The sequence below is a fragment of the Clarias gariepinus genome, chromosome 5 (genome assembly GCF_024256425.1).
Source record: "Clarias gariepinus isolate MV-2021 ecotype Netherlands chromosome 5, CGAR_prim_01v2, whole genome shotgun sequence".
NCBI classification, from domain to species: Eukaryota; Metazoa; Chordata; class Actinopteri; order Siluriformes; family Clariidae; genus Clarias; species Clarias gariepinus.
In genome coordinates this window covers 18435407-18497556 of record NC_071104.1, presented here as the reverse complement: position 1 = coordinate 18497556, position 62150 = coordinate 18435407, and the positions used below count along the sequence as shown (strand labels likewise).

General features: G+C 37.3%; 1 protein-coding gene across 1 annotated transcript; it reads right to left on the bottom strand.

Annotated features, from left to right (window-relative positions):
* Window positions 1-2309: 2309 nt before the first annotated feature.
* nck2a (NCK adaptor protein 2a) lies at window positions 2310-47929 on the bottom strand. The gene is made up of 4 exons (XM_053495820.1): window positions 47777-47929; window positions 8937-9178; window positions 3053-3834; window positions 2310-2771 (listed from the first exon to the last, which is right to left on the bottom strand). The coding sequence occupies exons 2-4, from the start codon at window positions 9160-9162 to the stop codon at window positions 2577-2579; spliced, it is 1203 nt and encodes a 400-aa protein (XP_053351795.1). The 5' UTR covers window positions 9163-9178; window positions 47777-47929; the 3' UTR covers window positions 2310-2576.
* Window positions 47930-62150: the final 14221 nt, after the last annotated feature.

Genomic DNA, 62150 nt, shown 5'->3' with positions numbered 1-62150 from the left:
TTAGTTTAGATAATAATGAGATCGTCCCTGATGAGCAAGCCAAGGGTGTCAGCAACGGTGGCAAAGAAAAACTCCCTGAGATGGCAATAGAAAAGAAACCTTGAGGGGAACCAGACTCAACAGGGAACCCATCCTCATTTGGGTGATAGCGAATAACAGGAATTATATAACGACATCATGTGTGTTAGGCTGCGGGAAGTTCAATATAACAGAAGTTGTCCAAGTTAACATGGAGTCCAGTTTAGCACAGTGATGAGTCAGCAGGTGCAGAGGACAGAGGTGGGGGTCTGGATTACGGGGAGCTCAGGAGCAGCATGTATAGATCTAAACCATCATGAAGCAGGGGTGACCAACAAATTTATTTACACACACATTGTTAAAACACCTTTAAATATTGTGCAAGGTTAAAGTCATTTATTTTACAACGGAAATATGCCATTGCTTATTGCTCCTGGAAAACTCTGAATTCAAAATCAATTTTTTAGAAGATCATGTTTCACTTCTGTCAGCTAAGAACAGTAGGGTTAGCCTTCAGTGAGCACACGCTCACGAAAACTGGGCAGCTAAAGACTAAAAACCGTTGCCTGGTCTGATGAATCTTGATTTCTGCCAAGGGACACAGATGGTAGTCAGAATTTGGTGCCAGGAGCATGAATCCAATGGATCCAACCTGCTATGTGTAAACAGTCCAGACTGGTGGGGGTGGTGTAATGGTGTGGGGAAAATTTCTTCATTTAACTATGAAATAATGAACCCAGAAGATTACTCCTAGAGTCTGTATAAAAATTTATTGTAAAGAGATTTCCTTTTGTTAATTTGACTCATTATCACAATAAACCATATTTTTAAACAGGTATCATTTTCTGAATCTCTGGTTTAAAGGCAAAAAACTAAATCATTTTCGCCTGCAATATTTGTTTTTAGCCCCACCTTATGACTTGATTCCGCTCCTTATACATTTAAAGGTTTCCATTTTGCAGGTCTTTAATGCAATATAAGCTTAATCATTGTGATTTCCGTTTCCTGTCGTGGATTTTATGAATGTGTACAAGTGTATCAATGTGTACAACAAGAAATTCTTAAAACCACTGTGTCAGCGATGTTAGGACAGATGGCAAAGAAGTCAATGCTCGCTAAAATCATTTTCTGTTATTCTGCAAAACTTTTATTGAACAAAAGTATTTAAATTCTCACCACACTGTCCTCAATACAGTACCATAATGCTGGATCTAAACGATTCATATATGCAACTTATCTTTATATATATATATATTTATATTTATGTATATATATATACATATAGAGGAAAGAAGAATTAAATAACATTGCTCAATAACATTCAGACATGTCTTTAAAAAAATGATCAACACTCTTCTTGGTAAACAGACAGGTGTGGCTAAAGGAAAGAGAACAAAAACAATTTACATTTATTATTATGCTTAGTGTTCACAATCAGCTAGGCAAGTGTGAGTGTTATTGAAAGAAGCGGTGTGTGTGTGTGTGTGTGTGTGTGAGTGAGTGTGAGGGGACTCCAAGTTGATAAGGACACTAAGCATAGCCATACTGGTGATATGTGGCACATTTGGCTGTAGAATTATACACATTCAAACCCCCCGGTGGGTCACAAAGATGCTTAGCCCCGCCTCTTCCTCAATGCATCAGGACTTACCGTTTACCTAAAGAAAAAGCGCCCTGAACCTAAAGAAACCCTGAAGAGCGACTTGTATTTATGGTAAACATTTGAACTAAGTACAGTAAGAACCAAGAAATCAAGGTTCACTGTGTGCACTGAGTCAGTGAAATTGAAAGCTGGCATGAATGGAAGTCAGCATTCAAAATCAGCATCAAGGCTGAAACAGTCTCAGGAGGATCAGAAAATGCACAGTTGAGTTTTGCAGGCCTTATTTAGCTCCAAGTGCAGTGCTGAAAAACATTTTAAACTGAATTCTGATACAGTTGCAAAGAAGCTGATGTGCTCCACATACTGGCTCATTAGGTGGACCCACAATCTCTGCATGGTAAGCCTTTTTCACCCTAAAAAAACATATACATAAAGCAGTGCAAAAGATAATTGAACTGTATGAATTTAAATGTGTTTAGCTACTAAACACATGCTATGACCAAAAGCAAAAACCATCCTACTGTTGGCCTGATATGCTTCTTATTAATGCACAATGTGAAGTATCTAAAACAGTCTAAGTTGGAGTGAGAGAGGATCTGAACACAGACGCTATTTAACCAGAGCCAATAAAAGCAGAGGAGCTTTAAGCCAAAGGCAGAGGGATTGTTAACAACAGTCACACAGTGAATCAGACGAATAAGATGTATTTATTTCTAGGTCCTCCTCAAAGGCTGGAATTCAGTTTTTGAACAAATAATTAACAGGCTTATGGGTATTTCAACTTAAAAGAACATCCAGTTTTTCCTTGACAGAGCCTTGTGAGAAAGTACAGGACTCCTGCCATCCAACCCAGAGGCTTGATTAAAGTCCTTACAAGGAGACAGGCAGAGAGGAGAAGATGGCAAAGGAAATAAAGAAGAAAAGGCAAAACTTGCCAAGTAGGATAAAACCAAGTTCAGGCAAGAGGTTTCACCAGGTAGAGTTTGTCTCCCTGTTCACTAGTGAAGATGGGAGCTTTTTTGTAGTGCTCCACAAGCTCTTCCATACTGTTGAAGCGCCTCTGTCCAATGCAGTAAACTCCATCCTGCAGCTGCACCTTGAAGTGTTTGTTCTTCCCCACTGCTTTTAAAGACACGGAGAAATCACTAGGCTGTAAATTGGGTGGGAGAGAGAGAGAGACAAAGAGATAAGTGATGCATGCAAAAAATAAAATAGAACTCTAAACTGCATTTTGAACACTTCTCCACAAGATGGCAGCAGTAACATTTACTTTCAACTTAAGATAACCTAATGGGATGATAATGATTATTATTATTAACTGCTTTTACTTGTATACAAGACCTGAAGTAAAACGAAATCAGTCCAGCTATGGTATCTATGAGGATGTGTTTGTGCTTTCTGTTTTGTTACAGAAGAAAAATTGCTCCTTACCGAGGACTCGCTGTCTCTTATAAGGAAGTCTCCCTCAACTCCTCGTGCATTGAGTACACATTCTGCCTGGTGCCGGGTCACGTTACCGTAGTACCAGTCCTTGCCTGCAAACTTGCCTATACGGGACGGGCCCATGTGGCTGATGGGAGGGGAGGCGGGACGTCGTCCAGCAGGCCCGTCATTCAACACTACAACATAGTTCTTGGGCACAAGGCCGATCACACCCTTGCTGTTCCTACATCGCCACCATTCAGGATCATTCTCTGGCTTCTCCACCACCTCCATGGTCTCACCCTTCTCAAAGTTCAATTCTTCATCAGTAACCGAGCTGAAGGGGTACAAAGTCTGGACCACAGGTAGTACTGAGCTCCCTGTGCCTGCCAACCTGCCATTGACAAGCCCCACCCCCTGCCCTGCTCTTAGGGAGCGAAAGCCCCCTAACATGTCCCCTCCAAAGCTTGCATTTGTATCTGCATAGGCCGGCTCCTCACGGACATAGTTTGAAGGGAACCAGCCCACGCGGCCGTCATGGCTCCCCCTCCACCACCCATCACTGCACTTCTCCATCACGACAACCCGGTCTCCTTTAACTAAACTCAGCTCATCATCACGTTCTGCTGTGTAGGAGAACTTCACCAATGCTGGAATGTTCAGATCGTAGATTCGCTCTGCCCCACCCACTCCACTGCCTCCTGCACTCCCATTGGAGGGGTACTCTGCATCTGTGCTGGGTGTGGGAGAGGCATCACGTGCACTTGTCTTCCTTTTCGTTTTACCAAGACCTGAAAGACAAAAGAGGTGTGGGTTGGGTAGGCATACATGAAGGGAACAGAATTAATTTAGAAGACAACATAAGCGTGCTGTGCCCTCAGCACTAAGTTTGCTGTTGAGTTGTTTTCTGCATCATCTATCTGATGGATTATACAACAAACTATTCTACAACCCTACAGTCTTAATATATTTTTGTGCATTAAATATTTATACCTCCTCTGGCTCCAAGGGCAGCAGGAAGCTAATAATCATTTAGCTTTACTACTATCTGATAGATCTAATAAATGACTGCAGACTGAATCAGAGCGCCAGCATCTTAAGTAAACATTCTTATAGTGGAGGTGATGTCAAAGTCAAACTATTTTTTATAAATATCCTATTCAGAGCATAAAGAAGCAAACATGGACACGATGTACAGGCGCACATTCTCTGCCTGGCACAAAAGAGAGTGGATACGAACAATTTGAAACACACCTTGCTATGAAAGATGTGCTTGTGTCTATTTAAATCCTTGCAAATGGGACAAATATACTACCTGTGCTAACTAGGACACATCCTGTTGTCAGATAGTGGCATACAAGACATTTTCTGTACTCAGGCATCATAAGCAATTGTTATAGACCCTTTATTATGAGAATAGCAAAAGTGGAAAAGTATGAGGCACAGTGAGTCAAGAACAGATGACCCTTACAGTCAAGTGGGACTGAACTTTGCGTGCATCAGAGCACATGAGGTGAAGCGTAAGAAGTGAGCATGTCAGGGCTTCACTTTGTCAAGCTGATAGGAAAGTCTTTTTTAGCAGGCAGTGACCCGTACAATAACAGAGGTGGTACGTACAAAAGAATTTCGATGGCTGTCACAACTCTCCAAGAGACCATCACACAAACTGACAGACGTTTTACATCACCACTTGCAATGCATTTTCCAACTAACTCATACTGGACCAATCTCCTCAAAATGCATGCAGTAATTTTTAAACATGGTGAAAACTCTGTCTCGGAACATCATTATGTGAATCCTAAACCTTTTAAATAAAAGTCAGATTTATGTCTGAACTTAAAGTTTAAGAGAAGACACAGTAAACAGTAAATCTAATCTCATCAATAAAGTGTAAAAAAAAAAATCCTCACATTGCAGTGCAGCTGTGGGGGGAAAATAAAATAAAATAAAATAATTTAAAAAGAGACAAAAATCTAACATGACAGACCGGATAGATTTAGTTTAAGCTGTTCGTGCTGCAGCTGAGTTCAAGTCTAAAAACAGGCGCTGACTTTATTGATCCAGCTCACTCCTGACATACGGCAGATGGAAGCCTGTAGAGGGAGGACGTGTCCCAGTGTTTACAAAGAACAGCACACAGTTCAAACAAAGTACCAGTCAAAACTTTCCCTCTGTTAGCGATTTGAGAATGTGTTTCCCAGGGAGCTGTGTGCTTTTCTGAGGCTTCTGCTTCTGACAGGGTATGAAGACAGCAACACAAACAGAACAAAAAGCTTTTGGGAAATCAAAAAATAGAAGCGAGTCCCATCAAAAGTGCATTCAATGCGTGAGCTGAACATCTGAAAAGGAGGAGGAGAGACGAGAAAAAAAGACCTTGAATACAAGAATATTATGTGCTAGTTGTCTAAGATGAGACATATTGTGAAACTGGCCTGCAAAGTCTCTTTTGAACAAAGCTGCAGAGAGAGGTAGCTGTTGACTAATAAACAGAGAAAGAATGCAGAAGCAAGGCCCATGTGACTTTATAGAATGCAGGAAACCTAATCACTGTAAAATATATATACACAATACAAATGCATGCCTGTATTCAACACAGAACTTTCACCATGTTTGACAGGAAACAAGCCACCATGTGTATTTGTACACAGGATTTGGAAACAACAGGATTTGATTACACTAGTAAAATAAAAAAAAAGATCACATACTGTAAAGTCAATCAACTGCCTAAGAAACAAAAAAACTTTCATATAATAATTTAAAAGTCATTCTTAGTGATAGTCAGGAGAGGGAAAAAAACCCCAAAAAAACATATAACCAAAATACACTCACTGAGCGCTTAATAATGAACACTATACTAATACTGTGTAGAGCCTTACTTCATGGATTTCATGGATGTAATAAACATTCCTTTGACATGATTGCATGGCACAATTCCTGCAGACGTGTCAGGTGTAATCATTTTCATGTTCATGAAACCAGTGTGAGGTGACTTTTGCTCTCTGACCTTATATGACCCATGAAGGAATAGACATAGAATACTCAAACAGACTGCGGCAGTTAAGCGATTGTTGACTGGTATTAACATTCCCCACACTAACACATCACCCCCACAAGCCTGGACTGTTGATACAAGGTAGGTTCATGGATTTAGGCTGTTGGCAATACTAATTGTCTTTAGAAAATGGATGTCTACAACTGCTTGATGTAGTGATACCACCACCAACTAGGTATACAGTTAATGTGCTTGGAATGTGCTGCTCGATAGCAGATTCTGTTTGAAATTTCCTTCAAAATCAAACAATCTACAAAGTCAGTCAGTAAATAAGTAGATATGAAGAAAGACAAAAGAAAAGGAAGAAAGAAAGAAAGTAGAATCAGCAGAACTACAGTAAGTAGCCAGTAAAAGTGCCCTTTGGTCATCAAACAATCCTTAAGAAGAACTTTTCCTTCATTATGTCTTAAGCATTACTTAGGAAAAAGCCATTATAAAGCATTATTCCCTGGTAAGTGTTTTTGTTTACACTTATGCCTGATGTAATACTTTCACAAATTTTAACAGTTCTGGTCAAAGTGTCATTTCAGGACTCATATAGACACCTAATACTGTCCTAATAAACGAGCAAAATGTTTAGCAGTAAATCTTGCCAGGAAAGAGATTGGCTTTATTCCAAAGCCATTTTACCGAGCTCACATGCAACTGATGACTTTATTCTCTTCTACAAACTGTGTTATGTTAATTAGTTTAAATACAACTATGTGCATTTTTTACTCACTGTTAGCAACATCCAGCTACTGAAATCACTCGTCATAATAAGGATGCTAATTAATCATTGATAATTATGATCATCATTAATATTATTATTATAAATACTACCATCATCTTACTACAGAGTAGGTTTTAGATCTGTTTTAGTAGGTTTTGTGCTTATTTCAGAGAGAGATGAATACTACCCAAGAAAGACTGGAATCAAGCTCTTCTACCATTTATCTCCACCTGAAGCAAAACGCTGTAAGAGGCTGTTCAGTCCGCTTCAGCACAGAGAACTGCTTATAACAAGGGTGTGTGGAGTGTGACTAAGAAGGCCCTTTCAAAGACGAGCTAAAAAGAGTGGCACTGTGCTGCTTGCCTTCCACCTACACAAGGGGAAAAACATGAGACAAAACCTCCATTCATTAGAGAACAGGGTTAATTATACTTGCAAACCTACAAAAACACAAGTGTGCATGAATACACAACTGCCACTTCAAAATAAACATCTAAACACCTTAAAAAAATCATCGCATTGGGGAAGAAAAAAGTTTTTAAAAAAGTCTAGGAATCGGTCTAACAAACACATTGCGATGACTGAAAAACCAGTCACACCGGATACTGAGCGCTGTGAACTGAATCTGAGCTCAATATGCAGCACATCTACATTTCAGACAGGCAGAGAGCAAAAAGATACAAATCATTACGTCAATCTTGTGTTTGTACTGTGGTTTATTCATCATTCTGGTACCATGAGTGGCGATATAGAGCAACACTGGGACATTTAACTATATTTATGCAACAGTTAGTTCCGAATAAACAATCTGATTGAAAGAGAGGCTTTCCATGAGTAGAGATAATGGACAGTAACGGCACAAGACCATTTAACTATATCTACATTGCACTTTGCTTCACTCTGTGTCACAGGTCACAGTGAAGTAGTTCCTCCAGTTGTGGAAGAATTTGTGCTGGTGGAACATAATAAATGATTAAATAAACAAACAAATACCAATCTATTGAACTGTGGTATAAAAACAATATCACATGAAAGACTAGCTGCTCCCCTGTGCCTATGGCAGTGGTTCTCAAAGTGTGGGGCGCGCCCCACTAGTGGGGAATACAGACATGACAATGAACGGGAGGGAATTAGTGGAAAATAATAGGAAAGTACCTATTCTAATTCATGCTTTTGTTTATTGACAATAAAGATCGGACACTCGAAACTAAACAATAACACGCAAAGAAATGGATCAATAATACAAGTAAATTAAAATAACATCAGAGAAAAAGTGGAACAGTGGAATAGTGCAACAATAACGGTTTAACGTCGGCATGTTAATTGCAGAGGAACAATATATAAGGAAACATTCGGTATTATATATGTAATTTCATTTATTTCAATGTGTATGCTGATGTTTCTGTATTTTTGTTAAAAATTACTATTTTATCAGGCAGTACTAGTCTGGCATTTCTAGTTTCCAGTGAGGAAACAAAGTTGCTTTTTGATCCTTAAGGCGCTGAACAGAAGGGAAGTTTTGTTGGTGTGCGGCATTTTGCGATGATCCCTAAATCATTCATTGCACCGTAGAGAATAATGGTGTTTATGCTTTTAAACATGTATAATTTAAGGTGTAGCTTAAAGACAATGTAGAGAGGAAATATATGTGAGTATCTTATTTGCGGGTTTATTTACGCAGCTATTGAATTCGGAGATGCGAATATAAAACTAACTTTACCGCGGACACAAACAGGTGTTATTCGCTAAAATCCCCCCCTGCCACGGATTGCCCCCCTACATAATCTCTATCAAATATTATATTAGGACATTCAAAGGTTTATTATTATCAAATATATTATTACTATTATAATTAACCCTAGGCACGTGACAGTCGTCAAGACGATTAATACAAATCCCCCAAAATGATTATTTTATGGCACATTTATTTTGCAGGGGTTTGTACTGAACATAAATGGGAGCTCCTTTAAAACTGCTGTAAAATATTGTTAAAATTATAACTTACTTTAAACTTTAATGTTATCGCATTAAATTGTAAATCACAAAGCCCCAAGATCGATCTGAATCGAATCTTCAGTTTGGCTACGGTTTGTAGCCTATAATCGTAACAGGACATTTCCATCACTTACCTAGAGTATCCTTCAGGTTCTTCACAATCGAGGCTTTCTTGAGGCTATTCTTACGCTCGACGTAGTTGGATGGGACATAGCCAGTACGGTTGGAGGCGTTGCGGACTCTCCACCAGGTTTTCGAGTCATCCAGGAGCCACAAGCGCTCATTTTTCCGGATGTCAAGTTCCTGGTCCTGCTGAGCGGTGTAGTCCCACTTGGCTATAACAATCACCTCCTCTGTCATCTTTCATCGAGTCCCACTGAAGCCACAGAAAAAAGAAGAAGAAAAAAAAAACTACATAAGAAACAACACGACAGCACAAACAAGCGATAAGTATTATAGTTCTCGAAGACGTGATGTCCTTAAATGCATGTGGAGGAAGATTAACTGGCTCTGAATGCTTTCAGATTTGACGGGTAAAAACAATGCACACTATCTTCAACACGACAGAATTCTAAACAGGCGCATCAGACACACACACACACACATATCTCTCAGATCCCATCTGTCTCTAGCCTACCTGAGAATACAGCTGTGTTAAATAGAGCATATATAATCATGCCTGTCCTTTGTCTGAATCAAAGTAATGACTGAGGTTGACTAAGTTCTACCGCTCAGTCTCAGAGCTCATGCCTTTCTATGGTGCAACAGTTATTATCGCCATCCTGTGCAGTTACTCCAATAACACTTAATTAATCCATTAATACTTTAATGATTTGTGCAAGTCACGACTTAATCTTCCCTTTAATGTCTTTAAGCATATATTTTGTATGCATATTTTAAAATTGGATTACAAAATATAGCCTCAAGAACAAAACATGAGCTGCTCTACTTCCTCTCAAATAAGCAAAAAAAACATTATAATAATGATTATCTACAAACAAAGGGGAAATAAATAAAACATACATTTCTGTTAATCGTGCATAATAAAGCTAAAAGATAAATGTTAGGAAATTATGTGTGTGTGTGTATGTGAGAGACAGACCGACTATGAACAAAGGACACACAAAGGAAGGAGGACATCCTTAAATGTGTTGAGAGAAGAGAAAGATAGTGAACATTTACAAAGACTTAGTAACTTAATCTATTTTGCTCATGACCTTAAATATACTGTAGCTGCAGCTTCATGACAAGATTTTATTAGAAATTACAAAACCTGTCAACGTATGAGCAGAGCTTGTGCAAAACACATTTCTTTTACTAAAGACAACCACTCAAAGCTACAGCAGGCGTTTATAAATGAATAAAATGGTTAATGAATCTGACATTTCTCCAATGCATTGCATGAGTTATAAGATGGCACTGTTGCATGGCAGAATATGCACTGAATAGTAATTGAGTGATTAAGTATTCATGGGATTGCAGGGAAGCACACTTAAAACCCTGCACTCCTGTTGCGAGAGACCCTCAGGCATGGCTACTCAGTCAAAACAGCCATTAGAGAGGCGGTGAGCATGTTTAAGCATGTGTGTGTTCAAAGACAAGGGCTATCATACTGAAAGCTTGGGTACGCATCTATTTTAAAATGTGGAGATACACTCAGCTGGGTTTTTTTTTTTTTTTTTGCAAACGTAACTTAAGCCATAAATGTGTGACCCTCACATAACCAGATCCATGTACTAAAAGTGAGCAAGCTATACATACATAACATACTCGTGACATGTCCACATACACCCACACCCCTCTTGCTGCTTTCTTCATCTCTTGACTCGCTCATATTTTTATCGCTCTCTTCTATTTTGCAGCCTGCAACAAAACGCTCCCTCAAATCAATACACAGCTAACTGTTTGCGTCTCCTTCCGCTTTGTGGGTGACGTAAGCGTTTCTTCTTCGTTGGTGTTTAGTGGCGGCCTGCATCCGCACTGTGGGCACTGTGTCACGCAAAAATAATTGCGCAAAAACATAACGCAAGCTTTTAAAATGAATTTAAAGAAGCTTCGAGGCAGAAGATTTTGCCTCGATCATTTTTTGTAATCGTGTTACTCGAGGAATCGTTACAGCCCTAATTCTAAATAGGATTTTATTAAAACAAAACCACTGCTCTTAGCACCCACTTACCTCAAAATCACCACAAACCCCCACTTCAGTTATGAACACAGCATTATTGTATCACTTCTATCTTATTCTAACTAACCGTGAGTTTAAATTGAGCTTTAATGCAGAACTGAAAAGCTGGCACACAGAGTAGCAGAGCTATGGTCAAGACTACACTCTGTGTCTCAGATGAAGAGAAAAGGGACAATCAGAATGGAAGATGTAGCATTAGTATTTAAGCAATTACCTTTATACTCCATCATAAATGCTGGTTAGCTATATCTACAAATAATGGAGCGGTAACAAAATATTAACACTTGCGTTTGTATACTATTGTATTCAGAGATGGCACCAACCTGATATCCATATCTGAGCAATATCAGCATAAAACCCTGGACTGTATATCAGAGGGGAAACAAACCCTATCCAACATGATTCTGTAACAAACAAGATTATTAAATAATAATAATAATAATAATAAACTATTGATTTGTTTTCCCCAGCTCTCCCAGGAAGGGTGAAGGCTGACACGTGATGTTTTAAACCATGCAACTGCATCTTATTAAACTGCTGATTACGCTGAGTCACAGGGCAGCATTATATTTAAAAGGAAAAGCACTATCTACCCTTTTCCACATGTATGAGCTCACAGATGCCCGTGCTTAGCTGTTGTGCTGCTGTCACTGAGAGGGACTGTCAAGGACTTACATTTGAAACATCAAAAAATATATTTATGAACCCAGGACTCACAAATCTACACTATCACTATAGCTTACATTCTCCACTTAAAAAAAGAAAGCCAGCACTACTACAAAGGCAGACGCAATAGAGAAAAGCTTAATTTCCCCTTTGAGCTAGATATACTGGATTTGGCACATGGACAGACGCATCCACTGAGAATACAACTCTCAACATGTTTCAAATCTATTGCGTGGGAGAACTTTAGTTTCTCTGGATCTTAGGACACTGAGAACAAAACAGTGGTGGACCAAAACCATGATCAAGACAAAAAGAAATGAATGAATAAATAAATAAATAAATAAAAACAACACATAGCAAAGCCTGCCGAAAGCATTTCCTGTCTGATTTATTCCTGGCTAGTCACTGCTCCAATAGGGTTTGAATAACCAGAGATGTAAGACCCTCATCTTGATAGTAGAAAAATGTAGGAAGCAAGTTGGTTGTACTTTCACCCATATACAAGGAGCATTTAAATCAAACCGGGAATAAGACTCTGAATAGAGGTAAAACATTTGAATGGTGCAAAAGTTTTAAAGAAAGCCATATACCTATAAATGAGGATCCCAACTGAGATAGCTCGAAGCCTGCTGCAGTCATTCCTGTGAACATTTAGCTAGAAAAATGACAGTTTGATTACAAAAGGTGTTGTGTTTTTCCAGTTGTTTTTCCAACACGATAAATGCCTACTGCACAACATCCTCACTCCAAGCCATGTTTGGGCCATTAAAGGAGTTCCTGAGAGACCAGTGTTTTAGATGTGAAGCAGGTGGTCCGATCATGGCTCTGGTGTACTGAGAAAACTTTCTACCTTAAGGGTATACAAGCACCGGTGAAACGCTGGAATAAGTTAGTGTAGCAGGGGATTATAAAGATAAATAAAGGAAGTTTATACTTTCATGACTCAAAAGTCTTCGGCTATTCTTCCTCAAAAGCCCCGGTTTGACTTGTACTCTCCTCATATATAAAGACTTATTTGAAGTATAATCTGTGACGTGGCTGCTGTAACAATACCAGTTCCTTCTGGAATTAATAAAGTAAAACTACCTACCTACCTACCTACCTACCTACCTAACTCACTAACTAACTAAGCATAAATAAAAGATATAGGAAGACAACAAAAAAGGTTAAAAGGATAGAAGAATGAGGTTGTCCAGTGCTCGTGTTATAAGAATAAATGTAATATATCTGCTATGTATATAAAGTACTAGTTGTTATCTGTAACATTTAGCCTTGTTCAATTTCAGTGCTATCCCTTGAAAAGAAGAATAATTTCTCTGGCCTTCTCACCCCTCCACAGAATTACTTGGGTCTCCATGGATATAGCAGAATGATCAATGACCCACGTGCCATTAATCAGAGCAAGGGACACATGCCCAGTCAAAGACATACGCCTGCTTAATAATGAGGATCATTAAGAAGAGTGATGCCTAGGCCACCGAGGAGGACATCAATCCGGAGAGCTGAAAATTCATTCAAAACCACTTGGCAGCCATCAATCTCCCTTAGTTTAATGTCACCTTAAAAGCATATATAAACATGTAATATGGGTTAAAAGGTAGAGCTGGACAGCAAACATTATCCTCTATTTTAGTAATAAAAAAATAGATAGAAATAAATATAAAAATCTAAATTAGACCCAAAACTGCAGCTGCTTTTTACTAGAAAAATCACACGAAAGATGAAAGTGTGCAGTTTCAAAGCCACAGACTAAAGAGCTGCATTAGCTGTATTTTGTCGAGGAAATGGAAAAGCCATAATTTTTGACCTTGAGGAGATTCGGTCTCTCGGCCACAGACCGTTTCCCATAACCCAGCAGCACTCAGCAGTCCCATCTTCTGTCTTGCACTCAAGGGATTAAAGCATTTAATACAGATAACACATCCGTTAGGCTCGAGTCCAATACTCACACACATTTAACCGTGCTCCGACTGATAGTGCGGCCTGTAGTTTTAGATGCTTTAAACACGTATGTCCATAACTTCCAACAGAAAGTAACAAGTATAATAATAGTGAATTATTATTAGTCATAAAATCAGGCTTTGTGTTTTCATATGAACATCACTCCTTTTCTAAAGTAACCTAAGTGCTGTTAAAGCAGATAAAAAATAAATCTGAGGTCAAGTGAAAGAATGGAACTGAACAAAACTACAAGCCTGACACGGACCCTTCAAATGGAGTAAAATGGGTGTCCATTCGGCTGCATCAGCATTTCACACCCACTCAACTTATCAAGCATCATGCACAAAGCCCCTTACAAAGAAAGGACACAAGAGAAAGAATGAAAAGGGACAAACTGGCAGAGCCCTTGTGTTTGTCATCTGGGTCAAACTGTATTAGGAAAGAAACCCTGACCTCTCCTTCTACTTTCATTATTTCATCCCCTGTCCTATCTTTTAGAAAGCCAGCACATTCTTTTTTATTCAGCAGCTCTTTAAACAGAAGCTTTCATTTTACAGCTTTCCTGAAATTAGCTACAACAGAAGAAAAGCACTTGGGTCAGGACGAGTAGATCAGTAGCCTAAGGTCTAAACCATTACAAAGCAGATAAACTGCATGCGGTCCCCATGACCAGTCTCGATTAGCATCTCACGGTTCCTGTTGCATCAACTAAGTAGCCTAACACTCCCACTGAATGGCTTTGATTACCTCAGAAATTACCACACAGTGATTATTAAAGCAGAGTGTTTCATCCTACAAAGAAGAGAGGCTCTGAGTGACACAAGTGGTGCAACAGAAACAAAAATAGCATTTTTACATAACCTGCTTCTTTCATGTGGCAATTAATGTATTGCCACACTGACTCAAAAATCAATGTTTTTTTTTTAATTCATCTTTAATTTTCATATGTTTGCAACTGAGGTGTTAAAACGTGGCTGTTTCTTCTATGTTCCCCTAATGAAATTCTTATCATCAATCACATTACATATTTACATATAGTAAAAATGTTCATGTTGCACTGTATCTGTGTCTTGAATCAGTTTGTTGTAGATAGTGTTCATTATTTTTGTCTAACAGCATGTCATGGACAGTTCTGGTAAAATATTAATGTGCTCATACTAATGTGCTTTTTTTCACATTACAGTATATTTAGCAGTGAATCATTTTATAATCATTTGCAATGATTTTATTTGTCACATACACAGTCATACACAGTACGATATGTATGACATATGAAATACTTGGACAGGCCACCCAGGTATATAAATATCCAACAAAGTATTTTTAGTCAGTGTGTTTGTATTATTATGATTTATTTTTTATCTGTCAGAGAGAACGGGGTCATTTGCAATCAATTAAGTAAGTTTCTCGTCACGCTACCGCTCTCTGTATTTGGGTGTTCTGCCATCTTGAGCAGACTGAGAAGAGCAGAAAATAATAGACTACATTAATAATAAGGGAAAAAAAAAACCTAAAAAAAAAAAAAAAAACATCCACAAACATTCCTACCTTGAATAGGCTGTGAAAAATGGGCGGGCAAGAGAGAGAGAGAGAGAGAGAGAGAGAGAGAGAGAGAGAGAGAAAGAGACGTGTAGGCTAATAAAGTTAGTGCTGCAATTTTTTCTTAAATTTAAATTAAGTTTTTGATGCGGCTTCCAAAATGTTCCAGTTGAAAATGTTCATGTTATTTTTTAATAAAACATCCATAAGAGCTATTTACTCTTAACGCTAAGAAAAAACACTGACCAAAAAGATGGGATTTCAAGAAGGTTTGAAATGAAAAACATAATTTTAACAGTTGAAGTAGACGAGGCGTTCCCATCTGCACAGACGTGAGGCTCTTCCTTGAAAAAGCTTTTTCTGAACACAACATCTAATACAAACTGTTTAACTGTGTAACATGGTTTTTATTCATAAATTGAATGCTGTAATATTGCGTTATGAAGTGAAAAAAATATATTGTGTGTAATACCAGAAAACTAATGTGTAATACTGGTGCATCACTACTTCTCAGAAGCTTGTTCACTGTGTGCATGCTGAATAGTAGTGTAAGAACATGTAGGATGTCTACTCATAATTAAGTATGAAACAATCCCATGACTCTTTGATCTACAACAAGGCGAAGAAAAAAGAACCCAGTTGCGCTACACAGTGCGTCACAACAGTGCATTTACCGATGCAGTTCACACACAACGCAGTGTTCAGTCAGTCAACACATTAAAAAAAACATAACACTGAGGTTTTACAGCCACGAATGCCTTTTAGTTACTTTAGTACAATTTAAAGTTTACATTTAGCACCATGCCATTCTTTCTAAACATTACTTTCGTATTTTCTAAACATGATTTTTCGTTCTAGCCAGTCAACTGATTGTACAAAACAAAATCTCTATTGTCAACAAGAGGTTTAATACTGAAACAAACAAACAAACGATCTAGATCAGTTTGGAATCTCGGCCTTTAAAATCTAAAGCTTCCAACACGTTGCCCAGACCTACTGGAATTCTTTCGGTTTCTGAATGAAAACCTTGGCTGGTAAGAGCTGTTTTTAATGCAAAAGAAGACAATGCAATGTGTAGATTAGTGTGTTGTACAATCAGTTAAGTGCATAAACATTTAGGGCTCAACATTTTCAAGAAGAAACACACAAAAATAAAAATAAAATAAAAAATAACCAAATAACAACAAACAACATTTTGCTCTGGCATTTTATACCAAGCCTGATAATAGATTTTTTAATGTAAAATATAAACTACGGAGTGATACCACTATCTCTTTTTCAAAATCATGATAATTAAACCTTAAGTAACAGTCAATACATATCCGATACGTTTTTTCCTTAAAAACTACCATCATATTTTTTCTGTAACACTTCTTAGTTAAACATTTTCACACAAACAATAAATATGTATAGTGCATTCATGTAATGGGTGTGTCCCTAAATAAAACGTCATGAAAAAAATGTAGTCAATCATTCATTCATTGGGGCTAAGTTTACATTCATTCATACAGACAACACCTTCACTAAATATCCTCCATCTGTGTCAGAGGTCTGACAACTCTCACGCTCCTCCTGAGGGGCACGGTCACGATCCATATTATAGCTCTCTGTGTTCTCTCATGTCACTTATTTTCACCCTTGCTTTTTCACCCAGCCCTTAGGACTCACGCTATTGTTTGTCGTGCTGCTATGGTAGCATATGGGGTAAGCAGGAGTGAAGGTTAGGACATTCAATCTGACCTGGAAACACATGCTTAAACACACACACACAAGGAATTTTCTAGAATTCTTCTATAAAGACACATAAAAAGTCAAAGTCTGATGAATTACTATTAAAGACAAAAGGGAATAATAAACACTGAGATGCAATAAATCCCTGAATATAATATTTTCGAGTGTATTGTAGAGTATCTGGAGCCTTTAAATGCATGATCCAAAGTCATAACACCCACCGAAGCACACAAAACCATGTTGAGGCAACAGTAAATTCAATATTCCTTAGACATTTTGTGAATCTTCCTGTGGAAGTCAGCAGACTGTAACACCATATGTTACTAAACTGCCCAGATAATCTCCTGGAACACACTACAACATGATTACTCATATTTTTAAATTGCGCTACATAATGATGCAAAATAATGCATTTTTTAAATATCATGGCTATCTTGTTTTCCCCACTGAAACTGAAGCAGGTGTCATGTCATTGTTAACAGTCATATAATTTTTTTTATTGGATCTAATGATGCCAATATGGACTCAAAAACCAATAAAGATTATGAATAAAAGGCAAAGTATCAAAAATATAAATTGTTTTTCACTGTACATCACTTTAATGCTGTAGCAATGCTTCACGCCTTGATTTGATCAACCTAATCTAACCGTTAACGTTTTGTTTAAAAAAAAAAAAAAATATATATATATATATATATATATATATATATATATTGTGTCGCAATGAAAGTATTGCCAGATTGACTCTAAATATATATATATATATATATATATATATATATATATATATATATATATATTTTTTTTTTTTTTTTTGAACTATAATAGACACGAACCAGTGGATTGGCCAGTTACCAGAATCAGCTGTTTTTAAGTTTGTTTGGGCATGACCGATGATCGGCTGATGAGCCTCAGATATAAACGATTCTGTACTGAGGGCAAAGGCTTTCAAGTGGCACAAGAAAAACGCATTCTTTACATTATCAAAAATCCTGTGCATTAAAAGCCTTTGATCTGACTTTTTCTCCAAACTCTCTGAGCAAATTGGACTCATTAATTGCACACACTTACACAAGCCTCAAAACACAACAAGCACTAATTAGTCTAACACCATGTGCATTAGAAGCCCCGAATGCCCGCATTAGAAGCTGCATGTGCCCACGTGCTCGTAGCTGCTCATCTCGCACACTGTCAAGTTAAGCTTTGAGGCATTTGAGGTGGTGGGATTAAATTATTTGCTAAGTTTGTTTAGAAATAATTATGGCTGCTGAGTAAAGTTTTTTGCATAATTATGTCGAATGCTGTGCTTGGTTTTAAGTAAGAAAAATAATGTAAAGAATGGGCTACATTTTATCAATCGTTTAATTTAATTACTAATCTACATTTAATAAAAAAATTTATTTAAAGGTTTCAAAATAAAAAAAAATCATAAAATTTTTTTATGTCAAATTAAATTTATAATATTGGCATATTTATAAACTTGTGATACTTGGAGAATGCCAATTTTTACTTAGGTATCGTGAGGATATCGTATCGATGGTGGTGACTGGTGATTCACATCCCTACTGTTCATATCAAATACTGGCTTTCCAATAAGAATGTCATCTGATCGAAATGACATGTGACTCATGTTTAACTTCTCTTTTCTTATTCAACAGTGACCAACCAGACAAAAGAGATGTTTCTATTATTTGTACACAATTGATTGTAATTTACATCCTATACATTCCCTACATGGGTCATTGACGGATAAGACTTTTTAATAGGCCAATTTTAAAATACCAAAAATATGGACATGTTTGGCCATTTTCTAAACATTTGGAATGTAGTGTACACATGCCTTTATAAAGAAAAGTAAAAAAAAATTCATTTTAGTGTTTTTACACTTAAGTTAATAAAACATAGCCCTAAAAAAGTCATCTGGGGCGATCGTAATATATCTCAGAATTCACATTTTTATGTATCATTAAGACTAGTTGAACTCATATCAGTAAGTAGATAAACTGATGAAGAAAGATAAACTTTGGTGCCCTTTCATTTTATGAAAACCATTATTTCACAAGTTTATTCTATAATATCAGAGTCTCCTTCATTATCCAGTTAAAATGAATGTTTATCCCTATAAAAGGAATGGAAAATGGCTGAATTTAGAAAAAAAAAGATAAAATATGCAAATAATTATTCTTGAACAATTAACTCTATGTATATAATTGATGTATAGAATATGAAAACTACAAATATAGGACATATATCTATCATTTAAAACATTTAGCAGTGGTCGCCCCACATGATACTCGGTCGCCCCATATGATGTTTTCAGGTTTACTCAAGTATAACAGGCTAACGGTTAGCCTCAGAAACCAAACAAGCTTCTTCTAGTGACAAAGCACTATCAAATTTATCATCAAAATATAGATTTGTGGGAAAAAAATTATAATTCACAGTTTTGGGGTGGTCGCCCCACATGATGACCAAAAGGGGCTACGACATCACAGCCGTTAAAAACAGCTTTTTCTTGCTATATGAGAGAGACTGATTTACTATACAGTTGTTTCCAGGGGGTCTTCACTTGTGTCTGGCTGATGCAGTATCCCATCCTTGAGATGTTTTTTAAAATAAAGGTCCCAAAATTGTGGTTTGTTGATGGTCGCCCCGGATGAAATGGATAGAATCAACATAATTCGGACAACATTCGTTTGTATATCATGATAGAAATATATGAGCAAATGCTTTATAGTTTTGTCAATGGATGTAAAACATGTTTAAAATTATGCCAAGTGTTTTTAAACCAGTTGTCCTAACTAAAGTCAAGGCCGGACGGTCGCCCCATACGGTGTTTTGGCACTTCGGATAGCAGAAAAATGATGAAAAACTTAAAAATTTGGAGAAGTTAGAGTGGTTTAGTAGGTAAAGAAGGTATAACAAGTAGATGAAAAATTTTTATGTATTTTTTAGTTTTTTCTGCAAAATAAAATTAACCCCGGACAGAAAAAGGAGGCGTCACGTCATTGACCCACATACAGTTGAAAAAATACAGAATGGACACAAGTGTTTTAGTGGCAAATCTTTTTCTCTGATGTTTCATCTCTCTTATACAAGTACTATAAACACTCCATCCAGTTCCCATCCAAAAAAAAACAACAAGAAAGATTTTAACTTCTTAAGTTTAACATATGTCAAAAATACAGGTATATACCTTAAAATAGCCTATATTTTGACTGTCAGGTGCGCAATAGACAGACATACTCCTTAAGCAGCATGGCAGCGGTGAAGTGAAGAGTAAACTACAAAGTGGAGCAGGCAGGTTGGATACTTAGGTTCCAGTGAGTGACATTTTTATGGACATCATCTGAATTCTCTAAAGGCATCATAATGTTCTGGTGTTCAAAAAAGAGGTAATAAACTAAGATCTAGTCTACACTATACCTAATATTACTGATATTTTAGAACAAATGTTAAAAGTGGTGCTCTGGCAGGCCTTCCTACTTTATTAATATGGGCATGGAGGTCAGAGGATGAGATTGCTGTGGGGTACGGGCACACAGAGATTACTCTTTCGTTTTCAGGTACGATTGCTTCCATATCTAATTGGACTCGGGCACAGTTCCTGAGTGCGGAATGACTGTGTTCTCACTGATCAGAATGAAGCAGACTTTGGGGTCAAATGTTCTTGAAAAAGACTGAGTGGCCTTAATGTGAAAACACCCTAAAAGACAAACTTATCCATTAAGTTTGCTCCTGCTTAACTAGTGCTACAGAGCTGCCAATCAACTCTTCACTCCCTTATCTTGATTTCTTACTCATCTTATTATAAGCCCAGTTGTGTGCATATATTTTTTTATCAGTTTAAGCTATACATTAGGAAATACATTTGGGGGCTTGCATGTGATCCAATAAAATTTAAAGCATGTCCTCACAGAGCATTAACAAAGCTAAGGCTGTACAGTAGAGAGGCTGAACGTACTGCCTTACTACAGCAGAACTTACAACGCCCATAGGTTAGCTCTGTGAACATCTTAGTACCAGAAAGGTCCTTAAATACGAATGAGTTCTCTCTTCTTAACACATACTTGACACACATTCATATGTGTGAAATACAGAACAATATCTATGCCTGTGAACAAACATGTTAGGGCATACGGTATACAAGTTTTAACATGAAAAGGAAATAGAATAGAATGTGTGGCAACAGGTTCTGCTTCATTCCTACCATTACTGAAGGGGAGATGTAATCCAAAAAGGCAGCAGTGATTAAGATCAGTGCTACAACCTAAATGCAGAAGTGAAAAGCCTAAGTGAACATACAGGGAGTACAGTGTTTTCACTGTCTACATTCTGTCTAATAAACTCAAACACAAGTGCAAGCAAAAGCTGCATCTAAGGCCGTAGGATGCGAACCCAAAGCAGGGAAGAAAAGTTTTCAGCTCGTACAAACTTAAAAGCACTTTTAAGTAATGAAAAAAAATTCTAATATCTTGCTTCTTCTTCTTTTTGTATACCATGCTTCATTTTTTACACAACATTCACCAACATTACTTAAGTACATTGTACTACTTCCTGGATTCCTTTATATATTGTATAATATAGGTTATTAGCATCTTGATCTTTTTATACATTTGATCAATGGATGGTGACTGACTAGTTTTTTAGGGCGACAACACTAAACAGCACTGCTTTCATGCACATAATTTGGATTTGATTAGCATCTTAACATCTGTGTAAATGTAAACAGATTGCAAAGTCGAGGTGGCGTAACTCAAACAATTCAATTAGAATCTACATTTCTCTCTAGCACAGAACAGTGTCAGATTGTGATCACTCATGGGACACAACAACACATACACAATTTTAGAGTCTCCCTTTCCTGCTTTGCTAAAAATCATTCGACCTTCAAACTTACTGCACCAAAATCTATTATGCATTTTACACAACATTTTCTAAAACAACTGGAATGGAAAATGCCTGTGTGTTGATTTTCGCTGCAAAGCTACACTATTAGTTATTTGTGTGCTAAACAGGATATGTAAGCATATCTACCAGGATTTCCTTCATTCATTCATTCATTAATGTAGCATTTCCCTTACGGCCATGTATAGGCATTGTAGCTGAAATTACACACACTGCTCTACATAGTTTTAGGCCAAATAAATTTCAGCACATGACAGCCACCATAATCCCCTGAGAGATGTATGTGCATAGTCCTTTTTTCTCTCCTCTGAAATACAGCTCTTTCATGACAGACAACATGGAGAAAAATCCTGATCTTCTTAATCCTTTCTCCTAGGCTAAGAAAAGGAAATTTTCTGAGAGGCCCATATGGATGTCTGCATGTTTCTCTCCTTTATGATTTAGACAGTGAATTCTAGCTGGAGCTTGCCAGGCTTAACCCAAGGCAGTAAACAGACATGTGCATAATTTCTTTAATAAGCTGACCGGGGAACTGCAACGCTGCAGAGAAACATGCCAAAAGCTATTTATTTATTTACTTACACGGGACAAATGGTATGACAACATAAACTACAGTACTAAATATATATCTATAGTCATAGTGACAGGATGCAGGATGGATTATATGCTATATATGAGAGGCAAGTTGAACAGTGAGTAAACACCCCTCAGCTTACCGGCTGTCTCACATTGAGTGTGACCTTCACCTTGCGTTTGTTCCATCGAGCTCGTTCTGCTCAGCGTGCTGAATAACTCCCTTTGAAGAACATTCTCAGTTAACACACACACACGCACACACACACACACACACACACACACACACACAAACACACACACACATATATATATAGCACAAATAGGAACAGCACTCAGGGCACAGAAAGTCCACTAGAAGTTCAGATCTAGATTCAAATTGTATAGAATCAAAATGTATAAAAATGTGTTATAGATTAATGACACAGTGACCAAAAGTATACAGACACCCGAATATCACACTCATATGAGATTCTTCCCCAATCTATTGCCATAAAGTTGGAGGAACTCAATTGTTTCCCTATGCCATAGCATCACATTTTTGTTCACTGCAACTAAGTTGGCTCAAACGTGTTCCAGCATGACAATGCCCTGGTGCACTACAGAAGGGTCCATGATGAAATGATCTGCCAAGGTTGGTGTGAAAGAACGTTAGTGCCCTGATGTCCACCCCAGTGAATACATCAAGAATAAACAGGACAGTTGATTGCTTGCCCATCTTTCTTACTTAATATCAGTCCATGACCTCACTGATGCTCTTGTGGCTAAATGGGAAAATGCACATGGCCATGATCCAAAATCTAGTGAAAATATTTACTACAAGAGTCTAGGTATTATAGCAGAAAATAGGGACTATGTCTGGAATGGTATGCTTCAAAAAGTACATATGGGTATGATGGGTCAGGTTGTCCATTAACTTTTAGTTAGACAGTGTAATGTAATGCAGATATTAACTCAGTTAAATAACACTAATGCGATAAAGGCTAATATCTTACTTAAAGAGCTCAGTAGTGGCAGATTGAATACAGTGGCCCTGAATTTAATTTGTTTCCTTGGGTTATAAACCATTAGTGAGTAGTGCAGAGCCCCTGAAGCATGACTGTACCCAATTATTTAACCAGTTATCCTACAGGTAATTCACCTACAGTATTAGCAGTTTTAGCTGTCTACTAAGCATGAATGAAAGCAGGCCAGTACAGAACCGCATACCACTGAAAGATTCAGAGACAGTACATTAATTTCCCGACTTAAGAATTAGCTCCGTTCCGAGAGCGTGTTCGTAAGTCGGATATGTTTGTAAGTCCAACAAAGTGATTCTTATACACCGTTAACACAAATATACAATGTATAGTATTATTAAAAAAAATAAAATAAATAAAAAAAAATACCCACAGGTTTGGTGTTTTGGTTCTGCATTATACTCTTGTGGGACTGCACCTTTAAATCACAAGGGGAATCCCAGTGACCAGTTGGGGGAAGGACAACGGCTACATGGTGTTTACTGAGTGCTTGAATGGACACCATTTTGTCTCAGAGCTGTTTTAGACTTTAAACTCACGTTGAGGATTTTCCGAAATTAGGGTTTATTCACCATTAGGACAGCTTTATAGGACAGCCATTTTTTATCATCATGCTCCGGACTGATTCATTAAAACCAGTGGGGCCAACTAATTTCTCCCAAACCCCCCACACACAATAAACCAAACATTGGACATTATATACATTCACTGAGACACTGCGGTGCACCAGATACCTATATTTACAATTATATACAATATTTTCAGGGTGTATTTTTTTTTCAATACAAGTAAGCTACTTCTGCAATTTGTTCGCATCTACGAATGTTTGTAGATTCGTGGCCTGATTTTGCGGAAATTTGTAACTTGAGTATTATTAAGTCGGGGACTTACTGTTCACAATACTGGAAAGAAGCTTGAGCAGCTGCCTGCCGAAATCCACATTCAAAACCAGTCATGGAATCACTTTCAGCAAGAAAACAGATATGATAACATTGTCATCTTACATAACATGATGTCCCCTTAGTAACTGCCTTAAAACCACCCATGTTGTGTTTCATTGTGATGGTGAACTTTCATTATTTCTAGTTAACATGAGCGCAAGTTTCCACCTATGTGCTGCCAGGTTCTTGACTCACTTCATGTTTTTTTTCATGGCTAATGCTAGCAACAAAGCTGACAACACAAGGCATCTTGGGCTCTCAAAATCCCTCTTTAACACCTGAACAGGGCACTACGTGAAACAAAGAAACTACACCCTACATAGCACACTATACTTCCCTGTTACAGTATTTGGGAGTCAACCCCAAAAGTGCTTTATTCCCCCTCAAGAACAGTTAGTTAACTAAGGCTATTCAAAAGCGGAATAAGACGGGAAAAAGAAATTTACGAGATTTACAGGACTGTCCACCACCTTCATGGTTTATTCCCCTTGCATTTTAACTACTGGTAAGAATTTAAAACTACTTTCATCCCTCCTCCTAAACAAGAAAAATAAACTAAATAATAACTGAGAAACTAAATTCCAAATTAGAGCATTTGGGATAATATTTCGTTTAGAATGCAGACCTTATATTATTTAATTACATAACAATAATTAATTGCAGCACTTCACTGAACAAGGAATTAGAGGCTGAGCAACAAAAGCAGAACGTGTTCTTGCCTCCTACAGGGTTCAATCTGGCAGCGTGTCCAAACACACCAATTGCGCCAATAAGGTACTGCACTGTAGTTCTGCTGAGTAAGCAGAAACACTCCCCTCTTCTTGTCACATCTATGTACTTCATGTAGATATGATCTATTTTTATATCCCCTTTCACACAGAGCCCAAGTCGTTCACTTATTCTCTGATTAGTGTGTATTTTCTTTTCCCAAACTCTGCATTCTATCCCCAGTTTTCTGGCCTGAGTTTACCATCTTATTTTCCATCTCTATCTTCCTGCACATTACGTCATTATTAAACAACGGCAGCATAGTAAGAGTGGGAAGGGAGGATATGCGGTATTTATGAGAATTGGAAAATGGATACCTTTTTGATTCGCTTTTCGTTTTCTCACCATCTTTGCTTGCTCTGTTCTCCTTTCCTTGTTAGTTAAATGAAACTGATTTGACTTGAAAAATTACATACAAATGGAACGAGGCAACTTCCTCCATACAGCTCTACTGCCTAATAAATTCGAGAAAATTCAATATGTTACTTCTTACGAGAATGCGCTGACCAATATGGGGAAAATGTTAGTGCGTTAGTCAAAACCACAGCTTTAATAACTGTAATTACAGTTTAACTCAGATGAGTTAATGTTGCCCCCAAGACGGTACGATAATCTGCTGGTGGTTTTAGGGCACACAATTATTTCCATCAGTAGCAAGCTGAAATAACGTTTTGGTTAAGATTTACTGATTAGGCAAAAGTATGTGGACACCTAACCATATCACCTATTCCAAATTATTCTAAAAGTATTTAGTGGGGTTTAGGTCAAGACTATGCGCAGGGCAATAGAGCAGATCTACCCAAATGTCTTCATGAAGCTTGCTTTGTGCATGAGGCACTGGGACGTGTTGGGGGCTCTGAGTTTAACTGAAGGTAAATTGTAATGTATAGTACAGTTTAAAGAATAGCCATATATGAATGTTATGGTCAAGTGGCCACAAACTTTTGATCATACAGTGCATGTTCTGGTATAAAATCATATAGAATTTAATTTTACAATGATCTCAAATCACGTAAAGAACACATGCCAAATCAGTTGTAAAAGATCAGATGAACAGGAAATTTGCTGGGAGTGAAAGTAGACGACTCGCACTGGAACAATATGTGCATTAGCTGCCAAGTCCACATGGAATGTGACATTTGACCAAATAGACAAACACATGCTTGTGCAGGAAATAGAGAGGTCAGAGAGCATATCACTTCCTGTGCAAATAATGGCTGTATTACAGTCATCAGAGAGGTCTGGGCTTTAATGTGCTAGAGGCTGAGTGTGTTAGTAAAAAGGTGGAAGCTCAGGGCACAGCGGTAATCATCATGCCCTGTGGCTGGCTCAGTGACTGCTTTTAACTTTGGTCAGGTCTCATTGCCACTAAAGGTACAGTAGGGTGAAAAGGAGACACAGAGCAAAGTGTGTAGATTTATATGTGTACCTCTGAAGCACTGGATCACATAGCATAAGCAAACAGAGCTGGCAAGAGCCCAAGTCTCTGATCTCAACACAGCAGGTTCAGCTCAGGTCACTCGCACAGAAGAAATAGAGGAGTTCTCGCAACTCCATCAGCCCTCGGGTTCTCAGCATTCTAACCGCTCCCAATACACAGAGATACAGAGCGATCAATCCTTCCATGTCTAGCCTCTATTCTATAATTACCATCTGAGGTGATGTTTTCTTTCACAGTGCTGGCAAACACAATGGTATTTTTTTCCTATTAAAATGGGCTGCAGCTCTGTACTGCATTTCAAGCATTAAAAAAATATATGCTTGCACATTTTTGGGTATAATATTATAGCATGTCTTATTCCTTGTTGTACAAACAAACCAGCCAAATTAAGGCACTAAGTAAGAAAACAAGGAAAGCTGTGAAAGCTTGTCTTAATAAACCCAGCACAGACCTGCCAAAACACCTTGGAGTGCAAGGCTAGGATGGCACCTGTCCAACATACCCCAGCAGCTTCATCAGCATATGCTGTCCTCCACATGATAATGTGAAAAAGAAAGGGTGTTTGTTGCAGAGTGGGTCTGGAATAATATCTGATCAATGGGAAAAGCCCGTCTCATAGTGCTTTTTAAAAGCTGTTTCTGCTAAGTTGGTGTTGGTTTCTGGCAGTTATGTGTATTTTTCTTCTATAAAGACACCTCTAACATGATCGTAACACACTACTCACTGTATGGAAAAACTAAATTTGTACTTAAAGGGTAATAATTAGATAGGGCTGCAACTAACGATTATTTTGATAATCGATTAGTTGGGCGATTATGTTTTCGATTAATCGATTAATCGGATAAAACCTAACCACTTCTTTAATTTGATATTTTGCTTATAACGATAAAAAAAACATAAATCAGGGTATTATTTATATATAAAAATAAACTTTTAAAAATGCAAAAGCCACATATAGAGTTTAATAATCTTTAATTTTGACATTTTAAACTAGGGATGCACCGAAATTTCGGCAGCCGAAAATTTTCGGCCGAAATAGCATTATCGGTTTCGGCCGAAACGTAAGAAAGCGCCGAAAATAAAAGCCGAAATTGTTGCCAATTGTTCTTTTTCGGCCCAGAATTTTCATTTCGGTGCATCCCTATTTTAAACCTTAAATGAAATGTAGTATATAATATATACAGTATAAATATATAATATAGTTTAAAAAATACACTGATCTATTCAGTTGATAAGATATAAACAGCTAAAATAATGTAATTTTGTGCAATAAAATGATGTATGCATAAGTAAAACCACAGTTAATTACAAGTTAACTTTGTAGTGGACTATAAAAAAACTGTAGAAATGCAAAAAGCTAACAGTCACAAATATACTGTTATTTGCATTCGCTGAAAACCACAACAATCTACTACTAATTCTACTGTTTTTCACACAGTGTAATTTAAGATAATCTAAAGTAGCGCCATTTAACTAATCACTATTGCTCATGAGGTGATTGCGCAATGTGATGCTAGCGAGTAGCACGTGAACAGATCTAGCGCGCGACTGTCCTGAAGTTAGCAAACAGTTTAAACAAAAGCACTTAAACTATACAACTTTTACACGATGAAGAGATACAGTTTTTACTGACCCTGCTGACGTTTCGCCATCCGTAACACCAACATATTTTCTCTTTAAGTGTTCGTGCATGACATGCAGGTTACCGTCTACTTAGAGGCGTTTAATGTAAATTGCTATCAAACCTTGGAGGACTCGTGGGCGCACTTTTTCCTGCCGGCGCTTCTGTAACCCCCATTGCGCGAGCGGCTGTGTATCTGTGTGTATTTGTGCATCTTGGGGTCGCGCTCCTCAGTGACGTAAGCAGCCCAACTAATCGATAACGGCATTCGTTGACAACGAATTTCATTATCGATAATTATCGATTTTATCGATTAGTTGTTGCAGCCCTATAATTAGATGAAAAGGATTTACACTGTATATGATGTACAGTGGGGCATTAGTCAGACATCAATTGTGCAAGTTTTCCCACTTAAAAAGGCCTGTCATTTTCATCATACTTTAACTATGAGAGACAAAATAAGAAAATCGGAAAAATCACATTGTAGGTTTTTTAAAGAATTTATTTGCAAATTATTGTGGAAAATAATTTAGTCACCTACAAACAAGCAAGATTTCTGGCTCTCACAGACCTGTGCGGGTGGAAACATCATGCTTTGGGGCTGTTTTTCTGCAAAGGGACCAGGACGACTGATCCGTGTAGAGGAAAGAATGAATAGGGCCATGTATCGTGAAAGTTTGAGTGAAAACCTCCTTCCATCAGCAAGGGCATTAAAAATGAAACATGGCTGGGTCTTTCAGCATGACAATGATCCCAAACACACCGCCCTGGCAACGAAGGAGTGGCTTCATAAGAAGCATTTCAAGCTCCTGGAGTGGCCTAGCCAGTCTCCAGATCTCAACCCCATAGAAAATCTTTAGAGGGAGTTAAAAGTCTGTGTTGCCCAACGACAGCCCCAAAACATCAACAGGAATGGGCCAAAGTACCAGCAACGGTGTGTGAAAACCTTGTGAAGACTTACAGAAAACATTTGACCTCCGTCATTGCCAACTAAGGCTATATAACAAATACTTATTTTCCACCACAATTTGCAAATAAATTCTTTAAAAATCCTACAATGTGATTTTCTGGATTTATTTTTCTTATTTTGTCTCTCAGAACTTGTACAATTGGTGGCTGACTAAATACTTTTTTGCCCCACTGTATAAACCACACAGCATTTGTTTTAATCAAAAAGGGCAAAAACACAATTCCCTAATATCTGATACTACTGATATCTGGGGAAATTATGCGAAACTGAAAAGAAACTTATTGCTCCATGTCTACCTCAGATCCATCTAATGATTTCTGATTTTGGGGTGCCTATTATAGATGTTTATAACAAAAAAATCACAGACAATAGAAAGCACACACACACACACACACACACACACACACACACACACACACACACAAATGTATAAAGGTATAAATGTGCAAAAGGCTTAGGAACATGCAAAAAAATGCTGTAGACCAAGGATTTAAAAAAAAAAAAACTAAATTCCAGTAAACTATAATTAATGAAACAAAAGTAATTATTCAGTTTTATAAGGAAATTAGTCATTAGGTTTTACTGAGCAATCTGCAGACACCACCCACAGTGCTTTAGTTCTTCAGACATTGACTGTTGTACCTGCTTCTTTTTTTGCAAGCAAAACCCAGGCACTTCCTTTTTGTTTTTTGTATATATGCTGCTCTCTGGCATACAAATAGTTTAATTTAACTTTTAAATTTTATAATGGAATACTGTTTTTGTATGGACTCAATCATAAAGTAATAAAAAAAATAGAAAGGTTTGTAGTAAAAAACATAGGGTGGCTAAGAATTTTTTAAAGTACAGTGCATCCATAAGTTTCATTCCTGTAAAGTATGTTAAAATGAATTGAATGGAATAAAGCATCCACTTGTATAGTCGGGCCTTGGTCCGTAGCGCTAAGTGACAAGATCCTGCTCTCACTTTTACTTTTATGCATCATTTAGCTGGAAAAATTCACATCATGCAGACAATACACAATACATTCTGTCATACGTAGAACACACACTCCCTGTGAAGAACACTAAAGCACATGCTCATTAGCTGGTTGCTGACAGTCACCTTTTCTCAGATAATTGGTAGGACTTAAGCATGTCTAGGTCTGAGCCAACAATTCTTATTCAGCACACTGCAGCTCAAATCTGAGATGTCTGAAACACTGTGATGAGTTCACAACCTTCCCTAAATTACAACACAACTGACAGGCCACATAGTAGAGACATGCTAGAGGAGCTGAGAATGAAAGGAATACATGATAACCAAAAGGCAGAATAAAAAAAAAACATGGTGGGCACTTTCCTCAGAGTCACAAAAAGGTGTGGGTCAAGCAATGGCACTGCGTCAATGAAGAACCACTGCAAGGGTGTAATAGGGTGGTTTCCATAGAAACTATTGCACAGTAACAGTAATCTTGTAATCATAACCTCGCCCATGTTCAAAGGTTACTTTAAAGGGAAGGAGTCAGGTAGATTATATTATGTTTCAGTCTCACTGTACAAACACACCTAACTATTACCTACATTTCTTTCTTTATGACTTGCTCCCTGTGCCTGAAATCTGAGAAACAAGAAACCTGAGCAAAAACTGGGAGAGAGCTACAGAATAATTTTTTAATTAAATTTGCAATAATGGTGTTTTTTTTTTTTTTTTATACTAACGTTATACATTCACCAGGCAGTTCTGGCCTTCCTAGTAAGAGCTCTTGGGAGAGGAAAGACAGGAAGGCCACTCTCTTAACGAAATTAGCTAGCAAAATCAAAACTGAAGCGAATGAACCCTTGGGGATACTGACTGAAGACTGTAGCAGGGAATACACAATGTTTCCATCTCATCTCATTTTACCTTTTCCTCTTCTCGCAGGCAGTGAAAACTTTCGTACCTGATGTCATGAAAAGGCCTCATTTAACAACCTTCCAGTAAAGTTGTGTCTAAAATTTCTGCAAGATTAAGGAAACTTTGGGAAATGCTGATTTTCTTTACACTCAACATGATAATTTTATTCACAAAGTACAAGTTCAAAGTTTGTTCCCAAGAAAGCTGATTAACATTTAGTGATGCCAACAAAACTAAATGTAAAATGTCAACCACAGAGAGCTGGGAACAGGAAATGTAGTAAACAAACAAAGAAAAGGAATAAAGGCAGAAGAGGATGTTGTTTTGACTCACTTCTATGCCAATAAAATTAGCACCTAAAATGTCAAAGTCTAGAGACAAATAACAGAGAAAGTGAATTATGTATAAATTCAGTATGGGAAAACCAAAACTAAATATAAGAAGGAAAAAAATCTACTCTTCACTGTACACAGGTAATCAGGCACATTAAGTACATTAGAAGGAACTGGTATTAATAAATTGCTTCAGGTGTCTCAGCTGACTTCACTGGGTGTGAAGTGTTGCACAGCCATGACAAGGTAACAGAAAATATCATGCCAAATTACAAGCTGGAAAATATGAGGTATCGGCTGTTTAAATATGGTATGATAAGTGTGACCTGTTTTAAATCCTCCCGTCAGATAAGACATTTGTACAGCAGCGTTTCTGTTGTAATAAATTCTTTTGGGTTTATGTTGGTTGGCTTTCCTTTTGTACGCCAACAATATAAACTGACTGGGTTTCACATAATTTTATTCAGCATTACTTATTATTTTTATATCCTTCTATCCTCAATGCTGTAAATGTGAACAAATAAGCCTTTTAAACTTGGCAGTACAAATCATATATAAAACTGCCGTAACTGATGCAAATGTATGAATATGATTTGAAATTCATCAGGTCAAAGATTACTTTAGTTAGTCTGCTGTTTAAAGTTTACACCCAAGTATGATACAAAAAATTCAAGAATAACGAATTTTTCATGCAAATTTTTAATACTTCTACAAATAATTTACAAATAAATCTATTCAAATCCAAAAGGCCAAATGAGGCCCAGAGTCTACAGAGGAGTATGTCACTCACAATATCAAAACAAAACAATTAACACACAAAAACCTCATTTACATAATGTTTCCTCTCTTACTTTGCCAGTGACATAATTTTCACAATTATTCTTTGTTTCTATTTATTCCACTGCACATGGTAATTACTGCTCTCTAGTTTGGATCTTCCTATCTCCTTCCCCACTCAGAGATTGCAAAAGAATAAATTTAACCCAAAATGACATATTTTAGCATTTTAGAATATTTTATATGAAATATTTCCCTTTCTCTCAAGACTACGTACACACGCATATCTACAGAGTTAGGCTTTGGGCATGGATTAAGGGCACCATATTTGTATGAATCTAGCTGAGTTTGGTTCAGGGTTTTTTGTTCTATCAGCAGGGGAGATGGAGCAGAAAGACAGAGCTCCTACAGCCTGGCCTGCTCTGGATCTCTGTGGGCTGGTATTGAATTTCATCCCCCAGACTCCTGCCACACGGTCCAAATCCAACAGCCATTTCAGAAAGGAAATTTAAAACCAGCCATGCAGTTAAGAGAGGGTGCAAGCCTATGAAAGAACCTTAATTGCCTTATAATAAGCTCTTTTAAGGTGTTTATAACAGCTGAATGAATTAATACCCAAGTCACTTTATATGGTAAAAGAGAAGTAACTGTCTGGTGTGTCGCCCACGGTAATGGCCTTTTATAATATTTTATATACTCATCATTAGGGCTGTTAATATTAACCTGTTGACGCGTGTGATTAATCTAGAAATTTTCAACACATAACTATTTTTTTATGCAAATTAATCACATAACCAAGTGTGAGCCTTGACACGGCTTCCTGTATATTGCAGCATGGTTACCCGACTGTGTGTGATATTCGCATGTTTAACGTGAGTAATCACAGTCTATGTCTGTGATCAATTAGATAAAAAATTTTAATTGATTGACAGCACTACTCATTATATTACTACTACTGTAGTAGCTGTTAGGGTACCTGCTCATTTTTTCACAGCATTCAGGAATGTCATACTAATGTGCAAATAAAATGTAATAAATCGACGTATTTTCTTCACAACAAATAAAAAAAATAATGAAAAGGGTTTATGAAACTCGACTACACAAACTTCAGCTAAACAACCACCTAAACAGCCCCAGTTATTCTGACATTTTTGATTGAAACTAAATAAGTAAATAACCTATTACAATCATACTAAAGTCAATAAAGAGTTGGGAATGGACACAGAACTGCACACTAACGTATACTGAAATCAAACTGACTTTTCATACTAGAGATTTCCACGACAGTGAAAAGAAGAAGAAATCGTGAAGATCAGAATTCAGTTATTTTTATAACTTTTTTATACAGTAACTAGTTTATAGCCCAGTTAGGAAGCTTGGGTCAGAGCACAGGGTCAGTCAGGATACAGCACCCATGGAGCAGAGCTTAAAGGTGCTTTGGCTTAAACTTAAAATAGCTTGAACCCAAACTTAAAATCAGCAAACCACATCCTTAACCATTCGAGACACCTCTGCCCCTATAAGGCACTGACCATTAAAATTCAAAAAGTCAAATAAGTGTTAACACATCAGAAAGTTAACAAACAAAAAAATTTATTTTATTAAAAGAATCAATCATATGCAATGAATAACATGCAACACAGTTCCCTTACTATATCAGTAAAAGGTCTTGTACATCAGGGTTTGAAATGAACTATCTGTCCTGATGATTCAGCACTATTCTGCATATGTGAACATAATGAGGACTATTTATTTTGGGGTTCAAATAATGTGTGTCTTGTGGAAACAAAATCTGCTTTGCAGTGAAATAACTCCTGATGTAGCTGCTGTTTTCTCTCAAAGCACAAATACAAACCACACGGAAAATCCAAACAGAAGCAGTGTATTCTAGCTGTGATGTGGTCGTCTGAGATAATCCCTGCCATTGCTTGTATTTCCACCGGGTACACCGTAGCCCATTCTCCAATATGTCTCAGTGCGCCACTTTGCTAAAAGATTTGTGCCTAACCCATGTATCTCAAAATCAAAAACTCACCCAGACAATTTTTTTGATACATACCAAAGCACACAATACACTATTACAACAAAGTAATTATGTATAAATTAAAATAATCAAATGTGCAAGATAACAAAAAGAGATATAATTACATAACACACCAATACATACGATCCCTCTGATTTTAGATAAAAATGTGTCTAAGAAATGTCTCTAAACCAATTAGATTGGTCTCCAGGCCCGTTGTCAAATGAAGCTGCTCTCTAGTGTCAGCAGGACAATGCACAAAATCAGGCAGATACAGATCAAAATATCAGAATAGGGAAAACACCTGTGACTTTAACTCCATCATGTTTGTTGGTACCAGATAGGCTGGTTTGGGTATTTCCTGACACTGCAGATCTCTTGGGATTTTACACAGCACTAACACTTCTTTTGCTAAAGAAAATGGTGCAAAAGAACAACTAAAAAAACTGCATGTGCATGTCTGCAGGCTTAAACATCCCTCTTTAAAACGGTGGTGAGCAGGAAAGCACCTTAGCATGCGGAAATCATCAAACCTTGAGAAGGATTGCCTATAAAATCGAGGACCACATCACGTTCCAATCCTGTCAGCCAATAAAAGGAATCTAAGGCCATTATGGGCACAAGATTGCTAAATCTGGAAAAGGAACATCCATCTCATGGTTGCTGTTTTATGCATGCTGAGAAGCCACCCTCCCACAGGTTAAAGTGAAAGTGATTATTTTAGTTACTATATCCTTCCTGGCAACTCAAACCAATCTGGACATTTTCCTTAACCTCTTCTATAAGCTAGGTGATTTTAACCACTTTTTCTTTTTTTTTTTTTTACCTTTTTGCATCTTTCAGGGTATATACTAGAGACAGATTCCAGAAGATCAGCAGTGTCTAAAACACTCAAACCAACCCATCTGGCACCAACATGAATGCCTTGGTTAAAGTCACAGAGATTACAGTTTTTGGTTTATTGCACTGCACTGCTGCCACATAATTGGCTGATTAGACAACTGCATGAATGTGCAAGTGTAGCAAATAAAGTGGATGCTGAGTGTATATTACTATGCACTCCATGATTACTGCATGTATTTTGCATTTTTGCCTTTGCCTGCATGAGTGTAAGAAGTAGGCCTTACTTGAAGTATGAGTGGGGTTACTCATTCCCCCCCCCCCCCCCCCCCCCCCAGAAACATCTGGTAATTGCACTTCAGTTCTGTTTTTGCCACTTTTTATTTTTTATCAAAATGATGTGCCATGATCTATAATTTAGTGATTAATAATTCATTAATCCTAAGCTTTGGCGTGAGAAACTTGAGGTCGCAGAGCTCATTAATGGTAAACTGTCTAAAACGAGAACTTGATGACCCACTTGTATTGTGAGAAAATTATTCAGAGGACTTTTCAACTTTTCTCAGTACTTTCAACAAGACTGAAAAACATCTCAGTTGGAAAAAAAAGATATCTTAGAACATGCAGTTCTGTAAGACTTTCTTTTTTAACAAGAACTCACAGGGAACATCCTGCAGTTTCTGCTGATGTGGATAAACAGCAATGCACTGGGAATAAAGATCCCTTTAACAGTCATCCACTTCCATGCGTACATGCAAAGGTTCAGGAACAGAGGGACAATTATTTGCACAACTACTCACAACACAAGAACAACATTATTTACATCACTGGTAAAAATCTGGCTCGTAAATCAGGCAATGAGTCGTGAGAGCTGGAAAATAAGTGCTCATGTAGAAAACAACAACACTGTGCTTTTCCTAAATTATTATAGCAGCTAAAGCATGTTGAAATGGAAATTATTTTCTTCAAACATTTTCTTCAACTTGAATCTCAGTTCTTACTGGAAACATGATGAATCAGCAGCATGCCTAATGCCTGTTACAGGTCGTAACTGTCATCGTTTCTATGATCTATTGGATGAGATGGTTTATTATTCGGCTGACAACTTGGGGCTTCTTACTCTGATGATGCCACCTGTTTTAAGTTTTATTTAAAAGGTCCTAGTGGTACAAACAGGGTTTTCCATACACTGATTTATTTTTGGTGTACCATCATAGCATTAACACTGACTGACGTATATTAATTTCCTTTTTTTTTTTTTTTTACAAAAATGGTAAAATATTATTTTCTTGCAAACAAAGCATGGATTTCCACAGCCCCTGTATCTCATGTCTATGAATAACCCCACCTCTCCGTGCACAAACAAGCTGTGCACGTGAACTGCCTGTGAAACGCTAATAAACAACGGTTGGTTTAACACATACAATGTTCCATACAATTACCCAATCAACTACAGTCAATGTTACTTTTCGTAGTGTTTTGGGATTTCTTTTGTGTTCTTGGTTCTTACTTCTTGCAGGTCCTGGGATTGGACAACATTCATGTCAATCTCCATTGCCAGCGTGATGACGATTCCTTTTCGGAACCAATGAGACGTCCCCAGCCTAGTACAAGAGGGCGGAGGTGAAGCATGAGAGCGAGGCTTCTTTCGTCCTTTTACATGTTTATGGCGATGTGTCACGCAGCCTATCTTTTCCAATGTTGTGGCGGTTATGAGACGCTAGTTTGTACTCATGCTCAGTTTTCTTTAGGCACTTTTTTGTTCAACTGCACTGTGTGTCGATTCACACTTTCTCATGTGAGAGCAAATTGCTGAGCTTATTTCCAACTCACGGTGCTGAGGCAAGGTTAATATGTCTGAGTGCCTACACAAAGCAACACGTAGAGCACATGTCTGTATGAAAACACTAGTTAGGAGCGGGAGCTAATATTTGTATTTATGTTTACTTAGTTAGTGGGCATTCTGGCCCAAGATTTGTTTTCTTTCATTTTTGTTAGATTAGATTGGCTCTAATTAAAGTTAGAACGTGTTTTGTTTTATTAATTTATTTTCTCTAAGCTCTGCTTGTTTGTTTATCATTGAAACAGCTCTCACTATTGAGTTTATCATTGAAATGTTTGTACATTATTTTGTACCCATTGTTTCTTTAATTATTATTTTTTTCTTTCCACTGTAACTAAAGAGCAATTGGGTGTGGCGATGTGACTTCTCCACTAAAATTTGCTAATGTTCATTTTACATCTCAAGCTGGCTTCATTACTTCGCACATTTCGTTCCCCATTAGTAATCAGTAATTTTATTTCTTATGCCAGCTTCCTATTTCCCTAGACAACAATAACGAGAGTAAGAACAGAATAGTAAATTGTAACAGCCAGCTCATCTCTGTATCTACATCATTTAAGAAAAGAAAAAGCAGAAACACTTAGGATCTGTTTGTGTGTATTATCCAATTGAATTTCTTCAGTCCTCCATGCAGCAAAATAAAAGGCCATTTAAATGCTACCATGTGATACATCAATATATTTACCAAAGATCCAAACCACAAACTATCTGGGGTTTGGCTGTATAGTTGTAAGACATGGCCAAGTCTATGAAGACTGTAATTAAGCCCATTTATAGCAAGGATAAAGTATATTTAGGTCATGGTGCTGAGGGATCTCGTCATGGAGAGATTTGAGTAAGCTATCTGCAAGACACGCAAAACACTAGCCTTGCAAATTTCACAGTTGGATATGGTTATCAGCACACACACACTATAATTTTATACGAATCATGTCTAAGGAGGCATGCTAATTCAACATTTTTGACCCAAGTTCGGTATTTCTTGGTTTTCACTGTCCTTTCTTCTACCTAAATCCAAACCACTTGATAAACATAAGGGGTGTGAAAGCAGACAGAATTTCAAGCGAGCGTTTCCGTCAGGCTGTTTTTATTCGGGATCATAGTTAATGTGCCTGCCCTTAGAATTAACCCTGTATATCATGGGTGCGGCTGAACCTGTGCGAACAATGCAGTCGGTCCAGGAGACCGGCTAGGGAGTAAAGAACCCTACAGAAAGCAAGTGAAAAGACTGAGCAGCTCTTTGTCTCTAACTTAGTGGCTGGTACACAAAGGTCCTGGATATGAGTGTACAAAGCCAAAGAACAACAGGCTTACGATTTAGACCAACAGCAAGAGTCTGGTTTACTTGAAAGAGGCTTACATTTAATGTAAATTTATCTATTTATTTATTTATCTGTCTAGTGTCCTTTTAAAAGGATTTGTTTAAATAATGTAAAAATTAAAATAACTGAAAAAAGTAACTAAAAACTGAGTTAAAATCTAGAACTAAGAATAAGCAGCAGCATAAAATATTTTTATAATTACTTAAAATTTAAAAATGGTATTTTAGTAATTTAGGTTGAAATGAAGAGTTTGCATGTTCTCTCTGTGCTTGGGGGGTTTCCTCCCAGTCCATAGACACAGATTAGGTTAACTGGCATTCCCAAATTGTCTGCCGTGTCTGTTTGTGTGTAGGGTTGGGTATCGTTTGGGTTTTTTTCGATACCGGCGCCAAATCGATACTTTTAAAATGGTACCGGTGCCAAAACGGTGCCTGAACCGAAACTTTACAAAAGCCACAAAATGATGGTGGATGACACAAGAACACATTTTTATTGAACAAAAAACTGAATGCTTAAAATTGAACAATATATTAAAAGTTTAAAGTATATATGAATATATATAAGTAAATACAAAAAACAACAACAAAACATAAGCCGCCTAACTCAACTACAATAACTAAACCGCCTCAAATTTTAGCAATTCTTTCACAGAAATTTCACTATATTTGCCTTTTCTGGCAAAATACGACACCTTTTCTGACTTACTGCATGCCCTGCACATTCTTTGCAATGGTACATGGGATCACTGTTGTAGTACTACTAGTACTAGCTGAAAAGCCATAATTATTAAACAGAATCCATGTTACATTAGTATTTTACAAATCGTTTGACCATTTGTTAGCATGAATGCAAGATTTGCATTTTGTAATTAACATTACATTAGCCTACGACTATCCTGCGGAAAGGCTGCTGTCGTCATTATAATCTGTGGACTCCTTTTTGCGACGGTTGGTATGACCAAGGCTGGGGTTCATCCACACCGATGCTGCACGTCGCGGTGTCAGAATCCTTTCTTGTGAAATATAACCACATTTTCGTCAGTTTAGTTTTAGGCATTTTAACAAAAGTTATTTAATTTAGCAAGCTAAGATAGCGGTAGACCGCCTGCTGCCGTCAAAGCTAATGTAACGTTAGTTGCTGCATTCACGCGCATCTCGGATGGTCTTATTTCCTGATGATTTGTGCTTTTAATTTTTTTATCTAATCTAATAAAATTTTTATCCACAAAAATAAAATGGACAGTAAAATTACTGCAACAATGTTTTAAATTCGTATTATCAAAGCTTTCCCGAAGTTCTCAAGATTTTTCTAAATATGGAAATAATTTATTTTTCCGATCATTTTCGACAACCAATGAATGCAGTATTTAAATTTTACTAGCGATCATGTGGTTGATAAATCTGATGCTTACTACAACTGCGACATTCAATCGACAGGCACTGAAATGGAACTGTTTTGTTTCGGTCCGGTACATCCGGATTATATAGGTACTGGTGCCGTATTGGTACCGGTTTTTGGTACCCAACACTATTTGTGTGTGCCCTGTGATGAAGTCGCACCTGCACATGAAGTGTACCTTGCCTCATGGGGGGCTGGGATAGTCTCAATGCCACCCTACAACCCTGTACAGGATATGTAGTATAGAAGTTGAATAAAAAAAATTATAATTTGGGGGTCTAAAGCTGCTCTTTGAAGGGCAGAGAAAAAAGGCTTACTAATGAGAATTATCTATTTATCTATATAGATAATATATATATCTAAAGTCGGCTCACAGTGGTACACAATTGTCAGGTGTGTGTCCTTTATCATTTACATCAGTAGTTCTCAACCTTACCCCTGAAAAACCACTGCCCTGCATATTTTAGTGTTTTCTCTATGCCCACTTTAATTCACAAGAAAATAATAGTTAGTTAATGATAGTAGGTTATACACTCATTTATAGACATATACGTTAATTTATTACGTGGGATTTTCCTTTGACAATTCATTGTGTCGATCTGCCATTTTTTAACTTTATGCGTGATAGTCAAGTTGAGGAAGCTTAGAGCTCTGACATTTCATTCTATATTCTAAGCTATCTTAAAAAAAAAAATCTTAACTAACTTTAAAAATACTTATTCTGATGTGGTGTTGACTAAATTAACAGTAATTACAAAAGTTTACAATGGCACTGGAAATGAGAGAACCTCATGATTTCAAAATTGACAATGCATCATTTCAGTGTGTAAGCAAACCATTTTGTCCAAAATGCCCAACATAGGAGAAGAATTTTTGTTTAAAATAAAACTGTGTGGTAATCCTAAATACTAGGAATAATTCACAAAGCATGTCCTAAGACAGAGAAAATTCAAAGGACTCTTAAATCACTAAAGCCCTATTCACACTGGATTAATTTTACACAGGGAGCAGAGTATATCCAGTCTGATTCTGCCATTTCAGTCATTTTTTTACACAGAGCCTTCCTGTTCCTAGAAAGATTCTGCAAGCTTTTCACTACTGTAAGAGGATTTGTAGAAATAACCTCAGATATACAAGCCTGGGAAACCCCTTCACATGTGGCATCAATTTTGACATTCCCTATATAATTTGGAAATCCACCGACATTCTGAACTGAAACTCATGTCTTAGGTACACATACTGTATTCTACTTACAGTTTGAGCATTTTATAATTTGATTACACAGAAATTAGGAAAAACTCAATTTAAAGATTTTATGCAAACAGGCTTAAGCCTATAAATCTAAAACTGATTCCTTTAAAGCACTAAAAGGTTGTGTTTTGGTGTAACGTGTGTCAATGATTGTGAATTTGTATGTCCTGTCACCTCATCCACTGTTAATATTCACAAAATCAGAAACACTTTCATTTTCGTTTTCATTTCTTATAGCATTGTGCTTCATGTCACAATGTCAATGTTCATAACAAAACACTCAGTCATTCATAATTACAGGGTCGACACCATCTTTTTCCGTAACCTTCTTACGAACAGGTTAGTAATACTTGCTTTTGTCAGTTCTGTGAAAACATTTAGAAAAGAAACCTCATTATGATCTGTAAGATTTAAATGCTAGTGGTAAGATGTCCGGCACATGCATTAAACACAATTTATCTGACTCATGATCATGATTTCACAGCATGTTCCCATTTGCTAGTGTGGCTTAGAGAACGCCTATTTAAAAACAAAAATCCTGTCCACTAGTGCTGTGCAATTTAATTGGTTATGTTATTTAAGTGCTCTTTTGTTGATTACTTCACTGAATTAAATCAATGGGTCAGTTTTCAATTCATGCCTTTTAAATTAATGAGGCAATCTCTCAAATATGGAATTCTCTTCGGCGACTTAGTGCCATAGTGTTTCGCACTGTAGCATCACACTTCCACGGTCAAGAGTTCGACTCCCACCTCGGATCTGTGTGGGTGGAGTTTGTTCTCCCCATGCTTGAAAGGCTTCTTCTCACAGTCCAAAGAGACACAGGGTATGACAGGGCTAAATGGGGTCTCCAAATTTTACCCCATTCCAGTGTAAGCAGTTTAGAGAATGACAGGGTGAAGGAGTGATTCTTCCTTTACTTTTGAGTTTATGGACAATTTGTGCAATATGGTAACCTACTGATATACATAGTAAATACTTTTAGTAGCTTTGTAATACTTTTAAAGTTTGTGGGAAATATAGTTGCTTAAGACAAATCAAACAAACATTAGTGCTATTGAATTGGATTGAATCAAATCACCAGTTTAGCTATGATTCACAGCTTTACTGCTCATATTGATTCTCTCAAAAATAGTCTGGGAAATCCACATGAGATAGGTGCAAAAGTTTTTAAAGTACCTCTTAACAAGGTGTATGAAATAATCCTGGAAGTAACTTATACATTGAGCATGATGTACAACAACTTGCACCCATTTCCACAGTATCAGCTAATAATATGCAAACAAAGCATGATGATGATGATGACGATGAGAAGGCAAGTATTATCAAGATGCCTAAGATAGAGAAAAGAATATATATATATATAAGGTACTCTTGGTCTTCCTTTCCTGGGTCAGTCCTCATGTGTGCCAGTTTCGTTGTAGCGCTCGATGGTTTTTGCGACTCCACTTGAGGACACAAAGTTTTTGCAATTTTCCGGACTGACTGACCTTCATTTCTGAAAGTAATGATGGCCACTCGTTTTTCTTTAGTTAGCTGATTGGTTATTGCCATAATATGAATTTTAACAGTTGTCCAATAGGGCTGTCGGCTGTGTAGTAACCTGACTTCTGTACAACACAACTGATGGTCCCAACCCCATTAATAAAGCAAGAAATTCCACTAAATAACCCTGATAAGACACACCTGTGAAGTGAAAACCATTTTAGGTGACTACCTCTTAAAGCTCATCGAGAGAACGCAAAGCAGTAATTAGAGCAAAGGGTGGCTATTTTGAAGAAACTAGAATATAAAACATGTTTTCAGTTATTTCACATTTTTTTGTTAAGTACATAACTCCACATGCATTTATTCATAGTTTTGATGCCTTCAGTGAGAATTTACCAATGTAAATTGTCATGAAAATAAAGACAACACATTGAATAAGAAGGTCTCATTCAGAGAAGAAACTCTTGGCCTGTACTGTGTATATACTGTATATATATATATCACATGGTGAGAAACAAGTAAAAACATTACCACATACAACAACTGAAGCTAACAACAATGTTGGTTTTGCCCAGCCAAAGGTGGACCCATGACGTGAAACTGAAATTATCTGTCACTCAGTTGTTATAGCTGGAACTGCTCAATCCAGTAATAATTTATGTTTATTGAGTCAGTATGTGAGCTAATGCTGAGTCTGTGTTTCTGTTCGCATTTACAATCCACATACCATATTGCAGTTGCCTTTCCTAAGAGCAGCCAGGTGTGCACATTGTTTCTAATAGTATTACCTAACATTTGCTTCCTAGTTATTCCAGTAACTAAAAAAAATCATCTATTCTTAAGGTGAAAAAAACTTTCAAAAGCTAATGTAAAGAAATTATACAGTGTATACAGTATGTAGCGTATTGCCCTGAGCCAAAAGCTTAGTGTTAGGATATAGCACAATACACAGAATAACACTATTTACTCCAAGTTGAGACAGATAAACGATTACTGTATAATGTTTAGATAGCAGTATTGTGCAGTGGTCTCTAGCAGTGTCATACATATTTGTTCCCTTTTAAGGGGAGTACTGGAAACCTTATGAGCATTAATAAGTATATTTTGCACTGCTGCTGGAACTCATGGTCTTTAGTTTGTACATTAAATGATTGGGCAAGAACATTCAACCTAAGTGACATCTAAAAATATGAGTAAAACTGCAATGCAAGCAAAGCGCTGCTTAATGCTGTGTCAAAAAAATATAAATTTTTCTTCATAAGACTGTGATGTATTAAATTTCAAGTGAATGCAGCAAAGGCAACTCTCGCATTAAAAAAAGCACAAAAAAACCCACAGAGGATTCTTGAAAGAGCATTGAAATAGATAAGCAGGTCAGCTCGACCAAGTCTAGAAATTAAGTTTCCTTATAAACCTACGATTACTGCCTCCAAAGTGGTGCACTATTCGATTTACTAACAGCACATAAGTCAGGCAGGTGATATCCTAACTGGTTTAAAATTCAATTACTATAATGCAAGGATGTCTGAGAGTGTGTTTAGAAAAGGGAAGAAAAAGACAGAAGAGGAAGGCATCTAAAGTACCAGGGAAGCAGCTCAATGCACAACAGTACCTAAAGTCATTTATTAACCAGTTAGCCTAGATTATTAACACATTATTAAGGCATCAACTGTATAAACCTACCCAAAAGCACAGCCAAGCTGTAACTTAGACTCCTGGCTACAGATGGCTGCAGTTTACATGTGAGAATGACTGATCATAACCAATCACTCTAAAAATCGTTATATTCTGGTCATTGGCCGACTGAGGCATTTTTTATGGAGTTTATTAAAATGATGAGTCAAATCTAAACCACAATTTAACACATCAGATCTATATGACATTTCCTTACTACAAATAAATAAATGACCAAATCACATATAAAAGACTAGATTTATAGTGTTTTTTACTTTAATTACCTATAAAATTAAGAAAAAAGATGGAGATTTCGGCCATGTATCCTTCCTCTGGATGGTTTTAAGATCAAACTTTAAATCAAAAAGAATGTGATATGAAAGAAATTCATGTGACATGTACATTGAAGAAACTCAGCATTCATTATAATTTCATGCTACTGAGATTGGGAATCTGGAGGATAACACTAAAGAAAGATTTTAGTGATGGGATTGTCAGGTAAAGAAACCTTAGAAACATACGGGACGATGTAGCTGGATAGGCAAAATTAGAAGGCAGATAACACAACTGCTCCTGTTAAAGCCAAGTTCACACTCCTTTGACAGATCTGAAAGCAAATTCAGAGAACTCTACAAGACAAACTAAAGAAGTGGCTGTATCGTGTGCCCTTATTACAGCAAGGCTCAACACAAGCCTCAAGACAACAAATCGATCCTTTTCCCATTTGGGTCGGTTAAGGAGCCAAATCTCTTCAGATTAACATAAAGAGACCACACTAAAAAAAAGAGTGTGAACAGCCTAACAAAAAAATCAGATTTGGGCCAATTTTGCCTGCTGTGTGACCATAACAATAGGGTTTCAGAAGCAACAGTTCAGTACAATTTAGTCTACAATCACACTGTCGGCAAATAAGGCCCAGGTCAGATTTACTTACAAAATCAGATTTTTTTAATGGGGTTGGGGGCTGTTCATTTTTTGTTTTTAATATTACCTGTATCTGACATCAGTCTGAACAAATCACGCTGTTAAACATTCAAGATTGTGAACATTGTACAATAGTAAGTTATTCACTGACTTCTTTGGCTCATGTCCTTGGTTTCTCTAAATTCAAATTTAAAACATTACATTTTACATTGTCACAGCAGCCACGTTGTCCCTTGGCTGCATTTAAACATTTCTTTTGATATCTCTTAATTTATAGGGCAATTACGATAAGTGCTTTCTAATTTGCTTGCATAGCAACATCACTCTAAAAGTTTACAATGTCCATTACCTCACTATCTTTTTACTGAATCCTCATTCAATGTCATTCTCCATCATTCCTAGAATGAAATTATGACAAGTATCAAGTTGGATTGACTTAAAATGTACATGAATTCCGATATGTCTGCTCAGACTAAGGTTGCACTTTAAATAATCAGATCTGTATCTGATTTAGACCATATATGAAGAATGCTCAAATAATAATTGCATTAGAATGAACAGGTTCCATGTGATATATAGAGTTCACACTGAAAAAATCTGAATCACATGTAAGCAAAAACATTTGATTTGGGCCACTTGCATAGCCATTGCTGACATAGCTCACAGAGAAATAACTGTAATTTTATTTTCTAAATTAGATATTATCTGAGGAAAAATCATCAATTGTGTCAATTTTCCCTGATGTATGAACATAGCCTTGCTTGCGATAAGAATACACGAAGAGTTTAGTGCGCCTTAATAAATATAGGGATAATACAATGGCGGCACCGAAAGTAATGCAAGAGTGGGAATAACTTTTTTATTAACTGACACAAATTGCACCTAATAATAGAATAATTCTTCCTCTATACACAAACATACTGTTTAGCATAGTCTTCATCACAAGCCATGCATATTGCACTGTTGAAACCAGCACTTGAAACCTCTTTGTCGAGGTTAATCTTATTCTACTGTCTTACGGAGATGACACCAATGATCAGAGCATTGCACACAGATTGACGAAAAAGTTGAAAGAAGGTGAAACCAGCACTGAAGACAAACCACACAGTGAGAAACCATCAACTGCAGCAAAGAGGATTTTCAAAAAAGATTTGAGAGTTGTTCAACGATGACACAAATGGATCACTATGATGAGTAGTATCTTTGTATAGAGCAGGCATCACTAAATGGCGGACCCCGGTTCAGATTCGGACCAAGTGACAATTATATATGGACCTTGATGCTTTTCTGGTAAATGAGAATAATTAATTTACCAGTAATCTAGTGTAATCTTGTAATCTTTTTCTCTCATGGTGGGTGCGGCTACACAGCCAATCAATGTAATAGTTTACTGTGTATGGACAGAGTGTGTAAAAGAAACAAAACTGAAAGCAACAGAGCATGGCTTACTCAAAAAAAACTTTTAACGTAAACTATAAAAAACGAAACTTCAAAAATAAATGAACAAATGTTTATTCTTCCTGCGGGAAATTTAAAACCAGTTTGTCTCATATGTTCTGAAACAGTAGCAATAACAAAAAGCAGTAATGTGAAGCACCACTATGAGACAAAAAACTGGTAGTTTGAGGAAACATATTCTCGGCAGTCCGAGGTGAGGGCATGTACGATACCTGAACTGAGAGCTCAGTATGACAGAGCAACCAGAGTCCTTTCACATTCATTTACAGCCAAACACTGTGCAAATAAAGATTTATTAAACATTGTTGTTTGTATTCCATACAAATACAGGCAAATATAAAAGACCATCAGATCTGAACCTGAACACAAACATGAAACTCAGACCTCGGCTCGGAGAAAAACATTACTCTACCAACATGTGCGATTTCAACAACCTGTAAACTTTTGCATTGCATTACTTTTTTTGGTTTAGTTTTGTGTTCTTTCGTTATTTCCCTCGTAATCCCCTCACATATACAGTAGCTACACAACACCTAACTTTGACAATACAGCCTGAATAATAAGATTACATGCATGTACAGTATTGTTGCAGCTCTTTTATATTTGTAACCTGGAACACAATGCTGAAGTTTCAGGTACTTTTAGGAAGAACAGCCGGTGTCACTGGACAGCTTTGTATTTAGTGAAATCTCTCCAGGCTGCCATATGCAGATAGTTCAGCTACAGAGACAGAGAGGGAAACTGGAAAGCGTTTTTACCCGACGTGTTCTCTAAGATTCAAAGCTTGCTTTATTGTCGTGACAAATATGGACATTGTTATTACCAAAGCTCAGAAACAAGTCAAAATAACAACAGAAGTAAACAGACTGCAAATATATATTTACTCTCACACACTCTACATCGCTCTATCATATACAAACAAACGCGCGCGCGAGAGCGAGCGCGCACGCATACACACACACACAGAGACAGGGAAACTGGCGCAGAGCAAATCAGCGTGTGTGTGTGTGTGTGTGTGTGACAAAAGGCTACTGGTCGTTCGGGGAAACAATCATTTCTTTTCAGCTGTGATGTGTGTGAGCAGTAAAAGAGTCGGACAAGCAGAGAATCTGCACCGATACACAGGAAAAGCCCTGAGCACAACAATACTGTATTCTACTCACTTTCGAAGACCGGTTTATTTCTAAACGACACATTTCTACACGTCCTGTTGTCAAGCGCTAACGTTAATTCTGCACGAAACCAACAACAAAAAGCCCCAAACCGGAGCGACAAAGTGATAAACTGTAAACAACTCGGCGCTTATTTGGAAATATTTGTTTACTTGCACCTTCCTTTCACTTAAAGCCCAAACAACACTGAAGCAAATGACACCGAGCACCATATTTGCCTCGTCTCGACTCTAAAGCAGCGCAGGCAACTTTAGCAAACCCCGAAACTCCATCTGAGATTCCGCCGGCGCTTACCGTGGAGCGGCTCCTCACAGTCACGTCCAGAAGCGAGGGGGGCGGGAGAGCGCTCAGAACAGCCCTGTCCGTGTGCTGTAAATGTAGCGCCAGTCCGGTTGTGTGTCAGTTTCTCACAGCTTTACAGTCTACTCCTGTGTGTGTGTGTGTGTGTGTGCCATCAGCTCGCTCCCTGCGCGCAACACTCTCCGCTGGTGACGTCACCAGGGCCGTGCTACAAAGGGGGCGGCGCGCGCAAGCGAATAAGACAACCACCTAGCCACTGCTACTGCTCCTACTACTGTCCAAACAATAGTCTCAAATGATAATGTGCAGCTGTGTTTCGGTTTATTGTATATAATCACAACTGAACCTAGAAGTGATTGTTTAGTGTCTCGAAAACATTACACAGGTTTTTAGATATAAAAACCCAAAACAGTCATATCATGAGCTCAACAGTCATGAGTCACACTAGCAAGCTTGTAATAGTACTTAACAGTTCCAGATGCAAGTCATATGCCATTAGAGCTAATATTCTAGAAAAAAAATTGCAGATACTTCATCTTCATCTTCTATGCTGCTTATTCTGACAGGGTACCAATCAATCACAGGGTGCACACACGCACACACACACACACACACACACACTACAGTACAAGCGTTTCGGGAATTAACCCAATGTTCATGTCTTTGGGCTGTGGGAGGAAACCAGAGTACCCAGAGGAAACTCACAAAGCATAGAAAGACCATGCAAACTTCACGCACACTTATCCGAGGCAGGAATCAAACCCTTAACCCTGGGGTGTGAGGCCAGTGTGCCACCAATTAAAGATACGTAAAGGAGTGGTGGCTCATATGGTTAAGTCTGTATGTCCTGGGTTACTGATCAGAATGGGTTCAAGCCTCAGCACAGTCAAGTTGCCACAGTTGAGTCCTTTAGCAAGGTGCATAACCCTATCTGCTTCAGGGGTGCTGTATTCTGGCTGACCATGTGCTTTATATGCAAAATAATAATAATAATTTTAACTGTGCTGTAAAGTACATGGCAAGTAATTGAATCTTAATAATTACAAATACATTATCTATGCCTGTAAATCTGGGGTCTCCTTGGTTTGGCCCTGAGCTTATTGCCCATTCACGTACAAGTTCTATCTGTGGGTGTGTGGGTTTCCTCTGGCTTCTCTGGTTTTCTTCAATCTTCCAAAAATGTCAATAAGCTGCCTCTAGGAATGAGTATTTATATGTGTGTGTGCATGATACCATGCAGTGAACTGGTTCTATCTAGGGTGTATTCCTTCCATGCTCCCAGGATAGTTTGTGGATCTACAACAATCCTGCTCAGCATGAAGGGATTACTAAACGTTAGCACAAGTGAGGTGCAGCATTGCAGGAACGTCATAACAAATATGTTATTGCAGGCACATGACCACAGGAGCGTCAATGCAGATGTGGCAATAAGAGATTTATTACATATCTGTTATCATGGATATGTTAGACATTAGACTATGTCGTGACGCTGTCATGCCGTAGTTTATGTTCTTTACCCAGGATGAAGGTATAAAAGGTGAATGAAATTGTTACAAAGTTTTAACATCAAAGCAGTCATGTCAACGTGAGGTCTTGGAGACAAAGATATACTATGTATAATAAACCTGGTTTATTGCCAGCACACGTTTGCTAGATACTGCACTAGGTATATTGCACTGATTAGTTTTATAGTAGATCAGCAAATAAGTATATGCATGATATAATATCAATGTAAACCTTAATTAAAGTGACAAGTGAATGTAAACATTATTTAAAATGTTGAGAGAGATCTGTGCATTTCAGTAGAGTATGATGTATGTCAGTTTAATATAAGACCATGAAATTATGTGACTGTTCAACAGTCTTATGGCCTATGGGAAAACTTACTTTGACACAGTGTTTGTAATATGCTGCAATATTATTTGCCAGAAGGCTGCTGTTTGAGCAGGTTGGGGTTCAGGGAGATGGGGTCTTTTATGATTGAAGCCACTGTGTTGAATAAATGTCCTGAAGAAAGGAAAAATCACCTACAATTGTCTGCTGGGAAGTTTGTTCTGCAAACTGCAGGTTTTTGTTATTAAGATCGGTGCAGTTTTTAAACCAGTAGGGGATACTTCCTGTCAGGCTGCTATTTATAGTGTAGGTGTAAAAAAAATCTGAGGATTTTGGGTTTAGACAGGATCTTTTAAGGCACTTGAGATTGCAAAGACTTGAAAAATACACAGGACTTTGAAGATACAGTTACACAACAATGGGTGCAGTTGCACATCTCTGAGGCTGGTGTCTATTCTAAAGGGAATGGTGATGTTGAACGCTGAGATTTAATCTACAAAATGCTACAGTATCTCAGTGTTTAACACTATCACGCCCTAATAACTGGACACCAAGCTCAGAGACCAGATATGTTCTGCAGATGAATCATCATAGATACATCATCCCAAATATATTATTGCAAATACATGACTGCAGATGCTATATCAAAGATATGTCATTGCAGATATGTTGTGGAAAATGCTTCGTGCTTCCAACGGGGTTGGACTCCCCTTTGCATTTAAAACTGCGTTAATTTCTCATGGCATACATTCAACAAGGTGTTGGAAACAATCCTTTAAAGTTTTGATCCATATTGAAATGATAGCGTCACAGATTTGCCGCACATCCATGATGTGAATCTACCGCTCAATCACATCCCAAAAGTGCTTTATTGGATTGAGATCTGCAGACCGTGTGGAGGCCATCTGAATACAGTGAACTCATTGCCATGTTCAAGAAACAACCTTGAGATGATTATAGCTTGGTGACATAATGCGTTATCCTGCTGGAAGTAGTCTTCAGAATATGGGTTAACTATGGTCATAAGGGAATGGAAATGGTCACCAATGTACTTAGGGAGCCTGGCATTTAAAAATACACAATTGGTACTAAAAATGTTACACCCAAATGCACTTTACTTCACAGTTTGTACCAATGCTACAAGGCAGGATGGATCCATGTTTTTATGTTGTTTATACCAAATTCTGATTCCACCATCCAAATGTTACAGTAGAAATTGAGACTCATCAGACCAGGCAATGAATCATTTATTGTCCAATTTTGGTGACCCCATGTGTTACCTCAGTTTCCTGCTCTAAGCTAACAGAAGCGGCACCAGCTGTGGTCTTCTGCTGCTGTAGCCTGTCTTCTCATTAGCATACCTCTGTGGTATCGAGATGTTATTTGAGTTACTGTTGCTATTATATCAGCTCAAACCAGTTTGGACGTTCTCCTCTGACCTCTGGTAACAACAAGACATTTTCACCCAGAAAACTACTGCTCAAAGGATATTTTCTCTTTTTTAGGCCATTCTCTGTAAGCCCTGGAAATAGTTGTGCATGAAAATTCCAGTAGATCAGCTGAACTACTCAGACCAGCCTGTGGCACCAACAGCCAGCCATGAAGTTCATGCTATCCAGCAATTAGCTAATTGTGTGTGTTAAGGTGTGTTTCTCTGAGTTCTTGTTCTTTGAACTCAGGTAAGAGTATATAAAATGAAACACTCTCTGTCCTGTTTTTTATGCAATTTCCTGTATTATAGCTAGTGCATACCAATTAAGAAACACACATTATTTAATTCCTATACTTTTATGGCTTTATGGTTATTTTTTAAAATTATGTATATTGTTATGAAACTCCTGTCTAGAAATGCCATTTGTTGATTAAAATTTCTTTTATTTATCAGAATGTTCTCATTTAACAGATTATCTAAAGGGTGGAGGATATTTCTACAGTATATTCATTTTCGCAGTAAAGGAAATAGATTTTGACTGCACAGGAGCCGATAGGCAGAAAGAAGCAATACATGAGTTATTGACTTAACTCAGCATGGTAGCTAGGTCAAAGTCACTTAATTTCACCTGAAGGGAATACGCTGTACTGCTCTGACTACAATGTAGCATAAGTAAGAGCTCAATGACAAGTAATTACACTTAAAATGTGCTAAAAGGCAGGTCAATAATGTCAAAAAGAAGAATTTATCCTGTTAGTGACAACAACAATGAGGGGATTTTTGTATCAAGGTTAAATTTTCAATTTTAAAAGTGGCTCATTACATTATAAACTCTTGTGGGCATATTTAGAAATCATAATAATATACATACATCTGCAAAAGTCTTGGACCACCCCTTATTTTTTTGTTATTATTTTGCTAAAGAAGAGAAAAAGTAGTTACAGTGCTTTATTGCAACATGTGCAAGCAGCATACCACATAACACAAATAGAGGTTTTATAATTCTAATGACCTTTAACACCAATATTCAGGATCACCACCATTACTTTCATCACAGCCTGAACTCTCTTAGTCTTCAGGAATAGTTCTCCAGACTTTTTGAAAAACATTCCAAAACTCTTTTTAGGACATTGGCTGCCTTTTTGTTCGTTTCTCTGTTAAGATGATCCCACACTGCTTTAATAATATTGACATCCGGGTTTTGGTGAGACCAGTCCATGTACAGTATGATAGTGTTCTGTCATGTTTTCATGTGTTTTTTCTCTATCGACCTATGCTTCAATTGCTTTGGAAGTGTGTTCATAAAATACATTAAAAATACAAGAAAGTCTGGCTCTTTGGAAGCAGAATATGAAGAAGGGGGGAGCCTCAAGACATTTGCACAGTGCTGTATATACAGTATATGTGCATCTCAATAAATTAGTATATCATCAAAAGAATGTGAAGAGGAGGATGCAAGACACCAGACCCAACAACGGAGAACAGCTGAAGGTTGCTATCAGAGCTATCTGGGCTTCCATAACACCTCAGCAGTGCCACAGACTGATCGCCTCCATGCCACGCCGCATTGCTTGGTAATTGGTTTTAAGTAATATTCAAATTTTCTGAGATACTGAATTTTGGGCTTTTATTACCTGTAAGCCACTATCATGAAAACTAAAAGAAATAAACACTTGAAATATATCAGTCTGTATGAAATAAATCTTTATAAAATATTTCACTTTTTGAATTGAATTAGAGAAATAAATAAACTTTTTGAAGATTTCGTTCCAATTTATGTACAGTACAAAGTGTACAGTATATTATCTATCATTCCAATTTACTCTATACGGAAAGATACACGTGCATTGAAGAAAGATTCCGTTTGTTAAGATCACAAATTTTTTTTTTTTTTTATGTGGCCAGATTATTATGCCAGCTGGTTGTCTATTGACCGGCAGGACAAATGCTGTGGTGCCTTTGATGTTTTATTTCTTATTCAGATGGCTGTTGAGATCACGGGTTGGACTCACAACGAATCTTACCTGACCACTTGCAACCATCCCTGACATAGTCATAAACAACATTAAGTCAATACTTTCCAACTTGTTAATGTTATAGATTATTTCACTTTAAATACCGCTTTATCCTGACTACAGGGTCACAGGGGCCTGGAGCCTATCCCAGGAGACTTAGGCAACGAGGCGGGGTAACATATATAGGGGTATGTACATACATACATCCCAGGTATACCCTGGATGGGATGCCAATTCATCGCAGGACACACATACATACACACACACACGCACACTCGTTTACACATTATGGACAATTTGGGACGCCAATTAACGTAATCTGCAGGTCTTTGGACTGTGGGAGAGAACCGGAGTACCCGGAGGAAACCCACCAAGCATGGGAAGAACATAAAAACTCCATGCACACAGAAGCGGGAATTGAACCTGAAATTGCAAGGCAAGAGTGCTAACCACTAAACCATCGTGATGCCCATATAGGCTAACTGTCTAATTAAAATTTTAAGGTAATTTCCCGACAGGTGAGAAAATAGTAATCTTGTGTACAATTATGCAGGTTATTCTGAAGCCCCACTCAATCTTAAAAAAAAAATCATACAAAAGGCCTGATGTTAGCCTAAAACATTTTTTATGAGGCAAAAGGCAGACAATTTTTTCTTCATTTCCATACCCTTTGCATATGAAAAAAGGTCACCGTGTTGAACAAGCATTTCTGATGTTCAGACATTATCCTCTTTATTATTTTCCCTCATTATTCCTTGTCTCTCATCATATTCTCTCCAATCATGTAGTAGAAATGGTTCTTTAGAAATCTTAAATTACACTTTGCATTCGTTTGCAAAAACATACTTTCTTGTATTTAAAAAAAAAATGTTCTCCAGGTTTTTTAAAGGACTTTTTTGACTCTTGTTTTCGGCTCTCAAGTCCCTGTACCTGACCAGTTTTAGTGGAATGTGTTTCCACACATGAATCATTCAAGCCTTAAAATAACATTTAACTTTAGGCAGGAACCAGTTTGAAGCAGGTGTAGATGACACCTCACAGATGATCAGGCCGTGAATGGTGTTCTGGTGATGCTGAATGCTGAGTGGTTAAAACCAACGAAAGGGGAAATGAGATTGCTGCTGAGATTGTTACATGAACATCCATTGTATCTTCAGCTACTTTGCCTGCAGCAGTAAATTATTTTTTTCATTTTTTCCATTTAACCTAATAATTCAATAAAATTTACTATGAAGAAATAAGACTTTTGCAAAGGACTGTATATAAAACAAGTCTCAAGCAGCATCTAGTGAAGAAAGCAAATCAGTGAACCACTGGCTTATATCTGCCAGTTAGCCACATTCTTTTAATTGTTGGTGACTCAGTAAGGTCTCAGTTGAACTTACAGTAAAATGTATGGAGTTGTGAATAATGACTTAAACTGAAGTTATGAAGATTAAGGTTAATAACTGATATCCTGTAGAGTACTGTATTTGCTGGACAAGTTGCCAGTGATTACTTAACTTAATATGACTTGAACAGTGGGTTTAATTTCTATGTAAGTTGCATCATTATTTAAAAATGTCCACTTCCTTAAAATTTTTATTATTATATGTTGATCAATATTAATGATCTGTCATTACCCTATGTTTATCAAGATCATCAGAAGACGGATCTGATTTCATATGCAATATCTTATGCTTAGTGGAATGTCTTCTACAGACACCCTCTGACCACAAATCTGCAGTGCCTCGTGAAGTGCTCCAAACTAAACCTTCCACAGCTGTGAGCCAAGCTGTTTTGAACAGCACAGGAGTCTGGAGGTTGACTGAAATCTCTGGAGAGTTGACCTGTTCTATGTATTCCACATGGAAAGATATTGTGAAGAGTGTTTTTGAGAATGTGGAGACAGTATCAATATTTAATCAGATTCTTCACCGTGCACAGAAATGAACAATAAATGAATGACACACAAATTCACACCAATCAGCCATAAGATTTTGACCACCTACCTAATATTGAGTAGGTCCCCTCTTTTGCCACTATAACAGTGATGCACTGTGTGTTTTGACACTTTTCTATCACAACCAGCATTAACCTTTCATCAATTTAGACTACACCAGCACTTCTATTGGATCGGATTACACTTGCCAGCCTTTGCTCACTATGTGCATTAGTAAGCCTTGTCCACCCATGATCCTGTCCCCAGTTCACTGGTTTTTCTTCCCTGGATTACTTTTGGTAGGTCCTGACCTTGTACAAGGGGAATGAAGGCTAGCCCGTGTAGTCTGATCAAATAGAAAAGCTAGCTCAAATTAAGGAAAAGGCTAATGCTGGTTTGAATGTATTGCTTATCAGTGTACATTCACACTGTACTTTACTATATAGATAAGTAATATGATCCGAGTAATCTTTCAGCTGTAATAAGAACAACTTTTAAATTAAAATAAAACACATTACCAGTGACTGGAATATAAGCCAGGTAAACTAACCCCTGAACTCCCCTTTGGTTGTACGTACATTACAGATGTAGATGATTGCTTATCATATCTCATGTATAGACTAGTAGAACATTTGTAGTAAAGGAAGTGGTTTGAATGTCATCCCTCTAGTGGGCTGAAAACAGAATAATTGAGGTCAATTAGCATTTGTTATTCTCTGTGTGATAAATGTACCCATAGTACACAGAAGTCCATGGGATAGAGTTAATTGATTAATGAGGTCTTTGTGAATTTAGAACAACCAAATCCTTCTTAATTATGGCTCATTAAATGGGGTTGTGGGTAATGGCTCGAAATGAACTGCTCCCTCAAACATGCAGCTTTGTTTGTCTGCAGAGCAAAAACCATGTAAATTGGTTCAGACATTACTGTATTTTACTGGTTTCTTTAGAACCGTTAAGTTGCATTTTAGATAAGGATGCAACACCGTATAAGAAACTTCAGGTTATACATCAATAAAAAAAATAGCAGTGTTATTGGGAGAGAAGGACAATGAAGAAAAAAATCTATTTATATCTATTCTTTTGTGCTTATTAGTCTTGGGATATGGCTCAAATTACTCTTAAAGGCTATTCTGTTAATAATATAGCTGAAAAGAAGAGGGTTATAGGAGAAGAAGAGAACATTATGTTAGACTCGACTCAGCCAGCTCTAACAGTGCACAGCCAAGCACTATTTTTGCAAGGCCAAACCCTAAGGCGTTAAGATAGTTCAAAATATATAGTAGCTTAGTAAACCAAAAGTAATACAGGAGCACTGTTTCTTACTGAACACCTTGAAGAAATTTGAACTTAAACGTGTGCATATTATTATCCCCATGATGGAGCAAGGGTAAAGCCCTATATTGTACACGGCCTGCCAAAAGACCTTCACACACTTCAAGATTTTATTCAATCAACTAGCGCCATTAGGAAAGAAATTTCTGATAACCTTGTCATTCAGTACATTTAGGTCATCAGCTGAACTTATTTTATTGCCACATAATGTTGCTTGTTATTGGTCAGCCTTGATCTGACCAATAACACTCAAGTACTCCCCTTCCTTCCTACCCTTACAAGTCCAAACTTATTTCTCTCTAGGAAGTGATTTTTTCTGATTAGACTCACTAAGGGGTGGTTTCCCTATGGCCACACAGCTGTTTAATCCCAATCTTGTGAATTCTGGTCACATTGTGCATGTGGAAATGTGCCCTTACTTTCAGTATTAAACTTCTTCTTCTATGTCTTTCAGCTTTTCCCTTTCAGGGGTTTTCATTTAACCCTGACCTCTGCATCCTCTTCTCTCACAGTTTATTTGTTTATTTATTTAGACCAAGCATTTAAGTGATCTACATTAATGATTTTTTTTTCTGACCACATTTCATCCGCAAAATTGAAGGTTCAATAATAATGTATTTAACAGTTTGTTACCCAATTCCAGTAATTTCACATCTATTAATCTAGTTATTTTAAACTATTCCAGAATAATGGACCCATCCTTCATAGTGCTCACTGTACAAACCTCTGGTGGCAGTGTTATGATCTGGGGTTGCTTCAGATGCTCAGGTCTAGGTTCAGCTATGTTATGTGGCAATAAAATGAACTCAGCTGATGACCTGAATGTACTGAATGACTAGGTGATAACATCTATGGACCTTTCTCTTCCCTGATGGCCCAGGCATATTCCAGGTTTCAAATGGAAAGGGTTTTCACATGAATTTACTTTCAGTGCACCATAATTAAAGCTAAAGGTGCTAATTAAAATTTTGGAGTGTAAAACCTTATTTTTCTTTTTGGCAGGGCAGTGTACATATGACAAAAAGGCTTCTTGTTTAGCATTTTTGCAGGTTTAGCCCCCTCTGCTGTTTGACAATGTCATGTTTATACACATACTGTAGTTTGAGACAGGGTTTGTGACAATAATGTTTGATGAATCTATAAGCTGAAAAATATAATAATAACTAACATAATTTGCAGTTTATTATACTGATAAATACATGACAATAAATTCCCATTTTTACTGAAACATGATGACGATGACGATGATGATGATGATGATTACTAGTAGTAGTAGTAGTAGTAGTAGTGAAGATAAAATTCGCAAGGCTCCTTAAAATGTTCTTTAATGGTTATGTAAATGATTAAATGTTCTTACCTTCCTTTTATCCATAACTACCATAACTTTCAAAACTTCTTGGAATACTGGCAAAGAAACACTCTGTGGTACCTTCTACAAGCTTTCTCCCTGTGTGGAAAAGAAGAACCTTTAGAGGTTTAAAATATTCTAAGAGGATACTCATCAGATTACATTCTGACAACAAACGCAATTGAAAGCAACTGTAGAATATATTGAAAGATTACATTTGATCATAAAACAGTTCAGTGATGACAAATTTCTTTAACAAAGCTCTGTCAAAATGTCCGTGAATGTGAATTCTCTAACTAAATGTTTCTTTTTCATTTCAAAGTATAAATCATCATCATTTACTGTATATGGCCACCTCTACTCAGCTAAACTTATTTTACAACCCCATGATTTTGGGTTTTGTGCATATTTATCTTGCCTAGGGTGGCACAGTGGCGTAGTCTTTAGCACTGTGGCCTTGGACTTCCAGGTTCCTGGTTTGAGTCCTTCCTCAGGGTCTGTGTGCATGGAGTTTGCATGTTCTCTCTGTGCTGGGTGGGTTTCCTCCGGGTAAGAAATTAAGTGTGTAAATTCTAGTGTGTGTATGAGTGTGTGCCCTGTGATGGATTGGCACCCTGTCCAGGGTGTGCCCTGCCTTGTACCCTAAGTCTCCTGGGATAGGTCAAGGCCCCTGCAACCCTGTATATAGGATAAAGTGGTATAGACGATGACAGTGGCGATCTTAATTACTAAACCATACTTCTGACTAATGATTATTCCTGTCATTGTCTCGATTTTTGCATACATTTTATTTTAAATAAGGAATCAACTTGTAGGTATTAGTCACTGCATGCAGACACATGTGCATATGCCCTATTAAATAGCCTTAAGGATGGTTTAAAAGTTGTTTAGGATAATTAAATAATATATTGGATAATTATGAGTGCTTGGCTTTATAAATGATTGCACATGAAACTTTTTATGATTGGTACCAAGATGGAATGTTCTGAACAGGTCTTGATGGAACTAAGCATAGTGGATCAGATGAGGTTCTCTCATAATACAACTTAGAGTTGACAAAAAATTAGTTTCTAATCAGGTATTTTTATAATGAAGCATGTCTGAGATTATTTAAACAATAGTAACGTCTAACTGTTTCTTGGTTGTTTTCCAACTTTTTAAATTTAGAAATCATTAGTAATAATACATTGAGAGAGAGAGAGAGAGAGAGAGAGAGAGAGAGAGAGAGAGAGAGAGAATTTAAATCCACCAGCAACTTGGATCATATTTATCAGACTAATCGAGTTGACATTGTATAAATATATTAGAGATTATTTAAATGAATAGACAGACTAATCTGGGAATTTAATGTAATTAGCCAGGCATCTACCTCTCAAATTCTCAAGAGTTTGATAATGAAAGATTAAAATATTTTGGCCTTTATCTTCTAGTCAGATGCTTGTGTACATCCATTAATTATCTGTAAGACAATATTAAGCCTGGAAAGAAATCTCCTGGAGACTAGGAAGGTGTGAAATGTTTTCTCTTAATGGCCCATGACCACATTCATTACCAGCTCACCAAGGAGGGTCATCTTACTATCAAGGTCGTTCTACTTGACTACATCTGTTCCATTCTGCCATCACTGGTATCATCCTATCCTTGGATTCTGACTAAACAATTTTAGTCAGGACAGGAGAGAGAGAGAGAAAGAGAGAGAGAGAGAGAGAGAGAGAGAGAGAGAGAGAGTATATATGAGATCAATACAGTCATAGCAATTTCGAGTCTGATATCTCAACTGGTCTACATCAAAGTGGGAACACTTTAAGTAAATCTTAAAAAAAAACATAGCACTTAGTGCATTTAATTTATACCCAAACGTCTTTGGACCCCTAACTTTTACACCCATACGTGCTTGTTGAACCTCCTATTTTATATTTAGTCCCAATTTGCTGTTATAATACTTTGTACTAAACTTTAGAACATGGCCGTGGGGATGTGTCCTTTTTACAGTAACAAAAACATTAGTTAGGTCAGGCACTAATGCCAGATGAGAAGGCTTGGTGTGTAGTCTGTGTTCCCATTCATCCCAAAGATGTTCAGTGGAGTTTTCATGCTGAAATGTTTTGGCCCCTTTGTTCCAGTGAATGAAATTGTAAATCTACTCAATTTTGAATAAGAACATGAGATCAGAATAATGAATACTACTGTATATCAATACTTGCTCACTATATCTATACATCCATTTATTACAGCTGGTGGCCTCTCTGTGCCAGCAAAAAATAAAAAATAAATAAAAATGGCTCAGTGAAGATCTGAGAAAAAGGGTGGTGAATTTACAGAAGCCAGAAACATTTTTGGTCATTTCTAAAAAAAAAAAAAAAGAAAAGAAAAAGAAAAAGAAAAGCAGATTCTATGATTAGTTCAAACAATTGTAAGTACGTTCAAGTTATTGGGAGCTTTAGCCTCACTGTTTAGGTATGAAAGCAGACCCAAACTGTTACTTCTTGAAAGGAACTTATTTAGAATAGTCAGGAACAGGCCTTCCATGAACTTTGACCATAGATCTAGTAGAAGTAAAGATTAAGAAGATTAAGCGTTCATGCCCAAGAACTACAGTATACAGACTGTTAAGCATGGTGGTGGTAGCATCTTATTTTGTAGAATTATGCGAAACTGATGCATTGCACAGGGTAAAAAGTGAATGGAATAATGAAGAAGGAGTCCTACCTCAGAATTCTAATACAGAATACTACCTCGGGAGAATTTCTAATTAACAGTTGGATAGTTGAAACATGGACAAATAAAAATCTAGTGTTTCATCAGAACAATGACCACAAACACATGAGTGTTTCAACAGAACAATGATGACAAACACACATTAAAGCTGGTTGTGGAATGAATAAAGTATCACCCTATTAAAATGTGAGGGTCATGGGAGGGCTTTAAATACCAGAATTCTGCTAAAATATATCCAATCTCTAAATCTCTAAGAAGATATATAAAATGATAAACCTGTATATTATAAATGAGCAATATTTCATGTACGTCATCATTTTTTAGGTCATATCCTGGCTTTTGCATGAACTTGACTAACAGTCTAAAAATGTATTCTATAATAATTGGATCTTGTGTAGCACATGCAGCTTGGCAGATATGATTTATTAGTGTAAGGAATGTTTGGATTTACACTAATAACCCTATAACGCACCTGTAAATTACATACACTTAGTAAAGTTCTTCAGGTTGGTAGAAAATTAAGTTGTATGGGAAATATGAGTCAAACCCTAAAATAGAGTAATGAGTGTAAAATTCTACCAAACCCTAGCAATTTTATCCAGGATTAGTGATCCTCACATACAACACAAACTGTTCTGTGAGGTTTGTAGGAATGGTACAACAAGATTTATCTGATACTTTATCCGTGAGCTATTGGTTCTCACCCCATCTCATTCTCTATGCACTAATCACAGTTGAGAATCCGGAGGGATCTATGTCCCTGGTTCCTGCCCCCAGCCTCTGAATGCTGATCCCCAGCTGTCCTGATCTCAACACGGCTTGATTTAGGGAGATAAACATTGACAGAGAAATGGTATCTTTCCATCTCTATTAATATGGAAGGTCAGATCATTTGCCAAAAAATAGGGCAGATTATTTACTGTCCTGTGGGACAAACTGAGTGGAAGGAACTGTGCACTGTACAAAAAAATAGACATGGATATTCATACAAATGTGTTTTTTTCCCACATTGTTGCATCTGATCATTATATGATGTTAAGACAGGTGGAAGATTCTTTGTTCATTGAGACGACATGTGGAAGATCAATCTTTTATCCAAAGGAGACAATTTGGAACATCTGACATGTACAGAGCACTTCAAGCGTAGATGGGAGGCTGGAAAAAGGGACGAGATCCCACACCTCAAAATAACCAACACAACCATGCAGTCCGTATCTACTGTGTTTAGAGGGCCTAGTGTTCCGTACAAGCTCAAATAACTTAGGACTTTGCTGCTGTGACTTCAATACAAACAAGAGAACACAATATGGAAACATTAGTTGAATTATAATAAGTATAATGCCATAATACATTAAAGATCCTATCTTAAAACATCATCAGCAAGCTAAACTGATCAAAGAGCTGCTGCTGTAATCAAAAAGACTTCCTTTATTTCTGGAAGTTTATTCCAGGACTCCTACTCAGAATTTGCTTATGACAAAAAAAAAGCATATATAAATGAGATCTCTATTGTAGTAATTGTACAAGAAACAGACATTTAGTATGGTAGCTTGCACCTGAAACAGTGATTACTATATTTACAATCAGCCAAATGTACAGTTTTTGTTACAGTACAATTTAAATTAATTAATTAATTTATTTGATGCAATCCTCAATCGACACCCTACGTTTCCTTTTCCACAAAGTTTATTTTCAGCCTCAGTTTATTGTTCAGTTCACATTATGCTGTAGTGCAGCCAGGGTTTGCTTGTGTGTGTGTGTGTGTG

Coding starts and splice junctions, on each gene's coding strand:
- nck2a (XM_053495820.1), bottom strand. CDS start 9,162: ATGACAGAGGAGGTGATTGTTATAGCCAAGTGGGACTACACCGCTCAG. Junction 3,835..8,936: donor GAACCTGAAGGATACTCTAG/GTAAGTGATGGA, acceptor TTTGTCTTTCAG/GTCTTGGTAAAACGAAAAGG. Junction 2,772..3,052: donor TAAGAGACAGCGAGTCCTCG/GTAAGGAGCAAT, acceptor CCCAATTTACAG/CCTAGTGATTTCTCCGTGTC.